A 57,813-nucleotide genomic window follows, 5' to 3' on the forward strand; every position below is an offset into this window, starting at 1 on the left:
GCCCTTCAACAGATGAATGGATAAAGAAAATGTGGTATATATACAATGGAATATTACTTAGCCATGAATAAAAATGAAATTATGGCATTTGCCAGTAAATGGGTGAAACTAGAGACTATTATCCTAAGTGAACTCAGCCAAAGCTGAAAAACCAAAGGCCAAATGTTCTCTCTGATATGCAGATGCTGACTCACAATAGGCAAGCAGGAGGGAGGAGTGAAGGTTCAATGGATTAGACAGTGGGGAGTAAGGGAAAGGGAGCAGAGGATTGGAATGGGAAAGATAGTAGAATGAACAGGACATAGCATTCCTATGTTCATATTTGAATACACAACCAGTGTTAACTACACATCATATACAACCACAAAAATGGGAAGTTATATTCTGTGTATATGTCAAAATACATTCAACTGTCATGTTTAACTAAAAAAAAAAAAAATTTACAAATGGAGCCCTTCTGGGATTATTGAAACTTTCCTAAAAGCTTATCAGCTTCTTCTCAAAGGATGGTTTATCTATCAGGTAAGACTACCCAAAGACCATACTTTGAAAAGTTAATTTGGGCTGTCATGAAATGTGTAAACAATATTTTTTGAAATGCTTATGTATGTTCCCATTTAGTGGGTAGTGAATAGGGTGATAATGGTCAAGTACTGTTATCCTTCCAAAAGTGGTTTCCATATGGCAATTTGTTTTGAAATATTACCAAGAACTGTGTGGTTTGAAAGAACTGACACTGCTCTAGAGAGTAAACAATTTACATTTCCATTTTCAGCCTTAGGCACATCCCCTTTTTACTTTTACTGTATCACTCCTTACTTTTTCTTAAATAAAAAGACAATGAATTACTTCCTGCCTCTTCATGCAACATACAGCTGTACGCTGTCATTTGTTCACTTTTCTAGTTATTATAGCCTGGAAAATTTCACATCATAACTTCTTCTTAAGGATAACATGTGGTTATCAGTAGAATATTTCTCTAAAATATAACAAAGCATTCCCACTATCATCAGCTGAGTAGATGTTGGATAATCTCTTTATACATTTCCTTTTTTAAAATAACTCTTCTGAATACAGAAGTCAAAGCCTCAAACCTGTTTGAAAATCATACATCATGGGGTTAAACCTATGCTTTAATACCTAAGATTTAGATTTTGTCAAAAAGCAATAGCCAATAATGACATAGTGCTTTGCAGTTAATAAAGCACTTACATATAACATCTTTTAACTTAATCATAAAATTGTGTCCAGTAGATAGTATTATATGGATGAGAGAGTGATTTGCTGAAACTGAGTATAATTATCTCCTCTTAACAGAGAAGTAGCCTCTCTCCCAGGGGTTAAGTGACTATCTCAAAATGGAACATTTATGAGGAAGCACTGCCAGACCTCCAGCAGTCATTGTATAACTTTCTATAAGATAAAGACTCTGAAACAAATACATAGCAAGCATGTGTCAAAGATTTATTTAACTCATGAGGGAACCAGCAGAATGATGAACTTGGTCTGAAGGACAGGAGGAATTGATACAGAGTCCAATTGGAAAAAAAGAATGCTATAAGAATACTGCAGATGGACACTAAACTGGATAATGCCCTACAAGGCAAGAAAACCTTAACTCTTGGGGTTACCTTTTCTACCAAACAGAAAACATCTGCAACTTAATGATCTTTCTTAAGTTAACTTTCAGAGGGATAAATACAAATCAATAGTTCATAGTAAGTCAAAGTCCTCTTCCCCCACAGCAGGGGTCATCAAACTTTTTCTGTATGGAGCCAGATGGCAAATACTTTAGCCTCTCTAGGCATACGGTCTCTGGGTCTCTGCTGCATCCATCCAACTTTACTGTTAGGGTATGAAAGCTGCCACTGACAATAGGTAATGAATGAGCATGATTGCAGTCCCATAAAACTTTATTTGCAAAAAAAAAAAAAAGAACAAAATTTGACCCACAAGGCATAATAGAATATTTGGTGATCCTTAGGTGACCCAGCTAGAAAAATCCTTTATGGGCAACTTTGAGAAGACATACAATAATGTTGTTTTTTTTTTTTTTTTTTTTTTGCCTTATTTTCAAGTTTAAGACAATTTTAAAAACAGTACCCAGGACTTCAAATGGTAAATCCCATGTCCATCCCCCACATCAAATAAGAATTTTGGCATATCTCTGAGGTTCAATCTTTGGAGTTCAGATAAGAAACAAATAAGGCTCTATTAAAGCAAGGTTTATCAATATTTCAAGCTTTTGCTTGCTTTACTGGGGAAAATATTCTGTGAATCATACATCCACTTTCCATTGACTTGATGAATTCTCATCAGAACCAAAGGGAATCCCTAATGTTGATGGGAAATCCCTGAGGACCATCGGAAATGCCTGATGCTAGCTAGCCACTTCCAAGTGAAGGAGCAGCATTCATCTAGAATGGCCATGTGAATGGAGTCACTGAAAGCAGCTGATTCAGCACTCAGGCTTCATATCAAAACCAGCAGAGAGATCTGCATTAAGCTGTTTCATTCAAATTATGTTTTTTGAAAGGTGATAAGTCAAACAATGTCCTTTTTAATACAGTGAAAATCACATGATCTCTAGAGAAAACACTCCTGTGTCCTGATTCCTGTTCACTTATAATCAGGTTGTGGGCTCAGTATACTACCCTACATTGAGCTCATGAAGTCCTATCTGTAATAGATGACTGCCAGAATCAGACTTAGAAGCATACTCTTTTTTTTTAAATTATTTTGCTCATTTCCTTTTTTTATTTATTTTTTACATACATGACAATAGTGAAATTATCACCCATTTACAGCACAAGTTTTCATAACTGTATATAAAGTATGCTCACGCCAAATTATACAAGCATACTCTTTATAGGTTTTGCTTAATTTGAACATTTATACATTATAACTGTGGGCTAAATACTATGCAAAGACACTACAGTTTCAAAACTGAGCACAGCATTAAATTTTTAAAAATATGCTATTTATTCAGAAAAAATGCTGATATAATAAGCACTAGGTGCTATATGTCATTCATTGCTACATAAGTCATGTGTAAATACTCTATAAAGGACAATCTAAGTAGAGTAGTGGCACAGTGAGAGTGATAAAAACTCCTGTAACATTGTGCTGCTGTAACAGAATACCACAGATAGGATAATTTATAAACAGACATTTATTTCGTTCACAGTTCTGGAGACTGAGAAGTTCAAGTTTGAGGGGTCAGATGGAAGAGCAAGAGTGTGCAAGAGAAGGAGAGGAAGGGGCCCAAACATCCTTTTATCAGGGACCCACTTCCAAGATAAAGGCATTTAAATGCCTACTCGTAAGGGCAGAGCCCTCATGACCTGATCACCTCTTGAAGGTCCTTTTAACACTTGCACTGGGGAATCAAGCTTCCAACTCATGAACTTTGGGGACACATTCAAACCACAGCAATTACTCAGGTAAACAAGTTGAGTATTGATGATTTCCAAAATGGCTAGTAGATGAGGTAGACCAGAAAGGCACAATGGCTTACACTTATAGCATTGTAAGTCTAAAAATCAGTTGGCAAATATTACTGAGATAAGCAAGAGAGTCAAAAGAAAAGAGAAATAAGATATTAATGGTTTGTTATGAACAGCTATTGTCCAAGGGGATCTCTCTCAAAGGTCTCTCCAATGGATTCCTCTTAGAAGTTGCTCTGTAGGTTTAAATTATCTTTTCACTCCCCAATTCTGCTATTTTAGTCACATTTATTTGTGTCTGCTAGCAATCATGGCTTCCTTCTGTCAGCTGGTTTTCTAATTTTTCAGTTTCTAGAAACTTATAAACAGAGGAAAATCTGATAAAAATAACTTGATATGTGATGAGTCGATACATTAGAGGATTCCTGTTGTTGCTTAACAAAGATCATACTTCTTCAGTATTTCTCTAACAGAAACCAAGTGTATATGTAACATTTCCATGTCTCACTATGGTCTACATTTAGGTTCATATACTATTTTTAGGAATGAACATACAACACATTAGTTCTATTTTTAACAAAAATGATAAGTTATCCTAAAAATAAGAAAGCTATCTAAGAAATTCTGACCCAAACTATGGTTTGTCACAAGTTTTGGGGTAGTTTAAGGAAGGAAAAACAATTAAAAGAGTTGTAAAATGGAAGAAAAATGATGGGAACTCTGAATCAAATGTATGAAATATGATATGTCAAGAGCTTTGTAATGTTTTGAACAACTAATAATAAAAAAAATTAAAAAATAAAAAAAATGATGGAAAAACTTATCAAGTCGAAGTCTCCTTTGAAATCAACTTTTCAAGCAAAATGTACTTCTTCTTTAAATGCTGAGTGACCACCATAGAAAGCACATGTACATGATACTTAAATAGCTATCACAAAAACAGGAAAGCTGTCCTCTAAAACAAAAATGACACAATATTTTCATAGTAAAAGAAAAATGTTTTAGAAATTACTAGCATGGTTCACTTAAAAACTAAATTTAGTGGCTCTGAATTACTTATATAATAACAGGTTGTGGTTTTATCTGTGAAGACCAAATATAATATTAGTACATAACCAACAATTACAGAGGACTATGCCAAAGGAAGATGATTTTCTACATGCAAAATGACTAAGAAAGGTACACTAACATTACACAGCAATGAATGGGAGCCCACTATTTTTCCCTTTCATTTTTATCAATAGTCAAGAAAAATGCTGGGAGTTACAGAATAAAACAAACATGTCATCATATTAAATACAACACAAAATTTTTCAGGGTATAATTCAGGATTAAAAAAAAAAACTAGCTCCTTTTAAAGCTTAGAATGCTATTTGTTAAAAGGCCAATCAATATTCACTGGAAATGAAAGGTCAGGAAACTCACCTGAAAACAACCATTACTATATGACTTGAAAACATGTCTGCAATATCTTTGATACCCCTCCCTTCAAATGATAGACTCAGTGCCTTACTTCTAATGAAAAGAATGGGTAGAAATGATACTGTATATCCCAAAGGATACAGCCTCTGCCTGGAAGTATAACACCTGCTCTCTGGGTGCTTGCCCTTAGAATCCCACAAATACTTTGTAAGGAAGGCCAGGGCATATGGAGAGTCCACCCATGGGTGTTTCAGTCAGTAGGCCCTCCAAGATTCCCCGGCTGACGCCTGTCAGTCATATGAGGGATAAGACTGCAGCACCTAGACTTAAGAGTCTTCTCACTTGGGCACCAGATACTATGGGGCAGAGATAAGCCAAGTCTGCCCTGTACTCTGGATTCCTCACCCACAGAAACTATCTGAAATAACAAAAGATAATTGTTGTGTTTAGCCACCAAGTTTTAGGATAATGTGTTTTGTAGAAATAGATAAATAGAAATAGATAGGTATGTGGAATGCATTTGTATCAAATATAGAATTTTTTTTCAAACTGGAAAAATAACCCTTATATAAACCAATTATAGAATATATTCTCCATTTAATAAATTTAGTCTTATTTACGTAATACAATTAAACTACATTAATTTGAACTTTTCTATTTTGAAATCTGATAATTCAAATTCTAAATTTTAGAATATTTTGGCTGAATATCTTCATTAAACTATATCATTAAAATAGATCACCTGGAGAGTTCAGGTGATCTATATAAGAATACAAGAATAATAAAGCTAATTAAGATTAAAAAAATGCTTTTAAGTACTTAAAAGTATAGCATTCTATACAGAAAGTAATCAACAGTCATTAAACACTAAATGAAAATAAGATGCCTCAAGTTCTTCCCAATCACTTTTCTATATTAATTAGTTTAAAATACCATTTGGCAAATTGATCAGTTTGGTTCAAGCAAATTATATGTATATATATATACATTTTATCTTTCCTAATAGAGTTCCCTGAAGGCATTCTTGTCTTGTTCATCTCTGCATCCCTAACAAACATAATAATGTTGTATGTCAAGTATTATAGTTGACCAATATTTACGCAAATTAACAAACTGCATTTAAGTACTTGAAGCTCACTTGACAGTCTTATAACTCGCTGTTTTTCTTAGTAATTTGTTCTGCTCTTCCTCATGATTAGCCCACGTTAGTTGATGTTTTTATTATATATCCAAAGAGCACACTTTACCCATTTATTACCTTTAATGAATTTATTTATAGCAAAGATAAGGATACAAATATCTTCCATATATAATTGGTAAGATATTCCTTCATTTCTGGGACTGTAGCATATGCTATGCTACCCAGGCTGCAGACGTTGAAGTGAGAAGAATGGCGCCCCCTGGGCAGTGGGATGCAGAAGCCTGCTCATGTCCTCTGGCTCAGGGGCTAATTCACAAGATTTCCACTCTAAGAATCAACCTATAAATTAACATTATTTTCGAAAGATTGCTAAGACAGTTTGTTTTGCTTGAAATAGAAAAGATGGTTTAGTCAGAACAGACATCAACTTGACAGTGTCATAATGTTTAAGTAAATACTAAACATTTCTCATTGAATAAAATTTTGAAATATTTATTTATAAAGTTAATAGCTATCTTGGAAATTAAGCAATTCACTGAATATTCTTTCACACACATTTACATTTAATTAGTGCTGAAAGTAAGATGTTCAAAATTTCTCCAATATCAATCTGAACATAAAACTAACTTAATAAGATGAAGGTTCCAGTACAAATTTCCTAGTTAGTCATATCATCCTGGACAAGCCATTTTAGATCTCTGCCTTCACCCACATCAAGCAGGGGTAATCATAGCTTTTCTTAACCTGCCTTCAAAATAAGCAGACATAAGATTATGTGGTAACATTTTGCTTAAGTCACTAATCACAAATAAGGTAAACTATATAAGATTTTCATCATTCTCAGCTATTTTCTAATATTTGACTAATATTTTTATAACCAATGTAAAAATCGCATGTTTAATACTACAAAATTCAGTAGTTATACAAGGTGAAGTAAAATGGTAAATCTAGTCATAAGAATAAACCCATTCAACCATGTTCTCATTTAATCATGTTAAAAATTATAAAAATAGGTAAAATTTCACAAAAATATTTCTTCTTATGGTAGTTTAGGAATTCTTGCCCACATCAATAGATTGTCTGGCATCAGTCACGGCCTCAGGTACTCGAACAGTCATATTGTCCATAGATTTGGTCAAACAGATTTGGCAGCCCAACCGTGATCTGTACAGAAAAGGGATAGGTATGTTTATTAAGTATATGTCAGTGCAGTTGTTTAGTATGTTTTTATGTTTTCTTACCCAACACAGGAAATTAAGTAACCTTCTAAATTTTCTTTTCTTTTTGTTACTGGGAATTGAATGCAGGAGTGCTTTCCCACTGAGCTACAACCTCAGTTCTTCTTCTTCTTCTACTTCTTCTTCTTCTTCTTATTATTATTATTATTTTGAGAGAGGGTCTCACTAAGTTGCTGAGAATCTCTCTAAGTTGCCCAAGTTTCCCAGGCTGCCCTGAAACTTGTAATCCTCCAATCTCAGCCTCCCAAATCACTGGGATTAAGGTTGTATAACATCACACGTGGCAACCTTTTAAATTTCCATTAGATCAAACCAGATAAAAACCAGCCTGATAAATTAGAGGGTAACAGAACACAAATACGAAACACAAAAAATCCTGGTGTGCCAAAGCTTCATTTTAGCCTTTAGTTTTTATCAGTTACTAATTGACTCTCCAGAACTATTATTATTATTTTGTTTTTTGGTGAAAGAGCACCCAAACATTGAAATGGTACAATAGTGGACAAGAGAACATGAGCTTATTAGCAAACCTATTATTTGCTAGTAATAAGAGGTTATTAGCAAAGTCAGCAAACTGTTTATCAATTCCCAGATAATTAAAACCATACTGACTGTGGTGGGCCTTAAAGACTATTAGTTACTCCTGATGTTTACAAAAAGCTGTAAGATAGTGCTACTCTCTCAGAAACTACTAATGTAATAAGTGACACAGTTATGAAGCAGAGCAGATTACAGTAAAGTTAGTGAGAGAACAAATATGTTGTGGGGACACAGGCTGCACAAAGAGATCTGTCTTGTTCTAAAAGACAAAGCAGTGGTGCACTGTGGCCATTTGCTCATTCTCCTACAACTTCTACCTCCTTAAAGGTCTCTGACTCTAATATCTACTCAATGCAGACAGTGTCTCATACTTCTAGAGAAGGAGACAGACAGCAAGGCATCCCATACTGTAAATCCCACAAAACCCTGACATTCATGTAAATCTGAAAGACACTTTATCTGTCACTCCTGCCCTATTTCCCTGACAGTGAAAGTACACACAGGTTGTTAACCCTACTTCTAAGGTTGGTTTTCAATTCAGAGAAGTAGCTTGAAATAGCGAAAGTCCAAGGGCTCTGGGGCCCAACATAACTGAATTCAAATCAGAGCTCTGCCACCCACTAGTTGGCAGCCTTGTGCAAATCTACAATAACTAAATCTGCTTCTTAGCTATAAAATGCTGAGAATACTGTCTAAGCCTGAAAAGTGGGAATAATCTTCATTAAGTGCCTAGGCATTACAGTAAGTACTCAACATATAAGTTGGTATCAATTAGATATAATACTAATAACTACCATTTAATGAATACCACCAGGAACCATTCTAAGAGTTTATTCATTAACTCCAAAGAACAACCTATGAGGTAGGTGCTATCATTATCTTCATCCTGCATGTAAGAAATCTGAGGCCTCTATGTAGATTATCCATGGAAAGTAAAAGTAGGGAGTAATGACAATTGTAAAATGTATATTCACAGATAATTCCTTAATCTCTCTATCCATGTATTATTAATTTCACAAACATTTAAGAATTCCCTATTGTTAGGCACTGGAGACAATGACAAAATAAGACCTGGCTTCTGTACTATGTAAGAAAGGAAACAGGTAACCAGCAAGCAAGAACCTATAGGAGGTCTATCCACAAACAGGGCTAATGAGCTGATAATAGACATTGTTAATGATGGTGGTATATTTACGTAGCACTTAACTTCAAACTAAGGATATAAACTCAAAAGCTGATTTTCCCTATTTCTTTGTTTTGGAATGTATGGTACCCTAAAAATAGTTACATGCGGGTTACTAGCTTTGATTTTATTCCAGTATGCCAGAGAGCTGTGTAAATGCTGCATAAAACACATCATATTCATTCTTCACAAAAATATCTCTACTAAAACTCCATGTTCTTAAGCATAACAGACATGAAACATTAAAATCTCTTCTTTGCTCTCTGTTATCTTATTCTAACACCTGGAAATCTTATTATTGCTTGTGGTTGGTTTACATTTAATATAGTCCTTTTTATATCTTTTTACAACCTGTACCTCTTCTAGATGTAACTTTTCCTATTCCCCTTATTTGCTTTTTCTTTTCACTTAGAATATTATGTATTACATGCACATACAAATTCTTTTCTGAATAAAAGGGCAAGCAGTTAGCTATAGCTGAACCCTCTTATTAACATACACAAGAAGGGAAGGAGAAGAAGAGGTAGACTGGATTCGAACAAGATATATTCTATTTTTTATAATTATGTCAAAATGAATTCTACTGTCAGGTATAACTAAAAAGAACCAAATTTTTTTTAAAAAGACACAATTATCAGAATGAATCTAATGCAGTCACTAGATGTATTCTGTTATTCTTTAGGGAAAAAAAGGAAAGGAAGTGTTGGTAAAGAATGTGTCCTGAAGAGAGATGAGAGGGACAGGTAGATGGCAGCCACACCTGCTGAGCTTTGGTGTCTAAAGAGATAATATGTCCCCAGTCTTTCTTTCAGGGTTATCAGTCTCACCTCTACTAAGAGGGAAATGTACTATGAAAGCAAAAAAAATAAAATGATTCAACATGTCTGAATAAACACAAATGACCTAAAAACTTTGTGTGCACTAAATGATAGTTTATGTTCAAGTGTTTAACGAAATTGTAGCTACAAATTCCACATGAAATTAATAAAATTATTATTACAATTGCTTGTAATTGTTTCAAAAATTATTTTTCATTCGGGTTACCAAATCACAGTTAAACAAAGCCCACCTTAATTAAATAACAATTATTTAATTATCTTTCCCCTTGAATAAGTAAATCAACTTCTTATCTTTCCCCTTGAATAAGTAAATCAATTAGCAACCTTAACTTCAACCAAAACTAGATAATTATATATTGTTTCTTCAAAATTTCTGCTCTCTCAAATAGGTAAAATTTTCCACTATAATTTTGTTCAACTATCAAATCTATCCTTCAAGAACACTATAAAAAGCATTATGCTTAATTCCATCCTGCTAAACTGTGATAAATATTAATTCCTGCAATAAAAAATAGACTAAAGAAGATATATTAGGATCTAAAACTTACAATTCTTCCAATTTTAAAATTTCTTTTACTTTTGTTAAGGGGAAAGTTTTGTATAAGTCTTAACTATGGGACAGTGAAAGAGAAATGCCACATATTTAGTACATAAAACTTGTGACTGTTCCCTAAGCTGGGAGAACTCAGATGTTGTCTTCAATAAACAAAGTGACAGCATGTGGATCATTCCAGATTATGAGTACAAGTGAAGAACTCTTCAGGCTTACCTGTCTGTGAGCCCATAAGCCAGATCAAGCATGTCATTCTCCTCATCAGTGATTGCTTCTAACTTCTCATATATGTGATCTTCAAAGATGAGGTGACAAGTAGAGCAAGCCAAGGTTCCCTCACAAGCACCTGAAAAAGAAGCAATCACTGAACATACCCCTCCTCAACATTATACAATCTAAACCTGGCTTCCAACATTTAAATATTTCTGAATTTTAGAATCAGTGTTATAATACTAAATTATTTTCAGAATAGTAATGAATTAGGGATTACGCCCCACCATCACCCCCTACCCCACATTTTGAAATCACTCATACAGTATTTCACAAAGGCTCTGGACAAGATGCTATGAAAGAAAACATGAGACTATATAGATCCAGTACTAAAAAGCTTACAGTTTTAAGCTGAGACATGTATACATATAAAAATGTGTACATATTAAAACATATATAGCAATAGTTTATATAATAGCACCTAAGCTATTTACTTTTCCTCGAGAGCACAACTCAATTTATAAAGAAAGCAGTCAAACCTGAAGGTAAATAAGGTTAAATAGTCTTCCTTCTCAGTCTCTCATCACAATCAGGACAGAATCAAATAAGTAATTAAGCCACCAATTCTACATCTGTCCAGCTTCCACCATGCTGAAGTCTGCCACTCTGTAACCTCCACCTACTGATCCAACTGTATCCTGGAGTAAAATATGAAAAATAGCTTTCTGCATAGCTTAGACTATACTTCCTTCTCCAGCCTGAGCATACCTATGTTCTCCACATTTTTCTTACATAACACAGCTCCAAATCCCCTTCCTCAAGCCAGCTGGACTTTTCTTAAGATAGCATGTCTAGAACATATTAGAATTCCATTGAGGAACAGGGTCATGCAGAATCATATTCCAGCTGAATTCAACTTTAATAATAAGTTATTTAAATATTATTAAAAAGCTACTGCATGACTTTAAAGACTGTAGAGTACTAGGAGTAGCTTCAATTAAACCCAAATTCTTTTGGGGCCAATAAACACTATTGTATATAACATATATACCAGAACTACTGTTAATAATTGGTAACTTTGATTTGCCTCTGAATGAATCATTTTAATAAGTTGTTCCCACCTCATAATTCCAACATTTGTTAATCATTTTATTATCTAAAAAAAGAAAGAATGGGGCTAGGGATGTGGCTCAAGTGGTAGTGCGCTCGCCTGGCATGCGTGCGGCCTGGGTTCGATCCTCAGCACCACATACCAACAAAGATGTTGTGTCCGCCGAGAACTAAAAAATAAATATTAAAAATTCTCTCTCTCTCTTTAAAAAAAATAAATAAATAAATAAAAAAGAAAGAAATGAGAGCCTTCCCTAAATTTTCATTTTCATTAAATCAAATTCAAAGCAGTAATAGGATTACTGGAGAGAGACCATTCAGTGAAGTACAGGGAGTTAGAACACAGGCTCAGGAGGCAGCTGCCTGGCTTCATCCACAGCTCCTGTTTACTGTGCAACTGTGGGCTGCTTTATCCCCTAGCCTCAGCTTCCCCAACAGTAACTGTATCAACCACACATAGTAGTTTCAAGAATTACATTTGAGTGTAAGTAAATATATATATTGGCAACTATTATTGGTAAATTAAAAATAAGTACTGTGGCTGGGACTGGGGCTCAGAGGTACAGCGCTCGCCTAGCATGTGTGAGGCGCTAGGTTCGATCCTCAGCACCACATAAAATAAATAAAATAAAGGTATTGTGTCCAACTACAACTAAAATATATTTTTTTAAAAAAAGTAAGTACAATGTGAGTGCTTACTACTTGGTAATTATTATTATTTGGAAATGACAAGAAATTTTATAGTAACTCAATTTTCTTTATAAACATAAAAGGAATTAAACCCAAGAAGTTCAAGAAATGGACTAAAGTCATATTACTAGTTAGAGATTAGTTATGATTTCAGCTAGTTTTTCCAATGCTGAAGATAACCAATTCCTGCCATATAATAATCTGAGTCACCTTAAATATATATACATATATCTAAGTATATAAAAACCCTGAGATACTGTGAGACAAATATTATTATAGATATACAAGCTTAACTGGTTATTAAAACAAATATCTTACTTTTCTATTTATGTGAGTTTGAGGTACTTTATAAAAAGGTAAATGTATATACATTCTATATAAAGAGGGAAAGGAACTTCTTTATTGCAGTAAAAGAACTGGGGAAGTTTGACCTTCAAGTTAGGGGTCCAGGTTCTAGCTGGATGGACTACACCACTGTTTGCTGTGTCCTGGTTAAGCCTCAAGGGTCAGTCTTGTCTTATATAGAATGAGAAAGTAAGGCACATGACCTCTAAGGTCCTGCTAGTGTTGATTCATGTCTCTACAAAGAGAAGGTTGAATTCTTAATGGACTTGCTCATTAGAATTTAACAAACATCTCCTTGCCTTGATTCTTATTTTTATATCATCAATACTCAATTCAGATAAAGTCCACACTAAAATGGAAAAAAAAAAAAACCGAGATACTGTGAGACAAATATCAGGAAATCTTGTCTCCTTTTTGTCCTTAAAACAATGCATACAAAAGTTTCAATTAAATACGGATCCTGAGATTTGTTGCCACATACAACAGAGAAACCAGGTGCTGTGGCACATGCCTATAATCTCAGTGACTCAGGAGGCCAAGGCAGGAAAATCCTAAATTCAAGGCTAGCCTCAGCAACTTAGCAAGACCCTAAGCAACTTGGTGAGAACCTGTCTCAAAATAAAAAATAAAAAGGATCCAAGATGGCGGGCTAGAGGGAGATCCAAGATGGCGGGCTAGAGGGAGGTTGCATTCTGTGTCACTCCGGGACCTGGGATTCAAGTAGTGGGAATATTGTTTCTGGGTGACTTATTAAAGAACCCCGAACAGCTGCTTCTATGCAGGAATAATGGCGACCATGCCTGTGCAGATTTCCAGGCCTCAGAGTCAGTGCAGGACTCCCAGCTACTCACCCACACAGGACCTCCAGCAGCCATCAGGACCGTCCGCATCAACACCCTCGCAGGAATCCCAGCTGCTGCTCCCACGCAGGACACCCTGCCAATGTCCACGCAAAGAACCTCTAGCCACCACTCCAGCATGGACCCCCCATCTACTAAAGCAGGGCTCCCCCCGTTACTTCCATCTTGGGGCACTGCAACCACTGCTACAGCCCCCTACAGATAGTAGCCTGTACCTGGGAACACTGCACAAGATCTAGAGACAGCCACCAGCCACAACACTGCATGCCACAGAGCTGCATCTCTGAACACATTGCCCAATGCCACTGCCTGGCCCCACCCGACCTGACACCCCATCTCTGAAAGCAGCCACCTCCATCTTAGGACACCTTTGTCACCACCTTTAGTTGGGTAATCTGTTTTTGGCTCTCTCTATTGAGTTTTAGTTGGGTAATCTGTTTTTGGCTGGGGCTTAGAAGAAATATCAAGGTACCTATAGTCCCCAATTCCCTCCTCTCCCCTGCAGCAGCTAACCTGGCACAATGCTTGCAGCTACGCACAGCCAGTCCATAGCTTACAAAGCCTGGCCCTGAACTGCCCAATACAAAACACCTGTCAGCAGGTGCTTAGCCCCCAGTGCACAGCCCACAAGACCTCCAGAGAGATTTCTGACTGGGAAGTAGAAAGGGAAGGGGTGAGATACAGTTTGGAGACTAAATTAGAGACCAGGAATTGTAAGGTCTACAGACGATATAAGGAGATAAGACCAGCGCTCACATCACACAGGTGGGCCCCAAAGGAGATCCTTTGGGTACAGTCTCCCATCGGGGAATGCAAGTGCTATATCCCACCTCCAGGAGCTCCATCTCCAAGACCAACCCTCCCACCCTAATAATCTTCACCATGCTGAGGGTGAAGATACCAGCAAACAACAGACAAACCCACCTGTTGGATGAGAAGCAAAGCAAGAAAGATACTGATCTCCAACAAAAACAATTCTTGTTATCTTTCTTCGAGATTTTTTTTTCTCTTTTCTCTCTCTCTCTCTTCTTCTGCCTTAAGACATCCCCAACATTTGTGAAACCAAGTACTTTCCATGAACTAGGCTACTGAGGATTGGGATGTCTGAATAGTATATTACAGTTAAGTTGTATATTCTTTTATCTCCTATTTTTACATATTTCATGTTTCTGAATATTTGTTTTTTTGTACTCTCTCTATTGTCTTCCCACTTATTTGTGTCTCCCCAAAATCACTTTCTCTCTCTTCTGCTACTAACCAACTTCTTTAGATTCCTCTTTCACGTTTCCTAAGATCTAATAATTCTATATCCTCACTTCCTATCCCCTCAACATCTCATCCTACACCCCATCCCCGGTTCTCTCTTTGTCCACAATCAGAAACTGTAGACCCTTTTGCAAACTAACTGTTAATAGTGTAGATAATAACTGAACTCACCATTGCTATATATTGTGACAAAACTGTAAACATCTTAATAACAGCTATTTCTTTAAGGCTGTATATTGTTTGATTGGGATCTGTTAATATTGTTCTTCCCCTTAAAGGTGAGGTATTGGAACCTGGCAGGGACACTATAAGCCTATAGGGTAAAAGTTCTAATGCCTCAGATCCACAGTGCTAGAAGGGAAAACACACGAACGACATGAAAAAACAAGGGAAAAAAGTGTCCCAAACAAACCAAGAGACTACATTATTAGAATTCATGGCCAGATAAACAGAAGAAATGACAGAGAAGGAGTTCAGAATGTACATAATTAAAATGTTCTGTGAATTAAAGGATGATATAAGAGAAAATATAGGCAGCTAAAGATCATTTTCATAAACAGCTACATAAGCAAACACAGAAAGCAAAAGATTACTCCAATAGGGAGACAGAGATTCTGACAAAAAACCAAACAAATCCTTGAAATGAAAGAAACAGTAAACCAAACTAAAAACTCAATAGAGAGAGAAGATGGTAGGGAAGGGGAGGGGGGATAGTAGGGGATAGGAAAGGTAGCAGAATACAACAGTTACTAATAGGGCATTATGTAAAATTGTGGATGTGTAACCGACGTGATTCTGCAATCTGCATTTGGGGTAAAATTGGGAGTTCATAACCCACTTCAATCTAATGTATGAAATATCATATGTCAAGAGCTTTGTAATGTTGTGAACAACCAATAAAAAAAATTAAAAAGAAAGAAAAATAAATAAATAAATAAAAATAAAAACTCAATAGGGAGAGCCAAAAACAGATTACATCATTTGGAAGACAGAACATCAGGCAATAAAGACAAAATATATAACCTTATAAAAAGAACATTGACCACACACTTAAAATGGTAAGAAACCATGAGCACAACATTCAACAATTATGGGATAACATAAAAAGACCAAATTTAGGAGTTATTGGGATAGAAGGCGGCACAGGGTTCCAAACCAAAGGAATGAACAATCTATTCAATGAAATAATACCTGAAAAATTTCCAAACATGAAGAATGAATTGGAATATCAAATATTAGAGGTCTTACAGGACACCAAATGTACAAAGTCACAACAGATCCACCCCAAGACACATTATAAAGAAAATGCCTAACATATAGAATTTTAAAAGCCACAAGAGAAAGGAATCAGATAACATATAGGGAGGAAACCAATTAGGAAATCTTTGGATTTTTCAACTCAGATCCTGAAAGCTAGAAAATCCTGGAACAACATATACCAAGCTCTGAAAGAAAATGGATACCAACCAAGAATACTATATCCAGCAAAATTAAGCTTTAGATTTGATGATAAAATAAAAACTTTCCATAGTTAAAAGAACAACTAGAAAGCCTTCACTACAGAATATCCTCAGCAAAATATTCCAAGAGGAGGAGTTGAAAAACAACAATGAAAATCAGCAAAGGGAGTAATACACTAAAGGAAAAACCAATCAAAGAAGAAACCAAGTCAAGTTAAATACCAAAAATAAAAAAAAAATGGCCAGGAATACAAATCATATCTCAATAATAACCCTGAATGTTTAATGCCCTAAACTCACCAATCAAAAGACATAGACTGGCAGACTGGATTTAATAAAAAGACCTAACAGTATGCTGCCTTCAAGAGACTCATCTCATAGGAAAATACATCCATAGACTGAGGGTGAAAGGTTAGAAAAAAACATAGCCCTCATAAAGTAGACTTCAAGCCAAAGTTAATTAAAAGGAATACATTTCATACTGCTTAAGGGAACCATCCACCAACAAGACTTAACAATTATAAATATATATATGACAAACAATGGAACATCTACATTCATCAAACAAACTCTTCTCAAGTTCAAGAGTCAAATAGACCACCATACAATAATTCTGGGTGACTTTAACAGAACTATTTCACCACTTGATAGATCTTTCAAATGAAAGCTAAACAAAGAAACTATAGAACTCAGTAATAAAATTAATAACTTAGACTTAACAGATATATATAGAATATTTCATCCATCAACGAGTGAATATACTTTCTTCTCAGCAGCACATGGATCCTCTTTAAAATGGACCATATGCCACAAAGGAACTCTTAGCAAATACAAAAAAGTAGAGATACTACTCTGCATTCTATTAGATAATAATGAAATGAAATTAGAAATCAATGATAAAATAAAAACTAGAGGCTACTCCAATACCTGGAAACTAAATAATATGCTATTGAATGAACAATGGGTTACAAAAGACATCAAAGAGCAGATTAAAATATTCTAGAGGTAAATGAAAACACTGAAAAAACATCAAAATCTGGGACATGATGAAGGCAGTACTAAGAGAAAAGTTCATTGCATGGGGTTCATTCCTTAAAAGAAGAAAAAGTCAACAAATAAATGACTTAACATTACAACTCAAAGCCCTAGAAAAAGAAGAACAAATCAACACTAAAAGCAGAAGAAATAATTAAAATCAGAGCTAAAATCAATAAAATTGAAACAAAAGAAATAATTGACAAAACAAAAAGTTGGTTGTTTGAAGGAATAAATAAAATTGACAGACCCTTAGCTATGCTAATGAAGAGAAGGAGAGAGAAAACTCAAAATCAATAACATACGAGATGAAAAGGAAATATCACAACAGACACTATAGAAATACAGAAAATTATCAGAAATTATTTTGAAAATTTGTACTCTAGTAAAATAGAAAATCTTGAAGGGATCAACAGATTTCTATGGTCATATGATTTGCCCAAATTGAATCAGGATACAAGTTAAACAGATCAATTTCAAGCAATGAAATAGAAGACACCATCAGAAGCCTATCAACCAAGAAAAGCCCAAGACCAGATGGATATACAGCTGAGTTCTACAAGACTTTTAAAGAAGGACTAACACTCCTCAAATTATTTCATGAAATTGAAAAAAGAGGGAACACTTCCAAACTCATTCTATGAGGCCAATATCACCCTGATGCCAAAACATCAAAGAAAGAAAACTTTAGTGTCTCTAATGAACAGAGATGCAAAAATTCTCAATAAAATTCTGGCAAATAAAATACAAAAACATATCAAAAAGATAGTGCACCATGATCAAGCAGGGTTTATCCCAGGGATGCAAGGTTGGTTCAACATACAGAAATCAATAAATGTAATTTATCACATCAATAGACTTAAAGATAAGAATCAAATGATCATATTAATAGATGCAGAAAAAGCATTAGACAAAATATAGTACCCCTTCATGTTCAAAATACTAAAAAAACTAGGTATAACAAGAACATACCTCAACATTGTAAAACTATCTATGCTAAGTCCCAGGCCAACATCATTCTAAATGCAGAAAAATTGAAAGTGTTCCCTCTAAACACTGGAACAAGACAGGGATGCCCTCTTTCACCACTTCTATTTAACATAGTTCTTGAAACTCTAGCCAGAGCAATTAGACGAAAGAAATTAAAGGAATACAGATAGGAAAAGAAGAGCTCAAACTATCACTATTTACTGATGACATGATTCTATACCTATAGGATCCAAAAAATTCCACCAGAAAACTTCTAGAACTAATAAATGAATTCAGCAAAGTAGCAGGATATAAAATCAACACCCATAAATCAAAGGCATTTCTGTACATTAGTGACAAATCCTCAGAAAGGGAAACTAGAAAAACTACCCCATTTACAATAGCCTCAAAAAATTAAAATAAAATACTTGGGAATCAACTTAACAAAAGAGTGAAAGACCTCTACAATGAAAACTACAAAGCACTAAAGAAAGAAATTAAAGACGTTAGAAGTCGGAAAGATGGAAAGATTTCCCTTGTTCTTGGATAGGCAGAATTACTATTGTCAAAATGACCATACTACCAAAAGCACTACACAGATCTAAGGCAATTCCAATCAAAATTCCAATGACATTCCTCATAGAAATAGAAAAAACAATCATGAAATTCATCTGGAAAAATAAGAGACCCAGAATAGCTAAAGCAATCCTTAGCAGGAAGAGTGAAGCTGGTGGCATTAATATACAAGAACTTAAACTCTACTACAGAGCAATAGGAACAAAAACAGCATTATTGGCACCAAAATAGACTTGTTGACCAATGGTACAGAATGGAGGACACATTCTCATATTAGACAAAGGTGCCAAAAACATATATTGGAGAAAAAATAGTCTCTTCAACAAATGGTGTTGGGAAAACTAGAAATCCATATGCAGCAAAATGAAATTAAGCCCCTATCTCTCACTGTGCATAAAACTCAACTCAAAGTGAATCAAGGACCTAGGAATAAAACTAGAGTCCCCGTGTCTAATAGGAGAAAAAGTAAGCCCAAATCTTCATCATGTCATATTAGGCCCCAACTCCCTTAACAAGATTCCTATAGCACAGGTAAGCACAAGAAATAAAATCAGGAATCAATAAATGGGATGAATTCAAAATGAAAAGCTGCTTCTCATCAAAAGACATAATCAGTGAGGTTAACAGAGAGCCTACAGAATGGGAGCAAATTTTTACCACACACACATCAGATAGAGCACTATCTCTAGGATATATAAAGAACTCAAAAATCTTAACACCAAAAAAACAAATAACCCAACCAATAAATGGACCAAGGAACTGAACAGATACTTCTCAGAACACAATATACAATCAATCAACAAATATATGAAAAAAATGTTCAACATCTCTAGCAATTAGAGAAAACCAAACTACTCTACAATTTCATCTCACTCCAGTCAGAACGGCAGCTATTAAGAATACAAACAACTGTAAGTGTTGGAGAGGATGTGGGGGAAAAGGCACTGTCATACATTACTGGTAGAACTGCAAATTGGTACAACCAATATAGAAAGCAGTATGGTGATTCCTTGGAAAACCTGAAATGGAACCACCATTTGACCCAGCTATCCCACTCTTCGGTTTATACCCAAAGGACTTAAAAACAGCATGCTACAGTGACGAAGCTACATCAATGTTTATAGCAGCACAATTCACAATAGCTAAATTGTGGAAACAACCTAGATGCCCTTCAATAGATAAATGGATTAAAAATGTGGTATATATACACAATGGAATATTACTCAGCATTAAAAGAGAATAAAATCATGACATTTGCAGGTAAATGGATGGAGCTGGAGAATATCAAGCTAAGTGAAGTAAGCCAACCCCAAAAATCCAAATGCCAAATGTTTTCTCTGATAGTGGATGCTGCTCCATAATGGGGATGGTGAGGGGAGAGCATGGAAGGAATGGAGGAACTTTAGATGGGGCAAAAGGGAAGGAAGGGAAGGGAGGGGGGATGGAGGTAAGAAAGATGGTGAAATGAAAAGGACATTATTACCCTAAATACATGTATGAAGATACGAATGGTGTGACTCTACTTTGTGTACACCAGAGACGAAAAAATGTGCTCAATATGTGTACTATGAATTGAAATGCATTCTGCTGTCATGTATAACAAATTATAATAAATAAACAAATTTTTAAAAAAAGGACTGGGGACATAGCTCAGTGTAAAGTACTCCTAGGTTCAATCCCCAGTACTAAAAAGAAAAAAGAAAAGAAAAAGGGAATTGCAAGGAAAATGAAATTCACAATCTCAGTCAGGAAAGGAAATGTGTAAGGGCTTCAGAGACAGAGGGTCTCCATATAAGGAGCTTGAACTTGCCCTGTAAATCCATTATTCTCCATATCATTTCCTGATACATTGAGTGGGTAACTTTTTTACATGCTCAGGTAAGTCTTTCACAATGTATTGCCTCGGAAGTGATACCTGTAAGGGGGTACATACACCTGTCTTTCTGGCCCTCTTCTCCCTGATTCAGCCCTAGGAACAGTGATAGTTTTAAACATCTGCTGCAGGTTATAGAAAGCTGGTTTTAAGCAGGAAAATGACAGAACATACTTTATTTTAGATAGATTTGAGATGAACAACATAGAAGCAAAAGCCATGAGATTTCACCAATAGGGGAAAGGAAGGAGAGAGAAAAGAAAGAAGCAGAAAGGAGAGACTGTTCATAGAGAAGGCAAGTCCAAAAGAAATGGCTGAGGAAGTGAAGAATAAAAAATATGTGATGTTAGAAAAGCCCAGGGAAGAAGAACGTGCATACAATGTGGTTTCAATCATCTTAGAATAGAGAAAGGATTCAAATACCAATAAATCCCTCCTGAAAAATTTAGTACATTCCTTTTTCTTTTTTTAACCACCTAGCCAGCTGAAATGAAAAGTAACCATTCCCATTCCAGGTCTTCATACATTCCTCTACTCTCTCTGCCCTAGGAAGTCTAGATTCTTTTAACCTTCTCTTACAGTTCTTATTTTTATTGTCTAATAATATTCATTGCCCTTCTCAGGAAACTTGTCAATTGTTTCCACACCTTGCATAAGCTGCCAAACTCAGAGCTGAAGAGTATCCTAATAAAAATTTTACAAAAGTTGTATATAGGAGTTTAACTTTTGATTCTTACATGCTAAGCTCCTATTGTACATTTTAATGCCATATTTATTCTTTAAACAAATGCACATTCATGATCCCTCCTTCTCTTATGGTTCCTTTCAAAGTTTTTTCCTACCACAAAAGGTTATCATCAACAGATTATATTTTTCTTATTCTTTGTACTATGAAGAAACTTACTAGAATACTTTGTACTAGGAAGAAAACTGAGACAATAAAATCAACTCAGCCTGTGTAAAAGGGCTAACCCTAAACTAGAGACTCACAATTGTCAGACTGTGTTATAAGTATCACTACAGCATGAGATCTGTAGCAAAGATTTACAAGACCCCATGGATAGAGCACTTAGTGGAGGAAATATTCACTCATGCAAAACTCCACAATAAGACAATAATCTGAGTAGCGTTTTTGGAGTTTGTGTTGAGATTTGACCTGTGTTTTATTTTTTTTAAAGGAAGAATTTCAGAGAATCATAGAAACATGTTTCTGAACAAAGCATTTAAATAAGATAAAGATCTGGGTATAAAGAGAATCTAAAATAGAACAAGTGGCTACTGAAGGGAAAAAAATAGTTATGTCTTTTTCTGTTCTTTTTCCATCTCTTTTTCAATCTGCGTGTCTTTAAAGTTTTCTTTCTTTCTTTGGCCTTAGTACACTAAGACATTCAATATGATGTTAAATAAGAGTAGCGAGAATAGACACCCTTGCCTAAAATTGTACAAATCTCGTATGTCAAAGTTTCTCAATGAAACAAAATGTAACATAGAAAACTGGGTTCTTATAGTCCAGAAATCTACAATCCTCAGACATTTTTTATTTTAAATACACTTAGGTAGAAGAAACATTTGACATAAAACATCTAACATTGCTTTGCCTACCTTTCAAATAATCAAAAATGCTTCAAACTTTGAAGAATAGTAATTACCAGAGGAAGGGAAGGGGGGAGAGGAAATCTGATCATGTACAAAAGGTACAAGGTTTCAGTTACACAGAAGGAATAATATTTGAGATCTACTGCACAGCATGGTGATTACAGATAGAAATAATATATATTTCAAAACTGCTGAATAAATTTCAGAAATCTTCCTACAAAAAAATGAAGTGAAGGATATATTAATTAGCAATTCTACATTGTGTGTGTGTGTGTGTGTGTGTGTGTGTGTGTGTGTGTATATATATATATATATATATATATATCTCAAACATCACATTGTACCTCACAAATTTTTACAACTATGATTTGTCAACTAAAAACAGTAATAAAAAATGGTTGGTACCTTAGCACAGAGGATAATCTGATTTAGGGACACATTACAGCTACATTGATATTAGTTTCAGATGTCAACATTTTATCCACTGTCCTTGCTTGGTTTTTAACTTAAAGGTTTACACACTTTGGTTCTGCTTTTCTGTTGCTGCATTAACATTCTGAAGCTTTTTCTTCTAAATTAATAATGACACCTATCATGAAGGTTTTTGGTTTTCTTAACAGCTTTTTGTCATTTTTTTTAAGAGAGAGAGAGAGAGAGAATTTTAAGATTTATTTTTTAATTTTCGGTAGACACAACATGTTTATTTGTATGTGGTGCTGAGGATGACATTCAGATGTCTGTAAACTGCGTGGTTCACATAATGCTGACAAAGAATGCCAGATATGTTTTCAACCTAAAGCAGTACCACTTTAGTCACAGTAATAAATGTAAAATGTACAATTCACCTGGCCTGCCACCTCAAAATTATAGGGCTTGTGACTATAGTTTTGGTTTCATAATACTTATAATTTTGCTAAAGAGTAAGAATCTTAATATGGTTAATCTATACAACTTCAAACCTGCATAATTTATAATTACCCTAAGATGAGTAAGGCATGGTTACTAATTTCAAAGATGGTGATTAATAAAACCTCTCCTGAATCAAATTTTTTTCTTTTGAAAACAGGAATAATGATACTAAGGTTTTGATCAAATCTTCAAAAATTCTTGTCAAAAATTACTTCTTAGAAAAAGTTAGATAATTGCAAACAATTGCTCATTTCCTTTCATGTAATTTGATTGCTCTCCAACAGGAAAAGATAGTTTTGCATACGTCCATCTTATATTAAGGTCATTTTGTATATTTGTTATGATGCTAATAAGACAGATTATTCACCCCCACACCTAACCCCTTCACACCTAACCCCACTCCTAAATATGAATCTAGTAGACAGCTGCATGGGAATATTATATATTAAAAATACAAAATTACCTATAGACGTAAAATCGAATTTTCTAAAGATTGGTCTAGCATAGTCAGAAATACATTAATAAGTACGATAGGAATAAAATAAAATTTATATAAATACTATTGGGATCTTCCAATTTAAATTGTTTCTATTAAAACAGACATGGGAAGGAAAGAACTAGCATAGAAGAGATAGTAAGCTAAGTAAATTCAATCCCAGATGTGCAACTGCCCCCTGGTGACAGAATATTGCAATTCACTCTGAAAACAATGCACAATTATCTATAATATGTTTGTGCATTATCAATGCACAAAGATCTATAATATGTTGGCAATAAAAATGTTCACGAATCTGGGTTTACAAAATTTACAACTGTCATTTTTTAAAATTTATTCACTCATTATTACTTCATATATGGTGAGGAATACAATGGGAATGGTTTTATCCCTCATCAGAGTTTACTGGGAGAGAGATACAAATACACAAGATACACAAAGAAATGTAAATTACTGGATTGTGATAAATGCTAGAAAAGGATAGTCGAAGGCAGATGAGTGGGGTAAAGAGGAGAGAGTTATAAACACCACTATCTTAGTCCATTTCATGATGCTATGACAGAATGCTACAGACTGAATAATTTACAAACAAGTTCATAACTGGTTCAGGGTAACAAGAGAAACCCCACTAAGGATTAGGTGGCTGGGCGAACAAAGGTTTCTTTTTGTTATCTGAACCCATTATCCTCTATCGCAGCAATCTGCTCATGTCTTCCACAGCATTTCTCATAATCATAGTAATTGGATATTTGCCCTTATACGATGTAAAGAAGTATACAAACTGAGACTTGATGAGAAGCAGCAAAGAGGCAATTTGGGGATGGGGGAGAGAGGATGCATCCCAGCAGAGGGTAAAGTATGTACAAAGTCTCAAAAACAGAAATTTCAGGTAAGTTCAAGCTCTAGATAAGAAGCCAGTGTGACCAAAGTAAGAGAAAGAATGAGAAATGGAAGAGAGGAAGAATAGTGGATGGAACAGGTAATGCAGAGACTTGTAGGTTAGGGTAAGAAATATGGATTTGATCTAAGAGGAAGGGAAGTCACTCCTGGGTTTAATCAGGAGACTGACATATCTGTGTCATGACAAATCACCCTGGCTTCTTGGCTCAAGTGTAGAAGCAGGTTAGCAGCTTCAGGTATGCAATGACTGGCCAGCCCCATATGACAACCATAGGGATGGAGTCAACAGTACACATTGGAGACACATCTTGGAGGCACAACTGACAAGAGGTGCTGATGGGCTGGACATAGCAAAAGCATAAAAGATGCTCCCAGTTTCAGGCTTGAGCAGCTGGGTGGTGCTCATCAATGAGATGAGAGATGCTGAAGAGGGCAGGCATGCAGGATCAAAATCTGTTTAAATATGTTGAGTTTAAAATACCTTTAGAGTTCCAAGAAGAGATGTAAAGTAGGGAGTTGGATCTGTAAGACCAAGACTCAGAGGGAGAAAGATGTAAATTTAAGAGTTTATTGGGATTAAAGGTCATAGAATGGTTGAGATCACCCAGGGAAAAGCTGTAGACTATGGATTTGGTCAGTCCACATGTGGAGTTTGTTGTTCATCTGTTGACTATAACTTATGACAAGGGCAATATTTAGAAGGTCTTCTATACTCAGCTTTAGGAATTAATGAAATAACTGCCCTTTGGTGATGTCATAATTGCCTCTTCTTTATAAAAAATAACGTTCCAGACGTCTTGATTTTGTTTCTTTTATCTTTATTCTAAAAAGGAGTCTTAGACCTATTTCTTGTGAATTTCAAGCTTACATATACATACCAAATTTCCAAACATACTAGAGTCCTTGATCTTTAAAGCTTCCTTCTAAGTCTCAATATGTGAATTATATGACACCAGCAGAATTTTTAATCAACCCTCTAAAGAGTGTGTTGGCATTAAATTTTCTATATTTCTGGGGTATTGAAAGAAAATACTTTAGTGCTTATCTCTGTGATGTGATTATGGGAACTTTCAATTTCTTTTTTAATGTTTTTTTTTTAATTGCCACAATGAATCTGTAATAATACCTATGTTAACAATAACAGCTAATATTTATTTAGCACTTACTTGGATTGATTCATTTGATCTTTACAGAAATATATGAGGTAGACACTAATATTATCTTCCATCTTACAGATGAGAACACAAGATATAAAGAGGTTGGGTGCCTAACCACAACCACAGCTGATAAAACACAAGCCAGGGCTGCCCTCTACTCTTAACCATGCCAATAAGCAGCTTTCAAAAATATATGTATTTTTTACTATGATTCATAGCATGAATTCTATTTTAGATCATGACCCAGTACAAAAATACTCTGTAAAATACCAGAACAATATTTCATAAAGAAACACCCTTGCAAAGGATGGTGTGTTTTATAGGTTCTCTTCTTCTTCCTTTGAAATGCTAGTTGGAAGCCACTAAATTAATCTCATGACCCAATAATAGTTACTACTGGCAGTTTGAAAAACACTGTACTGCAATGCATAGTCACAAATGATGAAGGAAAAAGTATTTTCAAAAAATTAAAAAGATATCTAAATATTAACGTTGCCAAACACTTGTTTTAATTTAGAAGAAATTAACATAAATCAGCTTGTGATAATTATCTATACAAATAAGGTATTTTACTTTATTTTGAAAAAGATTTAGCTTCATGTGAAAGAGATTGAAAGCCATTTAAATAAATGTTTAAAATAAATTTTCATCTTCGTGATTATTTTGTTAAGTAGTATACTTAACAATCTTTTGATAACCAATAAGAATAAATACCCTTCAGATAAACAGGCAAATAATTTGAGCACACAATTTATAAAACTACCTTTTTCTAGGCAATTCCATCCCCAGGAATTTATTGCAAGAAAATTACAAAACACATAGAAAATAACTTCTTAGGACGCTCTCTTTAATGTTATTTATAATACTTAAAAATTATAAGACACCTAAATTTCTAGAGAAGACAACAGAGTAAATAAATCATGGCATACTTACACAATAGAAAAATATGTTTAAAGAATGCTAGTCCTAAAATCTTTATATAATTCAAAACTCAAGTTGAGATTAAATTTCTCTTAGAAGTAAATGCAAAGAAAGGCAGGCAGGGGTACAGATGCATATTCTAGCAAATAAAAACATCAGCTATTGCAGATTGAGGTATGTATCTGAGTGCCTGTCTATAACTACATCATCAGTGCTGCTTGCCATTATCCTTATTCAAGAGATTTCTGTGAACTTAAAAACATTCCTACTTTAATGCAATTTTTCTAAGCTCTTTCCCTATTAGTATCTACTCCTTAATTAACAGCATAGAATGTCAACATAATTGTTTAGCCTTCTTTCTGGTATGAAATTTGTTTAACTTCCCTCCCAAAGTTACTGATCTGAGAGTGTATTTCAGCACCATACCATTCACCAAATGAAAGTTTAATTAACACTGTTCTAAGTTATTAGTATTCAGATTTAAATTTTTTCCAGCTACATAATATTCAAAAGTTCCAATGCATACAGCAGCATGGTTCACCCATTTCTGTCAAAGATCAAGAAATATTTCTAACATTCTGACTCAGTAAATCTGGAGTGGACCTGAGAATCTACATTTTTCCAAGGTGATGTGGGTGGCAACGGTCAAGAGAACGCTCTTTTGAGAATGACCATTCCAGACAGAGATGGTACTTGAGCAAAACTGATCCTGAGAATCAGTAGGCCTGAGGACCTGTAAAATGGCAGCTGCTGAAACATGGGCTTCATACATGTGGTTAAGGAATATGTCAGAAGTACAGAAATGAAAACTCTGTAAATAACACTTTTTATTGATAAGTTACCCTTCCTAGGAAAGTGAGCTGACACTTATCATAAATCAAAACTATTTAAATATGCTTCTGTGACATGATATTGAAAGATACCTAATAATGATATTATCTCCAACCTTTAAATTCCACTCCCTACTCTCAGCTTCACATCACACAGATAAACAGTAAGGTGATAAGGTCACAGTAGATTTCTGGCCATGTGGCTATTTAAATTCTTTCCAAAGAATAAAAAAACAGTATCACTCCATTCTCTATAATGAAAACACAATATTAGCACCTCCTAAATCTTAATATTTTATGTCATAAGCTACAGGTCAAAATTCCTCAAAGAAAAAAGTTGAACCCTATTCAATAGTTTCATTTATGAATTTAAAGAAATGTTCCATACTTACCAAAACCATCAATATCTAGATTATTTTCAACCACAACATCTAGAAGAGAGTCACCAACTTTTCCTTTGGTTGTTAATGTTACACCATCATTGTTTATAAAGTGGACTGTTATCTTATCTTCTGAGCTGGAAAAGAACAGTTGTTCAATGTTCTTAGTAATTTCAAAATACAACTTCAAATAATCATTTTAATTTGTAAATTCAAAGAAATAAAGCATGTGCACATTATAGGAATATGCTCTTTTACAGTATTTTCTTTCCTTTCCAAAGTTTATTTTGGTCTAACAGGATGGCACACACCTTTAATCCCAGTGACTCGGGAGGCTGTGTCAAGAGGATCGAAAATTTAAGCCAGCCTCAGCAACTTAGCAAGACCCTACCTCAAAAAATAAAAAGGTCTGAAATGTAGTTCAGCAGTAAAGTGCCCTGGTTCAATCCCCACTACCAAAAAAAAAAAAAAAAAAAACATTTTGCTCTCAGTAGTGTGATCACTATCCAGATGCCTGATAGAATAAGTGCCAGAGAAGCAGAGAAGAGACTGCAGTCGAGAAACAACAGTTTCAGAGTTTTTTGAGTATCTTAACATTTCATTTGGGTTGACTCTGTGTACCCAAAAATCAACAGAACTACAAAAGGTTTTTAATTGTTTACTTGCTTGAATCTTTGAAAGATAAATATATCCTTTCACATTTTACTATATTATCTATCAGCAAGCTGACTTAAAATTCCTTCCCTTTTTATCAACGCCACTACAAAATTTGGCAAATTATTGTAGTGATTAGATCCTTACCCTCCACCATCACCATTTTACTTTTTACATCACAATTGAAAAGATGTATTTCGACTTAATAAGCTATAATTTTCACTACTAGCAACAGATGGTAATAGTCTATCAAATAAAATTTTAATATAAGCCATAATTAAATAATTTCAGAGCTAAAAATTATCAAATCTAATTATCTCATTTCACAAATGAGGCAAGTGAAGCCCCAGTAACTGAATAAGATCCTCCCTAACACTGAAAAAAAGATTCTATTAATTTAGAATGATCGTGTGTGCGTGTGTGTGTGTCTGTGTATGTGTGTCTGTGTGTGTGTCCCACAAAAGGACCTGTGTCCTCCCACTTCTTTTTGTAACAATAACTAAATTGCTAAAAACAAGTTTTCTTGCTGGGGTGTGACTCAAGTGGTAGAGTGCTTGCCTAGCACCAGGGAGGCCCTGGGTACAATTTTCAGCACTGAATAAAAGGAAAACCTACTTTCAAACATTAATCATGATTTTACTCTAGACAACTGCCTTTTTTTTCCAAGGTAAAGTGGCTGAGAATAAAGATATTCCAGAAGCAGGGAGAATGCTGTGGAGGGTATTAGAAGAGCACAGACCAAGCATGGATGCAGAAGAGCTATTCAGGAGATAGTACTGAAGATTTTGGAGAATATTTATATGCCATAAACTGGGAGACAGTGAGGAAATATTGTTCAGATTTCTGGTATGGGCAAATGGGTGATACAGTTTAGGGTGAAGAGAGGAGTTTTTAGGGAAGATGGAAATTAGTTCAAGTTTAAACTTATTTCATTCAATAATGGAAAAACTAGATGAAAATGTTCCAAAGCCAGATGGTAATATGGGTCTGGGCCCAGGAGAAAACTCTAGAGATTTGATATGAACAAATATCTGGTAGTTAAAGCCATAATAGAAACTATAGAAAGAATTCCATCATTTTTTGAAATTACTGAAAACCAGAGGTTTTAGGATTGCTGTTCTGGTATATGTTGCTGTTCCGGTATACATTAGAGCTAAGTTTATAACAAAAGAACTAAAAATCTCTTACAACAGCCCCCATTTCTATAAAATCAGGATAACATTTATCTTATACAGGTTTTTTTTTTTTTTTTGTACCAGGTACTGAACTCAGGGACCCTCAACTACTGAGCCACATCCCATCCCAAGCTCTATTTTGTATTTTATTTACAGACAGGGTCTCACTGAGTTGCTTGGCGCCTCACCGTTGCTGAGGCTGGCTTTGATCTCACGATCCTCCTGTCTCAGCCTCCTAAGCTACTAGAATTACAGGCGTGCACTACTGCACCTGGCTTCTTATATAGTTCTGAAAACAAACACAAAATATCTAAAATAATAAAACCCAACAAACACTGATTGATAATCTTTAAAATCAAAGCCTTTTTACTGCTAAGAACATGACCTGCTAATATGTACCGAAAGCATATAGTCCTATTAAAACAAAAGTTAAGTGAGGATATTAATCAGTTCAGTAAAGGAGAGGAAGTGCAAAGTAGAAAGGAAAGGTAATTCTTCTGTCCAAAGAATATGGCACTTAAGATTCAAAAGGTAGAGATTCTAGTCCTGGTTCTGACATTCATTAGGTCATCATAGGAAGTCACTTGTTTATAAGTAAACCTGGGATAAAATAACTTCACCAAGCTGCAAACTAAAGAATTAAAATGATTTTAAGAAATTAAGTCTGTGAAAATCCTGTGTTCCTTAAAATAGTAAACCCATGTACTTCACCCAAATTAATTTTTATCTGTTCACTGTCAAAGATTAGCATTGATGGATTTTTTGGATGTTCTTCTTCCAGTTCTAAGAACTAATAAAAGCTTTTAGCTGGTCCCCAAAAGGATGAGATTCCATGCACTGGGAAACAAATATAACCCCTTTTAATCTTCTATCATCACCAATTAATCCATCATCACTGCAAACTGCTTTCTTCACTTGTTACCCTTTACTCAACTTTACCAATTACTTTTATCTTGTATTCTGCTTGACCATAGCATACATTTGTGTGTTTGCTATGCTACAGTTCTTGGCAGCCTCCTACTAAAAGAGTAAGTTGCAGCTGCTTATGACCACATTTCCACAATATACTGTATCCGGGCACACTAGCCCAGAAAAAGGACCCAGTCTAGGGTTCCTACTTACACAGTCACCTTAACTCTCCCAAATAACTCACTAACTATAGACTAAAGACTGGGATTGTAGCTTGGTGATCAAATGTTTGCCTTGCAGGTATGATGCCATGGTTTCAATCCTGATCTCTAGTATAACAACAACAAAAAAAAATCAGCCATTATGGTGCTTGAAAACCAAACAAAAACTACTTGAGTTCTAGACCTGGTTTTGCCGACTACTTAATGTGTAATTTTATTACCATTTATCTATCCCTTCCTACCTAATAGGATTGTCTTAATAGTCAAATGAAGTAATATATGTGAAAACCCTTTACAATCTAAATCATTCCAAATGGTGTGTCAGGGTGTTTTACAATAAAAGTTAAGTTGTTGGGTTTTTTAATTCTGACAAAATTATCTAAATGTTAAACTTCAAACTCATAACTACAGCTTCTAGAATAGATCTGTCCAATTGAACATTGTGCAATAACACAGATGTTCTCTACCTTCAATGTCCAACAAGGCACTGTTAGTCACATGAAGAACTGAGTATTTAAATGTGGCTAGTGTAACTGGTGGACTGCGTCTTTAATTTTATGTAATTTTACCTTACACTTCCAATACCCACACGTAGTTAAGCAGTAACAAACAGCACAGGTCTGGGATGAGAACTGGAAAACCCAGTTATACTTCCAAAGTCTATAATAGGAAATACAACATTCAAATCCAAATAATAAAGGTGGGGAAGATAATTCCCATTAAGAAAACAACACTCACGTTCACTTAAATGCTAGTTACATAGATATGTTCAATATGTCCTAATTTATACCCAAGTTTCAAGAATGCATCCAAGAGAGCACCCACACAGAATGTCAAAGGTATGTAAGAAAAATAGGGACAAATCCATCCAACTTGTCTTCTCCATGATCTCACTCACAGTTCATGAAACAAAAAATTCAGTGAGCATACACCTCAAAACAGATTCATGGGGGATAAGATGCATCAGTCCCATATTCTCTTCTCAGGTACCTTCTCAAGAAGAAACTGGAAAAGACAGCATACAAATCCCATATCCTCTCTATCCAGTTCTTGCCTCCTACCACACTACACCCTGGGTGAGGAACATATAAAAATCTCCACCATACTGCTACAATCTGAAGTTGACTGAATTTTATTTCCAGTAAACCTAAGGCATGATTTCGAAAAACAAATATGATGCCAGGCATGGTGGCACATGCCTCTAATCCCAGCAGCTCAGGAGCCTGAGGTAGAAGGATGGCAAGTTTGAGGCAACTTAGTTAAGCAGGGCTCTAAGCAAATTAGCAAGAAATTGTCTCAAAATAAATTTTTAAAGAGCTGGGGAAGATAGTACAGTGGTTAAGTGCCCCTGGGTTCAATCTCTAGTACCCTCCCAAAAAATCCCAAGAATAAAAAATTCCAATGTTGAGAAATTTTTTCAGATCTTTTTAAACATTTAACACAAAATCCTCAACACTATCAGCCTAAGAAGCAGTAGCTGCTGCTGCTGCTGCTAACACAAGGTATCTACTGACCTCTCAGTATCTGCCAGGCACAAGACTACCTTCATCACCTGTATTATCTCACATAATTGAGGATTGTCCCTACCACAGGAGAAAGGAGCACTGGCAGGTCAGATCAGAATTTCCCATTGTTAAAGGGCTGGGACCTTCCAGAAAACTGAGCACAGAAGCCCCCCACCCTCAAACCCCAATTCTTGAGATCAAGACAAAAAGATTTCAGACAGGTCCTTCAGAGTAACAGGCATGAATTTATTAGATGGGATGGGAAAGGAGGACACTCTCAAGGCCAAGAGTGGGTCCTCTCAGGAGAGGGACAGCATGGCTCTCCTGCACTCCAATTTTATTGCGGATCCCAGAGGAGTTTCTAAAGGGTCCAGCCCAGGTTCACATCTTCACTTTTGACCAAGAGCAGGATGACTTCAGACTTTCACGTCCCCACTGCCACAACTCTAAATCACTTTGGCCCAGCCTGATGGATTTTAAATTGGATTCTTAACTAAAAATTCTTACAGGTCTTATGGTGAGACGGAATTATCCTTATCTCCCTGAGTTCCAGGATCTGGGTCACGAAAAGGGTCACAAAAGTCTCCCACCTCACAGTAACTTGGGTTCCTCTTAGCGACATTATTTCAAGTCTGCATTTCTCCTGCTGATACCAGGTAGTTAGATGAGGAAGGCGACATATCCTGTCCACTTGGGCTGCAGGAAAATTGCTTCTTGGAAAAGATAGCATGTGGGAAGACAGCACAGTGGGCCCATTTTATATAATTATTCCCTTCTGTTCCCAGCACCCGTATTTGTTCCCTTACCACTATGAAGGTCACTGCCAGTTCAGGGCAAAGGTTACTGTGATTCCAAACCACTATAGGAGCCAGCAGTGGCAAGTTGCTAGTTTCTCCCCAGACACAGGAAGAGCTGGAAAAGAAAACCGGGGGTCCCAGATCCCAATTTCCCCCCAGGCCTGGGTGGTTAGAGGAGGAATTTCGTTTGAGGGCAGAAGGGAGGCGACACCAACCACTTTCAGGACTGAGCGGCCCACAGGGCTCAGGAGGAGGCGGAGCGAGGGACCGGTGTCCCTGGAAGGGCCCCGCACGAAGGCGCCAGGCGAGGACCCCGCATCGCAAAAGGCGGCCTAAGGAGCGCAGCCCCCGGCCGGGACCCCACTGTCCGCCCGCGCCTCACCTGCTCCGCGCCGACAAGCTCAGCGGCCGGCTTGCCCACGCGCCGCCGCCCAGGCCCGGCCCCGGGTTCCCCGGCAGGCCGCTGGTCCCCGCATGGGGTCCGGCGAGGAGCAGTGGGCGGCGGACCGAGCCACCCAGGGCCGCGGAGGCGATACGCAGGAGCCGGGAACTCCCCGCGGCGGCCATGGCCCACGGTCGCTAGCTGCTGGATGGACGCAGGCCGCCCCAGCGGCGCGGAGGTGAAGGCTCGGCGAGCTGGGCGGAAGGACGCCCGAGGGCCGCGGCGGGGGGCGGAGCGTCTGGGCGCAGTCCTGCTCCCTGCGGCCGCCTGCCGTAGACTCCGCGCCTCTTGCTCGCGACCTATAAAGCCCTAGGTGCGGCGAGCCCGCCCGGCCCCGCCCGTGTCCACGCCTCCGGGGCGGGCTCTCTCCTCCGGGCCGGGCTGGAGCTCGCTGAGTTCACCCACCGGTCAGTTTTGAGTTAACCTGGAAGCTTCTCAGCGTTTTAGAGTTGCCAGGCAGAAGTGATCAGTTCGAAAGCAGAACGTGTGGCAGAAAGATAAGTAAAACAACCTGCCGTTAACCAAGACCACTCCGCACTGTCCCGCACTTCCTCCCCAGCGCCTCCCCCCCAGTCCCACCAAAAAACAATGCAGGGAAAGCTAACATTACTTTACAGCCGGAGGGAATACTGGGCATTGTCCAACAGGAACAGTAAGAAAATGTTAGAAATTTTCAGAATGCCAATAGGTATTATACAGAAACAATTATGAATGTAAAATTATAAGTCATCACAATAATGAATAGATTTAGGGCCACTGATGAAAACAGGTAATAAGCCTAGGCCTGGACTGAAAATAAATGCTTAATGCGCACATGAAATCCAAGAGACTTTAACAGGAAACCTTTTGATGAACTGAGATTTCTAAAAGACTTAGGAAAACCCGAAAGATGAATTTTAAAATACTCTTTATCACAGTTAATATCATCATGGGAAAAAAGGCTTTGATGTCAGAAACAACAAATGTCCAAATCCAAGGTCTACCACTTAGGCAATCTGAGACCTTGGATAAATTATTCTTTTCCAGGATCAGAGTTTTTTCTCTACTTCATGGATAAGATAATTCTTGCTTCACGGCGGTTCTGAGGGTTAGACGAACTAACACGCACAGTGCACGGTGCGTCACAAACCACGAGCAATAGATCTTTCCAGCTGAAATAGTACTCTTACAGCAAGCGATAGCCACAAGGCCAAAAGTGGCTATTGCAAATATGCTAAAACACGGTAAAAGATATTTTAAAGAATATTCAGAACAAAATAGCTTGAAGCAGACCAGAAACCCCCACACCCAGAGACATTTACCATAATTAAGCAGAAATCTCCATCGTATTTCTAACATATAAGTTCCTTTTCTTGTCAGAAAGCTTTAGAATAGAAAATAAGCAAAAATTTCTTCAAAAAACTCAATGTGGGATAGGACTTCTATTTGTGAGGACTAAGTTGCTGAATCTTGCAAAAGCTAAGTTTGGTTGCAGGCTTGATGATGTTACTTCTGCTTTTGTAATAAAACCTGTAAGACCCCTGACTAATCTAAAAAATGAAATAAAATAAAAAAGCACTTATCATGAAAACTTTAAAACTCCTCCTCCCACTAGGTATAAAGTTCAAAGAATTTCCAGACTCGAGGTCCAGAGAATTTTTTAGGTGATAGCCCCTCTGGACCCTGCAGCCAATAAACCTGCTTCCTAAAAATTTCTGGGTTGTCCAGCCTCTTCTGTCCTACATCAAGCTGAGTAAGAATCTTTCCAGGCGATATAAAGAATGTGGATGTGTAACCGATGTGATTCTGCAACTTGTATTTGGGGTAAAAAAGGGGAGTTCATAACCCACTTGAATCAAATGTATGGAAGATGATATGTCATGAGCTTTGTAATGTTTTGAACAACCAATAAAAAAAAAAAAAATAAAGAACATATTGGACCTGATAGCAGAGAGAAGAGTCATTGGACTCCTTTAATTGCCTCAGTCTTCAGATCAAGAAAAAAGTAGGTGCATTAGAAAGGGCACAACAAACTTTAGCAAGTAATCCAAAAAGAGGTTCTAAAATAACAGTTGACTTTTATTTATAAAGATCAAATTCCAAGGTCGGATGATTTAATTATAGAAAATTGGAAGAAATTTGCATGTTCCTTCTCCTCTCAGCCTTACTATAGCAAATCCAGCTTTGGCTTGGTCATGGCACAGTGTTCTGCTTTCAAGGGCTTTTCTTTGTATACACAGTAGTTAGTTATCTTAGTGGCCTCTGTGATTCCAATACACAGTGCATATTAAGGTCTTGAGCATATTAAGGTTCAGTAAGTATTCGTGAATAAATGGTGTCATGTGTTTCATTAGTAAACAGCAGGATTCATTAGGTATGTGCATTGAAATTAAAGAGGGAAAAATGTTCTCCAAATTTTCAAAGGTGGGTGAAGGTTTTCCGAAGATTGCAATTACAAATATTAAGCAGAATTCCAGGGATATTGCTGAGCATAAGGTTCAGGAACACAGATAAAGCAATATGGAATTACTGCAGATGTGCTTTTACTTATTTTTTTGCTTTTATATTTTCTTATCTATAAACTCCCACCTCCACTCTATCTTTTACTCCTGTTAAACTGTTACGGTTTGGGATCTGGAAGGTCTCCCAAAGGCTCACGTGTTGAAGTCTTAGTTCAAAATGCAGCAATGCTCAGAGGTGGAGATTTGAGGAGGGGATTGGCTCATGAGGTCGCTGACCTCAGCAATGGATTAAAACCCTTCCTGGCTATCAGGAGGTGAGCAGCTCTCCTCCACCTTGACCTTCCACCATGATGTTCTACCTGATTTAGGCCCAAAGTAATTAAAGCCTGCCGGCCATGGACTGCAACCATGAGCCAAAATAAATCTTTCATCCTTTAAGTTGTTTATGTCAGGTCTAACACACAAATCCATTCATATTTTGATGTTCTACAGGTAATTTATAAGCAGTATATTAAATCAAGTTAAACATATCTGTCTCCTTAAATATTTATCATTTCTTTTTTTAAATATTTTTTAGTTGTTGGTGGACCTTTATTTTATTTATTTGTATGTGATGCTAGGAATTAAACCCAGTGCTTCACACATGCTAGGCAAGCACTCTACCACTGAACTACAACCCCAGCCCTATTTATCATTTCTTTATGGTGAAAACTTTAAAAATCCCTCTAGCTTTTTTAAATGTGCAGTACATTATTATCTATAATCACCTTACTATGCTATAGCAAATTAGACCTGATTTAACATTACACAATTTATACATATGTCAAAACATGGTACCTCATTATATGGAGTATAGTTATATTTTTATGTACTAGTTGTAAATTAATTTATAAAGAACAGAAATTTGTTTTTTTTTTTTTCACAGTTCCAGAGACTGGGAAGTCCAAAATCAAGATGCCAGCAGGTTTAGTATCTGGTTAGGATCCAGTCTTTGCTTCCAACATGGCACTTTGTTACTGTGTCCTCACATACACAAAGGGTAAAAGCAAAAGTACCTAGTTAGTTCTGTCTAGCCCTTTATAAAAGTGTTTGTTCCATGAGGGTAGACCCCTTGTGACTTAATGCATCCTGTTAACTCCACCTCTTACTACTGTAGTATTGGAGATTACATTTAAATGTGGATTTTAGAGGGAACCCAAACATTCAAACCATAGAATTTTTCTCTAATTCCATCTTTCGAGTTAAGCTATGCCTATTCATACCAACAAATCATCTCATCTTCTTTTGAACACCCAAGACCTTTGTTTATTCTCATAAAATGCATTGTATCCATTGTTTTGAATGGGATAATGTTTATGAAAAAATGCTTTCTAAAGTACAAAATGCTATTTTAAAAACAATGTTTATTGAGCAACTACTATGAGCTTCATGGCACTTTTTCTTTCTTCACACATAATCTCTGTAACTCCTCTAGACTGAAACTCCCAAAGAGTAGGGGTGCTATGTTATTCATCTTCATATCCCCAGGACCTAGCACAGGGCCCTGCTCAGGGAAGACATTTAATAATGTCTTTTAAAGGAATTTATCCCATTTATTTTCAGCAACTCTGTATGGTAATTATGCTTTAAATGAGTAAATACGTATTGACATCAGAAGTGTGTAAATAACTATGCTAGTGCTGGAGACATAGCAGTGAATAAAACAATTTCTGCCCTCTTATTATACAGATTAGAAAACTTGTTACTGTGCTAGTGACTCTCTTAGAAGCCATACTGCTAGTAAGTAGTTGATTCAAAATACAAACCTAGGTCTTCTCAGTCCCAAGACTGGGCCATAACAAAAGGTAAGATTATGCTATTAGTATTATTGTATGTGTTTTTCCAATGCCATATTCAATAATAAATGAAGATTCTATACCATCCACATAACTTAGGAATAAGGTCGGAAAGTATTACCTGAATTTTCTTTTTTCAAGGTTTTTTATTTTATTCATTCATTCATTCATTCATTCACTCATTCATTTATTCTTTCTTTAGTGCTAGGAATCAAACCCAGGGCCTTGCACATGCTCTACCGCTAAACTACATCCCCACCTCCTAATCTAATTTTTTTTTATATTTATTTTTTAGTTGACACAATATCTTTATTTTATTTATTTATTTTTATGTGACACTGAGAATCAAACTTAGGGCCTCGCACATGCTAGGCAAGCACTCTACTGATGAGGCACAACCCCAGCCCCTGATTTTTTTTAAAAAAAGCATGTAAGTAGACTTAAATAAATTTCATTCCAAGAAATAACCATTTCATCCCAAGGTGATTTTTAAATATTGCTGAAGATTTTGATGAGCAAGTTTTTTACACTTAAAGACACAGCTGGTATTTAAATATATTGCCATATTGGTTGTAATGATCTCCCTGCTTGCCCTCTTGTCTTGCTCTTGGGGAATATACAGTATGTGATGCTCTTTATTCAGCCTTCACGTTTTTCTTTTTAATGATATTTTGGAGAAAAAAAAACATGTAACAAAAACATTTAAGTTCCATGTCCTTATAAAAGATTGCTACCGTAGTATATTCATTCTCTATTGTTGCTGGAAATTTCACTCTTTTCTGGTTCTGTATGTCAGAAATCAGAGATAGGACTCAGGGCTAAAGTCAAGGTTTCAGCAGTGACTCACTCTTTTCCAGTGCTCTAGGATAGAATTTGTTTTCCTGCCTTTTCTAGCCTCTGGAGACTGCCTGCATTCCTTGGTTCACTTCTGTCATCTTCAAAGTCAACAGTAGCTGGTGGACTCCTTATCTGGCATCTTTCTGAATCTTCTTCCATCATCTTCTCTCTCTGACTTCAGCAGGAAAGCTTCTCTGCTTTTAAAGATTAAAGTGATTAGTTTGGGCCCATCCTGATAATCCAGGATAATCTCCCATCTCAAGGTCCCTATCCCTAATTATTATCTGAAAAATCCCTTTTGCCATGTAAAGTAGCATATCCACAAGTTCCAAGGGTTAGGGCAGATATCTGTGAAGGACCATTACTGTCATGAGCTGTCTGTGGGCTGTGTGTGGACTGTTGCACACAGTAGCCTCCTGAGGGCATAGGTGTGGCATTGAGAACTCCCTGTAGCGCCCCCTCAGGAACTGATCACTTGATGCAGGTGAACCTTCCACTCAAGCTCTGCCTAAGATCCCACACAGCACCTGAGATGTTTGTGACCTGCCAAGATGTCAATCAATCTGCTGACCACAAGACACCATGAACCACAACTCCACCCTTGAAACCTTACCCCTGCCTTTGATGTACCCCCTTAAATAAACCACATTTTGTGTTTGTCTAGTTCAGGAACCCATATGGACTAGATCTATTGGGGACTTTGCTTTTGTTTGTGTTTTATTATTTTGTAATTATTTGAGATACTAAGATTTTGGGTGGCTTCATTATTTGTGATATTAAGATTTAGAGTGGCTATTTAGAGTGGCTTGGATTCCTCTGGGCAGAAGAACCCTCCAATGAGACACTGGTCATCTTCCCCTTGAAACATTACTTCACCTCCTACACCCAGGTTTAAATATTGAACAAGTTCTGCATTAACCCTAACCATTAGTGAATTCTTACTGTCATCTTAACTTTCTGAACTGTTTTGACCACTGCATTAGTTTAGGTTTCAAGACTTTCCTCACCTTGGAGAAATGAGGTGTATTGTACCTACCATGAATTACATGGGCCCCACGACTAAAAATTCTATGATCATGGGCTGGGGTTTTGGCTCACTGGTAGAGCGCTCACCTAGCATGTACGAGGCACTAGGTTCAATCCTCAGCACCACATAAAAATAAAACAAAGCTATTGTGTCCAACTATGACTTTAAAAAATATGCTTTTTTAAAAAAATCTATGGTCATAAGAAACTTCTTACTCACAAAAGAAATGTACAATGATAGGTAACACTTATTGAGTGCTTACTCTGAGCCAAGCATTCTTCAAGGTGCTTTAAAAGTTTGATTTATTTAATTTTTCACAAAACCCTTATAAAGTGGATATCTGCATCATTACCATTTTGCTGTTGAATAAACTGATGCATAGTATATATTTAAATGAATTTTAGTGCTACTAAAAGAAATAATATTAAATAGCTTTTGATATAGTAGTTTTATTAACATGCAATCAGCAGACATAATACTATTTTATATAGCATTCTACCAAAAAAATAGATTTATTCACCTTTAGAGTTGAGAGGACAATGGAATAGAATCTACACTTTTCCTTTTCTATTTCCAATCCTTTGAGTCTTAAATACTTCTGCTGATGTATGTTTATGAAAAAAGAGAGAGGGTATTTATGTTTGTGATCTTGTTTCTGCCATTTTGCTCTAAGAAATATATATATATATATATATATATATATATATATATATATATATATCTCCTTTAGACTTGATTAATATGACTTATTGGTTTGGAGTTATTAAAAAGCAAGCCAGATAAGAGCCCAACAATAAAGAAAATTCAGTTAAGGATTGCTGTGAGATAGTCAAGGACAGTCCTCAGGAATGCCGTATTGATCCCTCTGATTTAAGATTAAGCAACTAGAGAACAATTGCCAAGTTTCCTTGAACTTGGCTGATAAAAAGCTTTGGCTTTTGGAAAAATAGTTTATTCTGTTCTAATGTCCTTTGTTACAGATGAGAGTTTCTAAATATTAGTTAACTGCAGAACTTCAGACTTTGAAGATGCTCTAAAGAAAGCATTTCTATCAAAACTGATTTGTTTTTTTTTCTTTTTTTTCTAGTACTGGAGATTGAACCCACTGCCTCACTCAGACCAGGGAAGTGCTATACCACTGAGCGGCTTCCCCAAAGCTTACCCTAAATTTTGATGGGCATTTCAAATTTCCCAATTCTTTTTCAGAACCTTCTTCGTGTAAATTAAAGTCACTCTGCATACATTTAGCCTATTAAGTTATTAAAAAGTTCAGCATTTGACAAAGCCTTGTGTTGGTGAAACTGTGAGGAAATAGACACTCTGATACATTTCTAGTCAATATGCAAAACAGTCCAACTTCTTTTTAAAACAATACTCTTTTATTTTTACTTTTTTTTATTTGTTCTTCTTATATATACATGATAGTAGAGTGTATTTTTTAGAGAGATAGAGAGGTTTTTTTAATATTTATTTTTCAGTTTTCAGAGGACACTACATCTTTATTTTATTTTTATGTGGTGCTGAGGATTGAACCCAGTGCCCCACACATGCCAGGCGAGTGCGTTACCCCTTGAGCCACATCCCCATCCCTAGAGTGTATTTTTACATATTATACATACTTGGAGTATAACTTCATATTCTTGTGGTTGTATATGATGTGGAGTTACACTGGTCATATCATCATATATGAATATAGGAAATTTACATCTGATACGTTCCACTGTCTTTCCTATTCCCACCTCTCCCTTCCCTTTATGTCCACTATTTTAATAAATGGTCCAACTTCTGTTGAGGGCAACATGAGAATATTTTTTAATATTCACTTGCCCTTTAACCCAGGAGTTCCACTTCTGAGAATTCATCCTGTGAATATCCACATAGGTGTTATGTAACAACAACAACAACAAAAAAAAATGATGTCTGCACAGTGCTACTTGCCTAGGACAGTCCTCCAGCTCTAAGGATGTATCTTTTTCTGTAATAGCAAAATATTGGAAAGACAATTCAATTGTTTTTTTTACTTTGTCATATTGCATGGTTCTATCATATTAAATCTAGAGCCTGCAAAAATTAAATCTTATCTGCAGTTGCCTAGAGTTGAGGGTGAGAGAATACAGACAGCAAAACACAGGAGGGAACTTCTGTCCTGCACAGAGATTGTAGCATGTACACATTTGTTAGAACTGGTAGAAGAGTATGCTTAAACCATGAGCATTTTATTGTATGCAAATTATGCCTCAATGAAACTGATTTTAAAAATACATGTTCTTAATGCCATATCACCCTCTAGCTACTGCTCTATTTTCTATCCCTGTTTACAGAGAAACTCAGAGGAGGGATATATCCTTTGTCTTCCATTTGGACTTTGTCATCATCACTTCTCTGAAGTTGCCCCAGTCATGGTCATTGTTGACATCTGCAGAGCCAATGTCATGGTCAGGTTTCTGGTCCTTGTCTCACTTCATGTCGCTTACAAATGCCACGCTTTGTTCATGAGCACCATTCCTAGTTCCACTGCAGTCTTGGTTGTTGCTCCTTCTCTGTCTCCTTTGCTGGTTTATCTTCATGTCCCCAGCCCTTCATGTTGAAATGTCTCAGAGATCAATCCTCAATTTTCTATTTTCCCCTATTTCTGTTGGGGGAATCTCATGCAGACTCTTGATTTTAAAAATCATGTCTATATACCTTCTATTTACCTATGTGTTGCTGAAACATATATTTATATCTCTAGCTCAGGCCTCTACCCTAAATTCCAAATATGATTTTCCAGCTGCCCATTCAACATCTCCATTTGGATTTCTAATAGGCATCTCAAATTAATATGTGAAAATGAAATGACTGATCTCCTCAAAAAAAATAGAAACCTTTCTTCTCTCATAATCATCTCCATTTCAACTCCTGCCTCCATTCTCTTAAGTTTTGTGTTGTTGTTCCTGTTGTTTTGTTTGTTGGTTGGTGCTAGAGAATGAAACCAGGGTCCCACACATGCACATGGGCTACCACTGAGCAACACCCTCAGCCCCAGTTGTCTGGCTTTCTTAGGTTGAAAACCTAGAAGTCATGCTTGAGAGCTCTCTTTATTTCTTATTCCAAACCCAATCAATCCATCAGCAAGTCCTGTAAGTTCTCTCCTCAGGCTATATTAAAATCAGACCACTTCTTACCCTCCATCTGCTCTCACCCTCTAAGTCGATATTCACTTTTGCCTGGATGATTGCAATAGGCTTTAATTTTCCTCTCTCCACTCCTAGTATAATTTCTTCTCAACAGCCACAATAAACTTATTATTAGGTTATTTAAAAATACAGCATTTGACAATGCATTGTGTTTGGTGAAGTTATGAGGAAGCAGACCCTCTGATATATTCCTGGTCAGGGTGCAAAATGGTCCAAATTCTGTTGAGGGTGATATGATATTTTTAAAAATTACACATTTGCTTACCACTTCTGGGAATTTCATCCTGCAGATGTCCACACAGGTGTCAGATCATGTCCCTCCTCTGTTTGAGGCGCTCAGTGGATTCCCATCTAACACAATGCAGAGGTAAGTTCTTAAAGACTGACAGGGCCCCCGCATGATGAGCTCCCTCCTGCCTTTCCATCCTATTCCCCAGTCCTCACTGCTCCTAGCTGCGCAGGCCTTCTACCCCAGGCTTTTTCACTGCCTTCCTTTTGCCTGCAATGCTTTCCACCTGCATAGCCACAGGCTTCACTTCCTCACTTTTTGTTTTGTGTTGAGTTTACTTAGAATCCAAAACCCAGCTCCATTTCTGTGATCCTATTAAAAGTAAAAATTAATGGAAGGTCTTTCAGAAAGGCAGTTTTTGTACATCCAAGACAGCAACTGAGGATCAGTGACATGAATGGAAAGCTAGTCCTTGCTAGCCCACATAATTACTATTAAGGGACACTGGAACTTTCTTCCGAGAAAGAAATTGTGTCTAGGAGGATGATAAAAAGCCATGTAATGGAAAACATTGGGCTAAGTTAAATAAGCCAGACTGAGAAAATCAAGGGTCTCTCACATGTGGAAGCTAGAGCAAAATAAGGAAAAGCAGGGGAAAGGAATCAGATATCATAAAGACACGGGGAAAATGAGTGAAATAGAAGGAGACTGAGAGGGAGGGAAGAGGGATGGGAAAGGGGAGGAAATGCAGAATAAAGTTAACAAAGTCATACTATGTGCACATATAAATATACCACAGGGAACTTCACCTATAGGTGTGTGTGGGAAGCACCAATCAAGGATGAATAAATGGATGAGCACATGGAGGATTAGTGGAGTGAAGCAGGGGAGGGAGGGGACTGAAATGAAGTGGTTCAGATTCTATGCGTATTTGATTTTGTCAGGATGAGCCCAGCTACTATGTATAACTATAATGACCTAATAAAAAAATAAATATAACAAAAACAACAGTTATTAAAAGATTTTTATAGAGGAAAAAAGCCACTTAAACTCTTTGTATACAAGAACAGAGCATAAGGTTTCAAAGAGGCAAGTTAAGTATACATGCCATAAATTGAATGTGTCCTATCTTCCCCAACCCCCATTCATATATTGAAATCCTACCTCAAGTTGATAATATTGGAAGTGTCTCTGAGAGGTCTTGAAGTCTTGAGGGCAGAACTCTGTGAATTAAATTGGTGCTCTTATAGAAGAGACCCTTAAAGGAGCTCCTTTGCTCCTTCTGCTATATGAGAATAGAGCTAGAAGGTGCCATCTATGAGAAAGCTTGCCCTCACCAGGCACAGAATCTCCTGGCATCTTGATCTTGGACTTCCCAGCCTGAAGAACTGTGAGAAAAATAATTCTGTTGTTATATGCTGTCTAACTTGTGGCATTTTATTATAGTATCTTGAAGACCGAGGCAAAAATTTTAAAGGAAAATATATTAGAAGATATATTACCCAATTTGAAGATTGCAAACAAAAGCCATAATGAAGAAATACGGCAGCACTGGTCATTTTGTCCACTAGGTGGCGCAAGAGTAGAAAGAAAATAGACCCTGGCAGATAGCAAAATTGCACAAAGGGGAATTCAAACTGTAAATCCACTGTGGCTTCTAAACCAGAAAAGTCCATTAGGAAGCCTGCCAGAATTTTCCCTAGTTGGTTGGAATCAGGGGAGGAGAATGAGCCGAAATGAACCAGTAAAGTAAACAGCAGGGTAAAGCAACATGCAATAGAACAACAAATCTGATTTTTAATCTGAACCCAAAAGATTTGCTTTGGCAAATGTGCAAAATTTTGAACCTTAAGAAATAAGGTCGGTTGAGGGTAGATTTGTGATACTCTATTAGAAATAAAAGATTAATAATTAATTATTTTAAGATTAAAGCTGGAAGACCATGGTTTTATGGTGAGCAAGTGTATACTTGAGGGAAAGAAAAAAATATTTAAAAGGTCTATAATTCCTTAAATAGCTGTGACTAATAATCAAATACATGGAGTAATTGAAATTTCTGCAAAATTTGATTGTTGTGATGCTAATAAAATGGATTGAATTAAATAAGTGGGATTATCATTCATGGAAAATCCTATTACCCTACCACTTTAAAAATGTTTTCTTATAATCATCATCAGAGAGAATCTCAGAGACAGAAATTGATGATTGCCCTTCAACTAATAAAAAAATGCTTATGTCTTGGGCTGGGATATAGTTTGGTTGGTAGAGTGCTTGCCTCCTCGCATACATAAGGCCCTGGGTTCAGTCCCCTGCACCACAAAGGTCAAGTCTTAAGTTCCCCTACCCCTTTGTTGTAAGCTTCTGTCAGCCACCAAGAGTCCCCTGTCCCCTTTGTTTGAAAAGGTGGGTTGATCGTATTCTAGGTGGATAGAGTGTGGCAGAAAGGGGAGCTGAGGCTTGGTTGCCAGGAGAGGAAAAGCTAGGGTCATAATGCTCTGGAGAGCATCCTCGAATCCAGAGAGAGGGATGAGAAAGACTAAGGAAGCTCCTGAGATGGCTAAGCAGCATAAGGATCTCTGTGACTTTAAAATGGGACTCATTGTCTTAGCCCTTTCAGGCTATTATAGTAAAATACCTTAGACTGGGTAATTTACATAGAAATATATTGCTTTCAGTTCTGGAGGTTGGAGAGTCCAAGATCAAGGCAGCAGCAATTTGATATGCCCTCCTTTTCTTTCTTTTTTTTCTCCCCCAGTGCTGGGGATCAAACCCAGGGCCTGGTACATGTGCTGTGTACCAGAAAAGCACTATACTACTGTGCTACATCCCAAACCCTAGATGGTGCCTCTTGCTGCATCCTCACATAGCCTAACGACAGAATCGAGGAAAACATGCTTTATTTGAGATCTTTTATAAATGAATTAATTCTATTTCTGAGGAAAGAACCTCCATGACTTAATCATTTCCCCAAAAGACCCCACATCTTACTACTGATACAGAAGGAACTAATTTTCAACATAAAAACTGGGGCAGAGGATACCAACATTCAGAACAAAGTCATAGGCTATTCTTCTACTGTGGTCCTTGGATGGAGAAGTAGAGCAGACTGGAGAGCTGGGTTTAACCAGGGTTGGGGCCTGGTTCCATGAGATGGACAAAAGAGTGTAATGTGTTCAAGGAGAGGAGTATGATTGATCATTGAATTCAGGTTGAATAAGGAAGTTGCCTGTTCCCAGTGCCAGGACTACAGAAGGACAAGGTCTTAAGAAGATAAGGTGGAACCTTGTACTGCTGGCCTTGGACAGCAAGCAGAAACTAATCTCTAAGTCAGTGACCCAATTTCCTCTGCCTTAAATAGTGCTTGGTGCAGCAGGATCATTCTCGTTCTTCAGACATCCCTGATATCAAGTGCTGCCTGCATGATACATGATAGTAAGATTTATATGTACATTTTCTCATTTATCTCTCATGAGAGAAACATTTAATATGGAAAAAATTAAACTTATGTGGGTTAAATAATTTGTCCAAGGTCACATAGCCACATCAAGATTTAAAACCAGGTCTTTCTGATTCTAAATCCCCTCTTTTCACCTTAGCAACTTTTGGAAACATAAAATTTCATGAACTGAACAACAGTGCATTATGCTAAAGTTTTTGCAAGGAAGCCAAGGAAAAAAAGAAGAGATGCAATAAAAGTGGCTGTAGCCCTAGCTGTTGTTACTACTCTGTCATTTGTTGATGTATTTGTTAATGATTCCATATAATTCAGAATCAAATGTGCTTTTTGACACTAGGTTCAAATCTTAAAAGATCTTTCTTTAAGAGCCACTACCTTTCCTCTTCATATCTCCCTTTTTTTAAAAAAAAATATTTTTTTAGTTGTAAATGGACACAATACCTTTATTTTATTCATTTTTATGTGGTGCTGGGGATTGAATCCTGTGTTTCACAAGTGCTAGGCAAGGGCTCTGCCACCGAGCCACAACCCCAGCACCCCCTCCTTCCTTTTTCTTCTTACTTTGTCCACAGATTCCTTTTCACTCATGGTCTCCTCACTTCTATCTTTGGCACACTCAAAACAAAGAATTAGAACCAAGTTATTATACCAGCACAAGAAGGAAGAATTGGCGTTGGACAAGCATAAGAGAGTCAAAGAAGGATACTAGAAAAGTAACAGAATAGAACCCATAAGCATCCAGAGCACTCCTAAAGAGAGCCCCATATCAGAGACGTATGTATATGTGAGCAGGAGGTGGGGAAGCAAAGCCAGGATTGGAGAGGAAAGCCAAACAATAGTGATCCGTACATAAAAGAAATGGAGTGTTGTGAAATTGAGAATCAGCTTGGGACCAAAAATAAAAATGTGATTAAAATTCTTTCATTCTGTTTTTGTTGTTTGTTTTTTGTTTCCTTTGCATTACTGAGGATTAAACCCAGGGTCCTCTACCACTAAGCTGAATCCCCAACTCTTTTATATTTACTTTGAGAAACAGTCTTGGTAAATTGTTGAGACTGGCCTTGAAATTGTGATCCTCCTTCCTCAGCCTCCTGAATCACTGGTATCACAGATGTGTGCCACCATGCCTTGCTCTGTCATTCTTTTAATAATATGAATGTTATAATTAATATTAAAGGTTACATGTGCCTGTAATCTGAGATAGTTGGGAGGTAGCCTTCTACCTCCTTGCTTAAGCCCAAGAGTTTGAGGCCAGCCTGACAACATATCAAGACCTCATATTAAAAAGAGAAAAACACCGAAGAGAAGGCCCAAACCAATAAAAGAATAGAAATAAAAGATCCAGCTTGAAATCTCAAGTTTTCAGAAATGTTCTATTTGCATCTCTTTGCACTGCTACATAAGTGACTCACACACAAGAGGTCCAGAAAGGAATTAAATTACAGTGCTTAAAGAACAATTACCCTGGCCTGTTCTAAATTGTCCTTAAATGAGAAGAAAGAAGGCTGGGATGAGAAAACCCTTATTCAGTCTGCATAGAAACTCCCATGAAAACAATTGGCTATTGCTTTGCCTATGCCAGAAACAGGGCGAAACTTGAATATTTTGCATTCTTTCAGGTTCAGTTTGAGGAGTCCACAGGCCTGTGGACCCTGGGAAGTGTGATTAAGGATGCTTGCTTTGTCTTCTTACCACCCACTGCATGCATTGCAGTGACAGGCCTTGACATGTGTCACTCCTCCTAAGGCCAGGGAGGGCCAGAAAGAGTGCCAGGGTATCATTCCCTAGCCCACACAGTCCTTCCACTGCTACTTGTCTGTAGGAGTAATATGAAGTACTCTAAAATGCCAGCCTGTACCTGGGGCTCCCTCTTCTCATCAGAGGAGGAGTGACACTGCAGAAGGGGCTTTCCTTCTCCCTGCACATGCAGGCCAGCTTCTCACTCTCCAGAACCCAGTGAGCAAAGGCAATCTCTCAAAATTATATACATATTTTACTTATTTAAAAAAATAAATTTTGTACTTGATATAAGAAAATAAATGTATTTTCTTTTAAGAGTTAGGCACCTTTATTTCATCTAGATGGGGGAAAGCCAAAATATTTAATAATTGGTATTAAGGAAAAGAGGGAAGCTTCATTCCAAAAGAAAATCTAGCTGGTTCAAAGATTTAAATGCATATAAAGAAATCTAAAGGTACTAGAAGAAAACAGGGAAAGGATGCCCATGTACTATGTTAAACTAACCAAATGTGTGGGAGACCAACCTTGCACGTAACTGGGTCACACTCCCTGGATGGGTGCTGAGGCGTTCAGTCACAGAAATGTGGCAGAGCTTTCCCCCCCCTTCTTGGGTTTGAGGGTCAGTGTCTCGTGCATGGGTGTGTCTTGCTACAGCCCCATGGGTGGAGCTATGCTCACCTGTTCCTTTGTAATATCACCCCTTGCCCTGTTTAGGATAGAATCTTCCATGGAAGTGACTTGTGTGCGTCCCCTTCTTTTACTGTGCCCTTGGGTGTGGCCTACCCAGGTGTCAGTCAACCTGCTGACAGTGGACATCATGAAGATAGACTCAGCCTCCTGAAACCTGACCCCTTGCCTCATTTGAATAGCTTCTCCTCAATAAAAGGGGTCAGCGTGTGCTCTCGCTCTCTCTCTCTCTTCCTGCGGACCCTTAAGGTCAGAGGAGTCGTCACAGCGACCCCAGAGAAAAAGGTATTTGTGTCTCTTGTGTGGTTATTTTGCGAAGCCCAGTTAGCCCAGTTCAACTGGAGTGACCCCTGAGCCTTTTAGATGCGAGAACAGAAACCCGGCACAAATGCTTTTCTTTTCCTTTCCTGTGGTAAACAAAATATGACTCCCAAAGATGTGTCTACATCCTAATCCCCAGAACCTGTGGATGTTATCTTATATGGCAGACTTCAAATATGTGGCCAAATTAAGGATCTTGAGATGAAGATATTACTCTGGATAATCTGAGTGGCTCTAAGTACAGTCACAAGTAGCCTATAGGGCGGGAGGCAGAGAGGTGAACCCAGACAGGACAGCAGGAAGCACTGTGACCATGGAGGCAGAAACTAGAGTGACGCAGCCACATACCAAAGAATGCCATCAGCCACCAGAAGTGGAAGAGGCCAAAGCCTCAGAGAGAATGTGGCCCTGCCAACATCTTGATTTGGGACTAGTGAAACTAATTTTGGACTTCTGGCTTCCAGAACTCTGAGAGAATAAATTTGTCACTTTCCGACACTAATTTTGTGCTGATTTTCTCAACAGCCCTAGTAAACTGATATACTCCTGGATTTACCCAAGCTCCACCAGAGTAACAGTTAAAGGCAAGAGAATGGTATGATTCATAAGAATAAAGAGAGTAGCAGAAAAGGATTTTGATAAATATTTGGAAGATGGAAATTGAGTGAGAAGAAACTTACTTATCAGAGACTATTACAATCTGTGATCCTGGAGTAGGGGATATGGAGAGGACCTGAGTCACTTCACCCCAGAAACAGGTACAGGGGCACCAAGCAGGGGAAGAGTCGTGGGGCTGAACCTGGGGATGGAGTGGAAGTATAAACATGGGCCTTGGCTCCCCTGTCTCTGGCTCCTTCTTTGGTACTGGTCTGACATGAGCTAAGGGTCTTCCGAACCCTGTCCCCAGTCAGTGCCCTCAGCCCCACCACCCCTGCCTGAGCCTACATAAGTCACTCGGTTCACATCCTTCCTGGATGCAAGGGGCCTGAGAAAAGCCATGCAGGACCAGCACAGGCTTCCTGGCAACCATTCCTCATTTTGGAAGGAAGGTGGGCCTTCTGATGGTCTAACAGCGGTCTCTGCCAGACACTGCAAAGTACATCATCCTAAAATTTCCAAACAGTGGGAATAAAAACAAGTAACCGAAAGCTTCCAAAATGAAAAACCAGCTCACATTGTGCCTGAGGATCAGCAGTTTTACTGGCATCAGACTTTTTGATAGCAATACAGAATTCTAAATAGAATAACACTCAAAATTCTGAGAGATATTATCTTGCAACCCAAATGTGATAATTGAGCTGGAAATTAATGTACTAGAGAATTTGAGGGAAAACTAAGAGTTTACCAAATTTGTTAGATTTCTTGGGGAAAATATAGTGATTGTGTGTAGAAAAAAACTAAGCAATTGGCCAACGGTAATGGGAATTAGCAATTATTTTATTTTTTAATTTTATAATTGTAAATTGATAAATTATAGTTGTGTATATTTCTGGGATAAAAATGATATTATGTTCTAGGAATACAATGTGGAATAATTAAATCAAACCATTAACTGTCACCTCAAATGCTTATCATTTCTTTCTTTCCCTCCAAATCCTCCCAATACTTGGGATTGAACCACTGAACTATATCTCCGGCCCTTTTTATTTTATATTTTGAGCAGGATCTCCCCAAGTTGCCCAGGAGGATCTTGAACCTGTGATCTTCCTGCCTCAGCCTCCTGAGTTGCTGGAATTATAGGTGTACATTGATATGCCTAGCAAATAATGATCGTTTTTTATGGTAAAAACATTTGAAATTTATTTTCCTACTGGTTTTGAAATTCCCAGTCCATTATTATTCTCTTTATTCATCACACTGTACAATATATCTCAAAGTTTTTAAAACAATGTATTCCTTTTATTTGTGACTTCGTACACTTTGATCATTACCTACCTATTCCCATCAACCTGGATTAGCAATTATTAATGTTAGAAAAAGCACATGTTTCTATAAGAAAGAAGATATTATTATTATATACTATTTGATTCAGTAGTAAATAAAATTTGGTAGATTCAACAATATAAATATCAGACTTGATTTAACTAAATATTTGATATAACTGCATTGAAGAAATGTGAGGAGGATTATAGTTGGATAAGACATCAGAAGCCCCCCAAATTCCTTTCTAGGGTCATAATATATGTGTATTTTTTATGTGTATGTGTGAAGATCATTGTACAAAGAAGGTTGTCACAGCATTGAACAAGAAATAGCAAAAATGGAGATAATTTCAAAATATCAATTGAGACTGGTTAGACAGATGGTGGTCAGGTGGAATAAAAATGCAAGCATTTTTTAAAAGGCAGCCAGATCTGCTGACGTGAACTACCCCCAGTACTGAAAACAATCAAAAACAAAGTATAGATTCCTGGGACCAGTACACTGCCACTTGTGGGGAGAAAACAAATATATGAATTGATACAAACACACACACCCACAAAAAAAAAAACATGCGTGAGCGGGCGCGCACACACACACACACACACACACACACACAAGCATTGAGTTTTATGTCTGCACATAAGGAACTACTTGTAGTGAGTGACATCTGCAGAAGGCAACCTTGGTGAGCATGTCCGAAGGAGGTAGGGAACCTTCTTTCACCATGTACTACTTTGCCATGTAATGCTAGTGAACCTATTACCGATTTATTCAAATGCATATTTTAAAGGAAGGAAAGAAAAAAACTTGATAAAATAGAAAAATGAAAAACAAAACATAGAATTAGCACCCTTTGGATCTCAGTATGATATACCAATCTTCTCAAAATGCCATTTCATTGTTTCTAGCACCTTTCCTTTAGGTGGCAGCAAGTGCTTCGTTTTATAATATCTAGCAGACTGGCCTTTAGTATCACATCAACAACTGTGTTTAGATGTCTTACTTTTCTTTTTCATCAGGAAAATTTTCTCAAAATATCGAAGTATACATTTACAAAATTCATGGCCCAGAAATATTCCAAGTATGGTAATACAAAAACAAAACAAAACAAGAAAATAAATTATACATTTGCATGATTATAAAACAGACAAATTGTTGACACTGATTATCACTGGGTGGCAGGACAATTAACAGGTGAATTTGTTTTGCACTTTATATGCCACATTCTACAACGAACGTGGTATTTTTGAACACCTTATTTTTAAGTTCTAATCTTCACCATTGGAGCCTTTTAGGGTCCTGGAAAGATGGAATGGACTTAGGTGTTATCTGGCACTCAAATATTTCCAACACCACCATGCCTTTTAATTTCTTAACTGTGGAGTGAAAATAATGGGAAAAATTGAAGGTACACAAAAGGACTGACTATTGAGGGAGAGGTTTGATGGATGAAGGATCTTTTCAATAACCCTCAAATCCAAAAACAGATTTACCAAGACACAAATAAAGCTTACAATTCAAGATGCTTCCCACCACTTGCTCTAACCATTTTTCTAATCTTTTTTTTTTTTTTTGTACTATATCATTAAGCCCAGTGGTATCTTACCACTGCGCTATATTTCTGGCTCTTTTATTTTTTATTTTTGAGACAGAGTTTATTTCTGGCCTAGATGAATTGCTGAGGCTGGTCTAGAATTTGTGATCCTCTGGCCTCAACCTCATTGGGATTACAGGTGTGCACCACCAAACCCAGAAATTCTTTAAATATTATTTTGTGAGATACTCTATTCCATGATGTGAGGGGGTTCTGAAGGTACACCCAAAAGCTCTCCATGGAACTAAATTTCCCAGCTCATGTTTTGTTCCCCAGACAGCGTACTTTGGATGTTCAAACCATTGTAGAATTGTTGACTAGAGGTAGGTTTTATGGAGAGGTAAAAACCCTCCCTGTTTCTTTGCTCATAGAGAATAGTTGAGGGCAAATTCTTTAGAGCTATTTCTGGTGGCTAGCAAAAAGGGTATTCTTATCTTATGTAGAGACCACAAAAAAAAAGTCCTCTTGTCCCCAGAAAGCTCTTGGGACAGGTAAGCAGATCCTGCCAGATCATCACATGGTACATTGCAAGTTGGCTGAGTGCTGGACTGAAGAAAAAGAATTTGACTCCCCTCTGAAAAGATGCATCAGCATATTCATCTGTAAAACTGAGAAGACAACAAATCAGACACATGGTGTTCTAGTCAGCTTTTTGCTGCTGTGACTAAAGGACCTGATCAGAACAACAGTAGAGGAGGAAAAGTTTATTTAGGGGCTCACTGTTTCAAAGGTCTCAGTCCATAGACAGCAGGCTCCATTCCTTGGGGCCCGAGGTGAGGCTCAACAACATGGAGGAACAGTGTGGCAGAGGGCAGCAGCTCACACGACGATCAGAAAGCAGAGAGAGGTCTCCACTTGCCAGATAAAAATATATACCCCAAAGCCATACCCCCAATTCCCACCTCCTCCAGCCACACCCTACTACTTCAGTTACCACTCAGTTAATCCTTATGCCAGGGGATTAATTCATTGATTAAGACTCTCACAATCCAATCATTTCTTCTCTGAACCTTCTTGCATTGTCTTACAGGTGAACTTTTGGGGGACACCTCCCAACCAAACCAACACATGGTTTATAAATCCCTCACACAAAAATGCACAGAAATCCCAAACACAAAAATGCAAAACCAAATGAGAAGAATGAAACTTGAAAAAATAAGTCCTATATGATGTAGCAATTCCACTTCTGGGTATGCACCATAAAGATGAAAACAGAGACTTGAACAGATATTTCTACACCCATGTTCATAGAAGCATCATTTACAATATTCACAATAGCCAAAGGTGGAAGCAACCAAGTACATGTGGGACGGATGACTGGAAAAGCAATATGTGGCATATTCACATAATGGAATATTACTCGGTCTTAAAAAATGAATGAAATTCTGACACATTCGAGAAGAATCTTGAAGACATTACACCAAGTGAAATAAGACTGTCACAATAGAACAAATACAATATGATTCCACATATATGAGTTACCTAGAGTAGGCAGATTCATAAAGACAGGAAGTAGAGTGGTGGCTACCAGAGGCTGTGGGCAGGAAGAAACAGGGAGACGTTGTTTAAAGGACACAGAGATAGACAGTGGTGATGGTTGCACAACATTGTGAATGTATGTAATGTCATTGAACTTTACACCTAAAAATGGTTAACGTGGTAAGTATTGTATTATCTCACTACTATAAAAAGGGTGCCCCCAAAAGACTATCCAGATAGAATCAGGAAGAAAGGAACATTTCCCTTTGTTTTACCAATGTCTTAACAAGACAGGATTGGATGCTTATTCTAGAATCATTCTATAATATAGATGTTGATTACTTGTGGATATTGATAATAATTTTAAACATCTCTTAAAGAGACCCTTACTATGTTCGAGGGACCGTGCTAAATTAATTTTCAGAACCATCCTATGAAATAGATATTATTATGGTCATTCTAAGGTTCAATAAACTGAGGCTTAAAACATTTAAAACACATGCCCGAAGTTTGTGTGTGATTGAGCCCAATTTGTCTTTAGATTCATTTCAGAATTCGGTTCCTTTTTTTAAAATAAAAATTTTTGTGGTTGCTTTTGCCTTAAGCAAGATGCTTCTTTAAGGAATGTCTAATGATAGAAATCTGAATAAGAAGCATCTAAACGACACTTAGGAGCTAGGATATAGCTCAGTGGTAGAGTTTGTGCTTAGCACAAGCAAGACCCTGCATCTAGATGTGAGTGATGGGCAGCATGTCTTACAAAATAGTGCCTAAAACAAGGCCTTGGCAGGTAGGCCTTCATATTTTCCTCTGGAATTGTGTTGCTCAAGTCTAAATCCCAAGGTAGAACAAGAAAAGCACTAGTAACAGTGACAAATCTTTCTCTTCATGTACAAATAATTATAAAACTTCTTTTTTCCTTTGCAGTACTAAGGATTGAATGCAGCGTGCTCTACCACATTCCCAGTCCTTTTTGTGTTTTATTTTGAGACAGGGCCTGGCTAAATTGCCCAGGCTAGTCTTGAATTTGGGATCCTCCGACCTCAGCTCCTTCAAGTAGCAGGGATTACAGGTATGAGCCACCACACCCAGCCCTATAAAATACTTTTAAGTGCCCACTTGAGATGACTTTATAATGATAATTCCTGACATTGTCCAATATTTTTTAATAATCATAAACTGGGCAAAACACAGATTTATTGATAATTTACAGGAATCCATCTTCTCCCAAAACAATTAATGGTATGCATTATGGCATTTACATTTCAAATATGTGTGCACATGAATTTATATGCGTACACACACTCACACACACATACACACACACACCTCTCAGATGGTGATTGAGCACATGCATTTACCTCTCCTGCCTCCCACACTCCCATCAAAGTGACACAAAAGATTCTTTAAAGAAAATGAGATAAGAACAGCAGTAGGAAATAAGAAAAAGTAACATCAGCACACAAGAAGTTTTTGAGAAATTTCTGAAAGATACAAAGCACATGGATGGATGGATGTACAAGTACAAAAGAAGCTGCAGGCCAGGGCACAAGAAGTGAGAGTGTGTCTCCCAAGGGAGCCCAGAAAGTCTCCACGCTCCATCTACAATGCAGTGATGAGCTGTGGGGCAATCATCAGTGGCCTCATTACAAACTGGATTCAGTGCCTTGGGACAGCTGGGGGTCTCTTTCCTTTGACCTGTGTACACAGAGCTCAGCAGCTGAGACTTTTGCCCTCAGGCTGAAAGCCAGGGCACTGCCCTTTAGAAAGCAAGCAATCCGTTCAGAGATGGTTCCCAGTGAAGGTCTTGTGGCCTAAGAAGAGACTTTAAAGAAACTGAATTTCTACCACAAACTCAGAAGGAAAACAAACTCAAAATGCATCTTTACCTCTCCTACTTAGGAACCTCAGGGTTCCCCAGCCTGCTTGCCTGCTCTTTTTTTTTTTCCCCTTTTCTTTTTAACTGACACATACTCATTGTACATGTTTTTGGGGAACAGGGTGATGATTCCACTCTTGTAAACAGTGTACAATGAACAAATCAGGATAATTATCCAACCTCAGTCTATACTCCTTCCCCTATCCTTCTTACCCTCTAGCAATCACTAATCTGCTCTCTTTGAGATGAATTTCTTTTGCTCACAGGAAACCCTCCAGGGAAGCCTTTCTGTTCACAAGCCCCACCCACTTGTCAGTCATTCCATTCACAGAAGAAGCTTCTGGGAGACACAGACCTAAACAACTGAAGAGGAAACCCAGGGATCCACTTATGCTAAATTAAGTTATCTATTTAGTTTTCAATTCATTGATAGAGATGGACAACAGTAGACATGGATTTGTAAGAAAAAATACAAAAGTGAAAGCGTTAGACAAAACAACTTGATCATCCAAATATAGGAAGAAAACTATTTTGTAAAAAACCTAATCAACATACACAGAAATCAGTGACATGCCCAACATTTATACTAGCTCATTAAGAAAATGAACATTTAAAGTTATACAGTAAAATAAGGGCTAATTAGGATCATCAAAGGACTTTATAACTTACTACATTCTTAAGACAATTACAGTTTACCATGAAAAGCAGCAATCATGGGAGAACACAAGAGTTCTTGGAAACTAAAAATAAAAAGATCAAAGGAATTGCTAAATAATAGTTTAGACACAACTGAAGATCTATTTGGTAACCCGGAAGACAAAGAAAAGGAGTAAAATGACAGAAAATATGAGAGAAAATTAAGACTCATAGAAATTAGTTCTAATATTATAAAAACATGGTCTTAGAAGATATAAGGGACAAAATAGGGGGAAAAATCCAGAAATAATAAACTAAAATTTTCCTATGGCAAAGAGCTTCCAGATTGAATATTCCCACCAATTACTAAGCAGAGGGAGAGGAAAAATAAACACACACATGTATATATCTAAAGTCATCCAAAAGAAAATCCTAGGGGATTAAAAAAGAACAATACTCACATTGCCATCCAATTATGTTTTAGCAACTCTAATCACTAAAAGACAATTCATTTATTAAACTAATATATATCAAATTTATGTTGTGTGCTAGACATTGTTTTAGGTCTTTGGAATACAAAAACAGAATATTCTGTGAATCAAACAGATAGAAACCTTGCCCTCATAGATCTTACATTCTTTTGTCAGAATGTCTTCAAAGTTTTGAGGGAAAAAGACGGATCTTGGAATTCTAAGCCTGGTCAAACTAATAGTCAAATGTGAGGATGAAATAAAGACATATTTAAACTTTCAAAAATTCAGAAAGTTCTTATATAAAAATAAAAGGGCCGGGTGTAGCTCAGTGGAAGAGCTCTTGCCTAGAATATGTGAGGTCGTAAGTTCAATCCCCAGTATGGAAAAAATTTTTTCAAAGAAATAGTTCAACAAATTAAAAGCAATCTCAG

At 37.0% G+C, this 57,813-nt stretch overlaps 1 protein-coding gene across 1 annotated transcript; it reads right to left on the minus strand.

The window, feature by feature from the left end:
* Window positions 1–6,118: 6,118 nt before the first annotated feature.
* Window positions 6,119–33,941, minus strand: FDX1 (ferredoxin 1). Its single transcript, XM_081281526.1, has 4 exons — window positions 33,589–33,941; window positions 27,958–28,082; window positions 10,579–10,708; window positions 6,119–7,173 (listed from the first exon to the last, which is right to left on the minus strand). The coding sequence occupies exons 1-4, from the start codon at window positions 33,771–33,773 to the stop codon at window positions 7,059–7,061; spliced, it is 555 nt and encodes a 184-aa protein (XP_081137652.1). The 5' UTR covers window positions 33,774–33,941; the 3' UTR covers window positions 6,119–7,058.
* Between the last annotated feature and the right edge of the window lie 23,872 nt (window positions 33,942–57,813).

Source organism: Spermophilus citellus (genome assembly GCF_964194105.1).
Source record: "Spermophilus citellus genome assembly, chromosome: 2".
Taxonomy (NCBI): Eukaryota; Metazoa; Chordata; class Mammalia; order Rodentia; family Sciuridae; genus Spermophilus; species Spermophilus citellus.

Excerpts from the sequence above, each read along its gene's own strand:
- FDX1 (XM_081281526.1), bottom strand. The coding sequence starts at position 33,773 with ATGGCCGCCGCGGGGAGTTCCCGGCTCCTGCGTATCGCCTCCGCGGCC. Across the intron at positions 10,709-27,957 it reads TCTAGATATTGATGGTTTTG|GTGCTTGTGAGGGAACCTTG; the intron begins GTAAGTATGGAA and ends CTTCTTTTTCAG. Across the intron at positions 7,174-10,578 it reads GCTTATGGGCTCACAGACAG|ATCACGGTTGGGCTGCCAAA; the intron begins GTAAGCCTGAAG and ends TTTTCTGTACAG.